The sequence below is a fragment of the Medicago truncatula genome, chromosome 1 (assembly GCF_003473485.1).
Source record: "Medicago truncatula cultivar Jemalong A17 chromosome 1, MtrunA17r5.0-ANR, whole genome shotgun sequence".
Lineage (NCBI taxonomy): Eukaryota > Viridiplantae > Streptophyta > Magnoliopsida > Fabales > Fabaceae > Medicago > Medicago truncatula.
Genome location: NC_053042.1, coordinates 48,093,094 through 48,165,182, shown reverse-complemented (window position 1 = coordinate 48,165,182; position 72,089 = coordinate 48,093,094). Strand labels below are relative to the sequence as shown.

Sequence of the window (72,089 nt, the reverse complement as noted above, 5' to 3'; positions counted from 1 at the left end):
ACAAAATTTTTGCTTTTATCCCATTAGTGAAATAGTTCAATGTCATATTTCAAAGCCTATGAGATTCTCTTTGTAATGAGTTTGACTTTTTAGTACCCCTTATACACACTTCGATATATTTTTTTATAAAATAATGGATTAAATATGTTTTTGATCCCTATAAATATATAAAATTTTCGTTTTAGTCCCTCTAAAATTTTCCTTCAACTTTTAGTCCTTCAAAAAAATTCCATCTTCACTTTTGGTCCCTCTTTTAAAGTAAACTCATATGTAGAATACATATTTAAAAAAAAAATCATAAAAATTTATAATATTATTAGAAACTCTTCCAAAAAAAATTAGAATTTTTTAACAAAACATGAATTTAATCTGAATTTTTATATGTCTGACGGTTAAAAATTCATAACTAATTTATGTTTTGTTAAAAAATTCTAATTTTTTGGGGGAATATTTTTTACAATATTTTACACATTTCAACACAATTTCATTAAAAAATACAAAAATTAACTTAAAAATATGGACCAAAAGTAGTGATTGAAAATTTTATAGGGACTAAAAGTTGAAGAAAATTTTTAGAGAGACTATAACGAAAAATTGATATATTTATAGGGAACAAAAACATATTTAACCCTAAAATAATTGATTCATAATTTGGTATATTATTCTCTTCTCAATGCTATACGAGCAATGATAAATAGACCACCTTATGTGGAATACCACTCTTCTACACCCTCTGTGGGAGGGTAATTTTGTCCATTAACAAAAAATAAGGGATAATTTTGTCCAACACACTCTCTCACCAGCCACCACCTCTGCTCCGGCCACAACAACCCAGATTGCAAACTCTCTCTCTCTCTTTATTCTCCCTATCTTCTCCCTCTCATCGGCGACGACAACGATGCCGGAAACCAAGAAAGCCTGGATCTGACCCACACCTCCACCATCTCTATCACCACCACCGAACCTAGAATCTGACGACGGAGACCGCGACTACATAGGAAAAACCATATACCGCGCCCAGAGAACCCATAGCCGACGGTGGCGACCGCATCGGAAAAACTGATTGAAATAGAGAAAAAAATATATGGTAGATCTAGATAGATTGAAGAGAGAGAAACAAGCAGTTTTTCTTTTTTCCTAAAGAAAATCCGACCAGGATCCTCCGTTCCCGTCACCGTCGTCGTTTCCATCACCACCGTAGGACTCACAATCTCCGACAGTCATAGTAGTTGAACTCGCCGTTGTCGTTCCCAAAACTCATGATGGTGAAAGAAAAGGAGGGGGAGAGAGAGAGTGGTGAGGAGTAACAAGGCGGAGAAGATAGGGATAGTAAAGAGGAGAGCGTCTCTAATCTCCCTATTATTTTTTTGTTTTATTTTTTTTATAGCAAAAGGATGTGTCACGTGTTTGTGTGGAGGTTTAAGTGGTGTGTACAATTAAAGGGTGTTCATGAAAACTTTATCATACTACAAAGGTGGTGGAAACCCAAGAAATTAGAGTTTGAATTGTTTTTAGCATTTTAAAATTTCTTCCCATTACTTAGCATTTAGCAAAGACAATAAAGTCTTTTTGCAAAAGATTATGTTAACATGATTTAACAGCTCAAATAGTTATTTGTCAAAAGCATTTAACAACATTTAAAATTGGTTGAAAACATGAAGTTAAACCTTAAAGAACTTGTTCCAAATCAATGAAGAAAGAAAGACACAGTATGTTTAACAGCCACATAAACATTTTTGTAACAAAATTCATTTAAAGAGTAACACTGCAAACATTTAAAAAGTTAAAAGGACTCATATGATACAAAAAGAACTTAAAAACCAATGTATTACTAACCTAAAACTTCAAGACTCATGATGTAATTTGGCATATATAATAGGTTTAAATATGTCTTTAATCCTTGCACTTTCATCAGATTTTGGTATTGGTCCCTACACTTTTTTTTTTTGTAATTGGTCCCTGCACTTTGTAAAAATATTGGTATTGGTCCCTCTATTAACTTTCTGTTAAAAAAAACACAAAACTATTGGTATTGGTCCCTGCACTTTGTAAAAATATTGGTATTGGTCCCTGCACTTTGTAAAAATATTGATATTGGTGCCACGTGGCGTGAAATGATTGGGCCATGTGGCACTCCGTTGGTTTTGTGTTTTTTTTTTTTAACAGAAAGTTAACAGAGGGACCAATACTAATATTTTTACAAAGTGCAAGGATCAATGCCAAACAAAAAAAAATGCAGGGACCAATGCCAAAATCTGATGAAAATGCAGAGACCAATGACACATTTAAACCTATATAATATTGTGCAAATGGTCGGCGTCGGTTATCTTTCCGTGAAAGAAAACCTTTGATTGTGACCCATCATTATCAACGAAGGATTGCATGAACAAATGCACGTATATACATATAGAGAAATGATATATGAACAACCATTTTTGACAACTTTTATGACAACTTTCTCTCTTATACTTACATTATCTTTTTACTTTCTCTCTCTATTGCTTTGATTTTTGTGCTAATACCTCATTTCCTTTGTAAAATTTTGGTTATCACAAAAGTTGTCACATATATGAATGTTCAAATAACACAACTCATAAATATATTACAAAGATGAAAGCTTCATACGGTGCACATGTGTGTAGATGTTAGCTTCTTTGTAATTTTCACCAACGTACAAGTCCTACATCATTTATTTGAATACTTTCACTAGCACGCTTATGCGGACGAAAATTAATTACACGTACAAATGGCTAAGGCATTTGATTATGCTACTTGAGATAGCATTACTTTTCTAGCTAGTGTCATTTACATAATTTAAGGACCTATAATGTATGTTGCTATTTTCTTCCATCCACATATAAATTGTACTAATATATGAAGTCACATTCTATTTACTACTAGCTAATAAATTTGGATGTTTGTGTGGTAGATCAAGGGCAGTGTCAATATGTGGTGGTATAATTGAAAGCTTGAAGGGACCATGTAAGTATGGTTTGTTTACTATTTGAAGCTAAACCATGGGTGGGTAACATGGCCAGCTAGGACCCATTTACATGATGAAACTATGGTATATAATTGTGGTGATGATGTGTATCTTGAGCAGTCACTAATATATATGTAGTGGAATTTCATGCCAACTTGAGCAAGTAGTTTTAATTCAACTAACTTGGTTAATTAGTAGGGGCTGTACTTCAAACACATCTCATTCATGCATTCCCTCACAGAGATACGGTGTTTAATGTTTCAATTTACGTGTAGCTTTATAATATGGAAGAGAAAAGGACACTTTCTATCTTCACCCATATGAAGTATAAATGCATGTACCATTAGCCATTTTGCTCATATAGTGATTGTATATGTGATTTATTTAATTTATAATTTTTATTTCCAAAAATGCTAGTGGTGAAACTCATAAATTCGAAGTACTAGTGTTTGTATATATGATTTGAATTTTACTTACTTTATTATTCACAAGATTTAATTAAAAATTTGGTCCCTCAATTTTCATGTTTTGCAGATTTTGTCCTCATATTTTAAAATTTGACAACTTTGGCTCCTCTATCAAATTTTGAACAAAAAAATTATTGGTGATCTCATATATTTTAAATAAGAGAAATCATATTTGTATAATCATTTTGTGACAATTTTCTCTCTCATATTCACATTTTGTTTTTACTTTTTATCTTTATTATTTTGATTTTTGTGTCAATACATATTTTTCTTTGTAAATTTATAGTTATCCCAAAAGTTATCACACGAATGGTTGTTCAAATAACACAACTCTTTAAATAATGTGGTATAAGAATTGATGATGGAAAAAAAAAAATCAACGACGACGGAATTATAAGAAAATTTTATTAAAGACTTCAATGAAAACATAAAATATTATCATATTTTAGACCAACTATTTAATTGAGAGACCAAACATGTCAAATTTTAAAATAGAGAAATCAATTTCTCAAAATAACGATAAATAAAAGGATCAAAATTGCAACTAAACATATTTTTTTTTTGACAAAAATAAACGATATTCATTCATTCAAATTGATAGAGTACATCGATACAATACAAATCCAAATTCACTAAAAACAAAAAGGATGACTCTGTGAACAAACTCACAACATCCATGTTAATAGCATAAAACGGTGAAGTACATATGCCTACAAATATGACTAATATGACTATATTCATGTCTCCGGAATACTCATGTCTCCGGATCTGCAACGTTGACGACGCCAAAAGTCATTGTCATTGATCGGATTTGCACTTGCTCAAAGTTAATCTTTCAACCTGAATCAAATAAACACCGCACTAAGACGGGAAATCAAAAACACACCGCACAAAGAAGGGAAATCAAAACAAACAGAGTCGTTCAGAGACGACGAAATCACAAAAACAAACGAAAGAAAGCAGAAAATATGTGAAATCACTTATTGAATTAGGATAGAAGGAAAAACAATTCGGAAGGGTGATTTCCATGTGTTTTTAAGCAAAAAATGAAGGGGGGACAACAATCGTCTAATCTTTTAGAGCTGAAGCTAAATGAATGACTGGACTCCCAAAATAACATAAAAAGAAAAATTGCACTAGCAATTAGGATACTGATTGTCCATACTCCTGAACCCCATAATTTATTTATTTGTAGACCATGTGCTAAGTATCACTTGACATTCACATACACAATTATGAGGTCTTGATTTTGAGTTTGGATAAAATTATCAAACTTAGTCATATCGGTGTTGGCAGTTAAGTTAGGTAAGACTTCCGTAGTTTCAACCCTAAAATACAATGGAAATGTAGAATTTGAGTCTCCATTTGGGAACTGAAAAGTGAAAGGAAAATGCTGAAGTGCACGAGAGAATTCTCGTGCGTATCCCGCGAATGAGCTGGCATTTCCTATTCTGTTTTCCATTTCATCCAAAAGTCCGATTTCCCCACTCCCTTTTCCATTTCCATTGTGCACTCGTTTCTCCTTGTTCTACCATATTGTTTTAGGCTTTGATTTTTTACTTCCACACTTATAGTCTTTCTTCTTCTCTGTTTGATATGTTTTGGGGAAAATGAGCAAATCATGTAGTTTTACTCTCAAATCGTGTCGTTGGTTTTTGTTTTTATCATAGAATAAAATTGGTTAGTTTACCCATCAATTTTGTTTTAATTCAAAAACTCTATGATCAAAAGAAGAATTTATCAGGAAAAAAAAAACTAAAACCGCAAAGAGGAAGTTAATGAAACTAAACTTAGCTAAATTCAATATAATTTTTTTTTTGAAAGGATTCAACGTTGTTTGACTTGGAGAAATTCAATTGATATTGTGTTAGTTTTAAGTTTCAACTGTTTGCAAAAGCTGAATAGCATATGAAATTGGTGGATAAGTACTTGATGGCAGGGATGAACTTTAATGTCGAAAACGGTGGTGAGATGTTGGTGGCATATCAAATGTTTGCATCAATAATGTTAAAGAGAGAAGGAAGTTCAGTGCGTGATTTTCTCTTACATGTTTTTTACTGTAGTTTTGATATGATAAAAACATATAAAAATTAGGAAAGAAAATTATGTGGGACCCAACCACCTGTTCGTGCAATTCTTGGGGGTGCTTTTCGCACCATATAGCAAAACTAAAGTAAAAATTGCAACGCAAATCGTAAACTGGAAATTAAAGGTTTTTTTTATTTTTTTACTCAGCAAAGTGAGATTTGAATTTGCAAGAACACATGAAAACAAATTATTAGGATGAAGGGTGATTTAGGTACTTTAAATAACTTCTGGGATAGAAGTATAATTTAAGGGTATCAAGTAAATTTTTCCAAAATGTGTGACAACATGTAAGAGAGATTGTATCACAAAATTTGAATTTGATTTGACACTATCCGATTTTAACGATTAGGCTCTACGGTTACACGCATGTGATATTTATTCAAAAAAAAGTTGAATTTAAAGCATTGGACTGGATTTTAGATTGGTCACCAGATGAGTTATGGGCTCGAATTTGAAGCATTGGCCCATCTATATCAACGGAAATCGTTATTGTGATCTCCCCATTTAATCAAGGCTGTATTAATTTTGGCACCTCCATTTGCATAGTTAAAATTCCCACATACCCATAAGTTTTCAAAAACACAAAACTACTCCTTTGAATACCCTTTATCTCCCCCACCTCCTTCCTCACATCTTTCACACTATTACTATGTACTCTATGGGCATTCAAATTCAAATCAAAATCTTAAATTGATTAAAAAAAATCATAATGTTTAATAATCTCATTTTGCGAAAATGGCTCCGATCTTATCATCGATTCTTTTGTTAAATTGAATCAAACCGTGTATCATTCCATTAATCTATTGTTCAAAATATTGCATTAAATTATTATTTGAGATATTGCATTATTATTTCGTGTATTTAATCATATGATCATTGATAATATTAATTTTGGCATCAAAATCTAAGTACGGCAAATGACGATAATGATTCTCTCAAGGAGTTGATGTTTAGTCATGTTCAACAAGAGAGAATGTTGGCATTTATTGTAGTACGTACATGATACATTTATGAGTAAGTGAGGTGATTTTGTTGTGTAATATGATTCATACATGATTTTATAAAGTGTTGCTTATTAGATAGCTTGTAAAACTATCTATGGTGTCTTTGCCTCTAAGACGATCATCACTTCATTGCATTGAATCAAATTAATACGTCAACACAAGAATTAATAAGAAAGTTTACACTTGTTTGCAACTGGATTTTTTTCCAAGGAACTCATTCTTTGTGAATCAACATTTCAGAGGCTGCAATTCATGAACAAGAATGTCCCCTTTGGTTGCATACTTTAGTGTGGATGCATCTATAGCCTTAGAAAGAAAATTTCCGTTAGTCCAGGATTACTCAACCAGCTTAGAGAGCGTGATTTCGGCTCAATTAGGTTCTTCCACAATCACTGATCGCATGTAGATTCAATATTTGAAGAAAATTTCCATTGATCCACGATGAACGTTGAAATTGAATTTGAGAGATTTTTATCTAAGTGAAAAGATGAGGAAAATATTTCAAGAGACCATGTCACTGTTTTGAATAGAAATCACAATTTATCTGAATAGGATAAAGGTACTCATAATCAGTGGCGTAGCCAAGATCCTGAGGCGGGGGTGCATGTTTTTTTCTTTCATAAAGAAAATTTAAGGCCAGGGAACGATGCTCTGGTACAAGGTAGCGAAGATAGTCAGACTCAACATTTACATAAAGATTTACATTCATCTCTTATCTAAAAATTGACAGGACCAAAAACACATAACAGTATAACACTCTAAGCTAAAATATGTCTTTTTACCACTATCAAACTCAGCTCTTGTAATAGGTGAAAGCTTTTTAAGTCAACTGAATAATAGTTATTATATACACACACACGCTAAACATGAATATTAAACATATATAATCTTATGAATCATATCTTCTCTTTTCCCCTTCTCTTTCTTGGAAGCCGTCACCAAAACCCTAATTTCTTCACCTTCATCCACTAAAGAGGGGTGATTTAGGGTCAATTTTTGACCCAAAATCACCTCTTTAACTTGTTTTTTCTATTTCCCTTTTATTGAAATAAGTGATTTACACATCCATTTTGTTTCTTTTTTTGTGAATTCGTCGTCTTAGTGCGACCTTGTTTTGTGCGACGTTGTTTGTCTTTCTTGTTTCGTTCAGGTATTTGTTCGATTCAGATTGTCAGATCAGCTTCGATCCAGTGCAGATCAAATCAATGACTTTGGAGTCGTCAACGTTGCAGATCCGGAGACATGGGTATTCCGGAGACTTAAATATAGTCATATGTGTAGGCTTTAGTACTTTGCTGTTTTATGTTATTAACATGGATGTTGTGAGTTTGTTCAAAGATTCATCCTTTTTGTTTTTAGCGAATTTTCATTGTATCGATGTACTCTACCAATTTAAATGAATGAATATCTTTTATTTTTGTAAAAAAATAAAATCTTATGAATTCATGATTATCCATTTTGATCGGTTATAGTGAACAATTAAGAGTTATTATATAGTTTATATTTTAGTTATACGATTACATTTCGGTATTTGCAGTTTAGCATAATGGCTAATCCTTTTTACTTCAAACCCAAAATAAGGGTTCTTCTACCCTTAGTTCTTCAAGAAAAAAAAAAGTTTCTACCCTTAGATTTACCTTTTGTAAACAAAACTATATATAAAAAGTAAAAGTTTTTTTTTGGTACAATAAAAAGTAAAAATTAATAGTATACTAGAACGCTGACCCGTGCGCCGCACGGGTCATATAGATTGTAGAAACTAACAATAATATAGAAATTTGTATATGTCTTCGTAGAAATAAATCATTAGTACGGTAATAAAGATAGTTTATTACATCATTGGTATAAATAAAAAAGAGTATAAATCTCTTCAATCATACAAATGACGCATATTAAGCAAGATTACGAAAAACATCTCTATAAAGTATAAACCACGTTAGACGTTACACAATCGTCTTCACCATTGTCATTAGATATTAAAATCTTCAAACCTTCCCTTGAAGTAACTCGAGTACTCGACAATAAGTACAATTGACCATGAGAAAAAACAGGCGATGGTAAATAAACTCCCACATGTTTAAGAGACTGGAGTTGACTTTTGTTAATAGCTCAATTATTATTGGATGGAGGGAGTAATAATTTACCTTGGCAACCACCATGAATTCAAACGAAAAATCAGTTTCAATGACCATGATAAATGGCAAGAAAAATATCCAGACGTATTCCAATGATGGTTGTACATAATTCTATACAGATTCATTTAGCTAACAATTTTTTTTTTTTTTTTGCGCTTTCTATGAGATTGACAGAAATTTAGTTTGGTCAGCATCTTTTAAGTTGAAATTTAATTGTTGAGTTAAAAAAAAAAAAAAAACCCTTTAATATTTCTTTGTTGAGTTAAAAAAAATACACATGAAAATTACTCTCCGTCCTATATTATAAGCAAAAAAAATTAATTTTCTTTGTCCCAAATTATAAGCAAAAAAGGGTGAGGCCTACATTACTCTCTCTTGTTTAGAGGTTAATTTACTCTCTCATGATATCAACCAATCAAAATGTAATATACATAGGTAACATTAAATGTCAAATAAATGAGTAGATTTTTTCTAAAAATAAAAGAGTTAATCTTAATTATTATTTTTTTTGAAGGAGAGTTAATCTTAATCATAAGGTAACTTTTAATACTTTTAATTTTTATTTAATTTTTTTTTTATATTAAAGTGTTCAATCTTAATTAATTTACACTACAAGACTTATAACAAATAAAATTTTACATCAAATTTCTTTCATCTGGATGTCCTTAAATTCATCATTTACATTCATAAAATTTATTCCATTCTAGAACCCCGAACGTGAAAACAAAAACATCTTCTTCTTTCAAATTTCTTCTTCTTTATTCTTCCATATTGATCAATTTTTATTTCTTTTTCATTCTTCTTCCCATTTTCATTGTTTAATTTTGTCGTTCCAAATTGCCGCAATTTCCAATTATCATGAGAATTGTCGTTGTTTCTAGAACCGCGTCAGGTATCGCGACTTATTTTTTTTATTTAAGCAGCCAACCTAATAAAATCTGTTAACACGCATAGACCTGTCTCACTATCAGCAAAAGCCTTTAAGTCCAAATAAAAGAACAAAAGTCTTATCACATAACCATTTCAGCAGCAACCAAAAAAATGATAGCAAACTCCCACAACATCACAGCGGCAACACCTGCTAGCAGCCCTCAAAGTACAACGGATGATTTACTCAATTGTTATAATTAACTACCTCACAACCAAGAAAAATCAAAAAGAAAAATCAAGTCATCATACCTGACGTTGTACTAAAAATAACGGCAATTCTCACGATATTTGAAATCATGACGATTCTCACGAAAATTGAAAAATGCGGCAGTTGGGAACGACAAAATTGAACAATCAAAATGGTAGGAATAAATTTTATGAATATAACTGGTAAATTTAAGGACATTCAGATGAAAGAAATTTGATGTGAAATTTTAATTATTCTAAGCCAGTCCTGTAGTGTAAATTAATTAAGATTGAACACCTAAATATAATTAAGGCAATATTACATTATGGGTCCTTTATCTTATTTATTTGTAACACTTTGGTCCTTTGTCTTTATTTTTTCCTGTTTAGGTCCTTTATCTCTCTTAAAAGCACATATACATCTTTTTTCGCATTTTTTTTATTAAAAAATACATAATTTTATTTTTAAAAATATATTTTTATTAAAACTGAAAAAAAAATCCAAAAATATGATGAAGATGTTCATCATCTTCATCTTCTTCCTTTGAATCTTCATCATCTTCTTTAAATAAAAAAAAATCTACTACAATATATCTCCAAATATCGTGAATTAATGTTATATTCACTTCAAATCTTATTTTAAACACAAAAATCAAAACTTTAATTTCACAAATGTTGCAAGGCGGATGGTGGAGGCTTAGTCACTGGCGGAAGGGTTAGGCTTTACGAAAGTTAAGATTGTTTTGGAAACAACAAAATTGATGTGCAAAGCTGAGGTTATTTTTATGTCGGACTTGAATATTGAGTTAGAAAATAATAATAATATACAGCGTGACAATTTATATAGCTAATTTTTTATTTTTTTTTTGTGATGAAACTAAATCTCTTTTTCTATAGGGGTTTGATTTTTGTGTTTAAAAGAATATTTGAGGTGAATATAACATTAATTCATGATATTTGGAGATATATTTGTGTAGAAATTTTTTTGATTCAATGAAGATGATGAAGATTCAAAGGAAGAAGATGAACATCTTCATCATATTTCTCGATTTGTTTCATTTTTAATAAAAAGATATTTTAAAAAATAAAATTTTGTATTTTTTTTAATAAAAAAATGAGAAAAATGATGTATATGTGCTTTTATAAGAGATAAAAGACCTAAGCGGAAAAAAATAAAGATAAAGGATCCAAATGTAACATATAAATAAGATAAATGATCTCCAATGTAATCATGTCTATAATTAAATAAAAATTAAAAGTATTAAAAGTTACCTTATGATTATAATTGATTCTTTTTTTAGAAAAAATTGACTCATTTATGACATTTAATGTTGCCAATGTATATTGGTTGATATCATGAGAGGGTAAAATACCCTCTAAATAAGATAGGGTAATCTAGAAAAAACCGCAAAAAAAAGACTAACTTTTATCATGTTTTTTCAAAAAATTACCTTTTCCAAAGGAAAATTAAATGCAAAGTGCATTCAATTTGCTCTCCTTTTCATTTTCTCTATAATCAATTATCAATGAAAATTGTTTTTACAACTTCCTATAAAATTTATTTCAAAAATAACACAAAAAACTATGTTATAAACTACTATATTTTAGTTTTCTTAAGAAGTGTGATTTTTTTTTTTTTCTTATAATATGGGACGGATGGAGTATATATATATATATATATATATATATATATATATATATGAGCCTTAATAAAATTATGAATTTATGTGAATCAGACAAAAAAAAAAAAATTTAAGTGTGAATCAGACGATTTGTTTACGTCTTCTAGTGATCCGTTATAATAAATCTATATTATTTTCGTAATTTACCATAGCCTGTTTTGTTACCTTTAAACTGTAGAACCATAAAATATGTTCGTTTATCTTTGCAATGCTATTTAGCTCCCTGGTAAGTGAAGCAGTTGCAGAAGGAAAAAAATATATACCTCGATATTGCCCTATAGTTAAAAGTCTGATATGTTTTTTCTTAAAAAGTTTACAGCACCATTACCTTCCTGGTTATTCACATTGCTGAATTAGAAATCAACAATTTAGATTATTTTGTATAGCATTTTCGAACCTTTCCAGAAGTTAATTGGAGTAGTGTTTTTAAACTAATGTTTTTTCATGAATCTTCCATTTTGTTATGTTGTTGATAAAACCTAGAGTTAACAGTCAAGTGAAACATTGGAAAGTATGCTTTATCACCCAATCAAGTAAACCATAATGAATAAGCAATAACACAAACTAAATCAACATTAACAAATCCTCAGGGTGATAATATCATGAAACAGTTCAGTATATTTCATTCATAATATTTGCCAAGTCTGTCACATCATTATGATTAAAACTCTTGAAAGCTTAAAACTGACATAAATCTTAAAGATATTATAACCTCTAGTAATAGGATTACACATTTCAATTAGGTGATACATAGTCAATCTTTTCTTAGCATAACTAAAAACTTGGATTACCAAGTTGAGAAAACTGATACATTCTAAAACTATAAATCAAACACGTTTACGGCTTAAATAGAGAGTCATGTTGTTTCCGGGAGCTGGAGCACCAAGCTTTATATAGTCACCCTACTGAGTTCTTCGCGCATCAATCATCCTTTTCCACTGACCACCTATTATGAATCGTTTCTCAGGCACAAATTCATACACACCTATAAAATAAAAAACGAAAAACCTTGTTAGAAAGCTAAACAAAAGAACATGTTGCACAGCGGAAACGAAGATAGGGAAATCATGTTGATGCTTGCAGAGGTTATATATCTGTGAGGCAATGGTAGGAGAGCAAAGCAGTGAGAGGACGATCGGCCATGCTTGATACAGGGAGGTGAAGTTTTTATGTTCTCGGAATTTTGTTTGGAATAAGGCAGATGAGCGATTTCAGTGATAACACATATATATGCTGCAAAATGGGCATGGGAAATAGATGGAGTTCCAGTAATCATAGGGAGCCGAAATGACATGTTGGAAAAATAAAACTGCAAATTAAATATGACACTGAATTGACATGTTGGAAAAACAAAATTGATGATTGAAATGATTGTAATAAATGCCAAAGAGAGGAACATGGATCGGCATAGTGGAAAATTGGTGGGAGGGTAACGTGATTTTTCAAGGTTGAATGCTAGGATAATCACTAAGGAGCAATTAAGGCTTAAACATTGGAGGGAAAAAATTAGGGTTAGTAATAGCTTGATCAGACAAGCTTTAGAAAGAAAGATATAGTTGCAAAAAGTGACCAAAGAAAAGTCGAAAGGTACAAAGTATTGAGTTGATGAGAGCTATTAGTTAGTTTCTTGCATTGGAACTCCAAAGAAGCAAGCACTGCAACAAAGTATTGAGTTGGTGAGGTGCAAAGCAAGGGGTGAATGGCTGTATGTGAATGGGGTAGTTTTGGTTACCCAAAAGAAAAAAAAAACTTAAAAAAATAGTATTGTTTTGTATTTAGCTATCCCATTAATGTATTATTCAGCTACTTCAAACAATTTTATTGGTTTAAAGAGGGATGATGTTAATAAAATATTGATAATCTATTTAATTTAGTGTCAATTATAGATAAATTTGACTTCTTAAAACTTTATAGAGCTCAACTTTTATAAATAATTATTTTCAGATTTTAGTTTCTTCGTTGTCGTTTCATTAAATATAAGTAAAATTTATTGTAAATTTATTTTACTTGTCGATTAAATTGCATGTATTAGTTTTAAAAATATATTTTATTTCTTCTTTATATTTGACCCGCTCATAAAAATTGTGTTAGCTTCACCGCTGGTGCAAAGTCAAAATATCAAGACGTTGAAAGTGTGAAAAGATCATATATTATCAGTCATCTGAGCTTAGCTCAGTTGGTTAGGACAATGTATAATATATGCAAGGTCCGAGGTTCAGACCACTTTTTATATTATTAAAAAAAAAACATCTATATTTTTATCGGGCCGGTGCAATACGACATGCGCCCGCAGAAAGTGCTATCAAGATAATAACATGCCACTTTGTGATAGCACCTATGTTGGTAAGTCGAAACCAGAAAGAAACCAAGTTTGATACGTTCTTCTCCTCGGTGGAAAATTGAAGTATAATCGTGAAACACCCCATGCCTTCATTCAACCCAATTTAATGGTATGATGATAGGTTTATCCATACATTTTAACTATAATAGTACTATATTTTTTTTTTTGACAAATATAATAATACTATATATAAAAAATAATGTTTGAATGACGACGGTGTATATAAATAAAAATCTTGTCATCTTTTAATTAACAAAAACATTTATAAAGTCACGGTTGCATTGCTTAACATTTTCCTCTTTTCGTTTGAATCACGACAAGTTGTCTTATTCCATTCCGTTAATGAGTCCCCTTTCAAGGTTTTATAATTTCAAATTGTGCAATATGCAATATGAAATAAAAATATCACTTTCATCTACAATGAGTTAGAAGATTAATCAATAATAACATGCATTATAAATTGTAGGAATTTGACGCGTATACCTTTGACTTTCATCTACAAAACAAAACGGATTGAAGCAATTAACGGGTATGTAATCATATTATTAATCACATGTGATCTCATTATTATATACTAGTATAAAGACGGGCACGACAAATGCCCGTTTGTCCGTTCTTTCTACTGCACTAAGCCGCCAATGCATGTAATTATTTTATTATGTTTGTTGGTATAATTTTAATTAAAAATTTTAAATTTTTAAATATTATAGAAATTATTGATATATTGATTTATAAACAAAATATTGTCAAGACATCTAACAAAGTTATTTTTGAACTTAACATATTTTACTTTCCCTGCATATAAAATTAAGGTAAAATAATAATCATTTATTGTTTATTCTAATAGTAATTAGTAACATCATAACATAAATGTGTGTGTTGTGTAAAAGAAACATTGTTATGACTGCGATAAAATGATATCTTTAAAAACTACATTTTTCGTAAAGTCTTCATCCTCCTTATATTTTTTCTTCTTTAATGAGAACTTTTGTTGAATTTTGAGAAACTCCTCTTGATAAAGCTACATAAAATTGACCATGGCTGAAAATATGTCGTGGAAGATAGATTCTGACATTGCGAATGGTATGCCCTTGTGACTTATTTATGGTAACAACAAAACTTAGTCTAACGGAAAACTGTTTTCTACTAAGCACAAAGGAAAGTCATGAACTCGCATTTGTTTTTAATTTAATTCTGGGCAAGAATGCTCTTTTTCCAGCATTGCTTCCTGTTAGGATTTCCACATCCAACATTTTCTTAAATAAACCACGATATAAAAATCGTGTTCCATTACACAGGCCATATCTAGGGTCTATGTTTCGCAACAACATCAAAGTTGCACCTTTTTTTACCTTTAAAATATGTGGTGGGATAATTCCTTCAGCAGTTGAGTTTAGGAATTCCTGTTGATATAAGTTATGAATATCCCCTTCAACCCCGTTAAATGACAACAAATTATGTTATTCTCCCAAAAACTAATTGATAAATATGTCATTCAATTTTTTAACATCATCATTTGTAGGTGTAATTATGGCTCTTTCAACCATATATGAATTATGATATTACTCCTCGCCTATGAATCACATACACTCCTCATATCAGATGTGTCTGAACACGTGTTGCATCCGCATCCACAAATATAATTACTCTAAATTATGTAATTTTCTCAAATTATCAACGTTATTGGTGTGTTAGTATCTGTGTTGTATCTAGTGTCGGTGTTCGTATCCATACTTCTTAGCGGTCCTCTCTTTTTATGGCCTCTCATATGGTGGTTTGAATGTAACAAAAAAACAAAAGATGGTGGTTTGAAGCTTTCTAGTGTTTCGGTCTTTAGTTGTTGGTAACTGATAAGTGCTCAAAATGATCTAATTCATGTGTTAGTTTAGGCATGTTTGATGAGTTGTTTTACAAATTATTGATGGAAAAGCTTCAATTATGTGCCTTAATGTCATTTATGTTTTGCATGCCTTACTTTACCCTTTTGTGCAGGAAAATACAAGCAAGGAGCAAGAATTGCCAAAAGTTCACAAGAAAGTCACCATAGCGAAAAACTGGGGGCGAAGTCAGAAGCAGGATTTCAAGAAATTCGCCATTAGCGAAAATGTCGCTATTGGCGAAAAGCTCACAGGGAGTTCCGCTATCAGCGTAGTTGAAGGCGAAACTCAGGAGGATCAAGTGGATAAGGGCCACGTGGAGCAACTCCATTGGTGCAGAGGCATATTTCACACATTTCGCTAATAGCAAAATATTTAGATATTAGTGAAATTTCACAAAAGTGGCCCATATAAATAGTTTTCTCTTCTCTTTCCAACCATTCTATTACATTTTTATTTACATTTTTCTGGTTTTTAGAGAGAGACTAGGGCTTTTCTAGAGAGAGAAACACAAAGCAAGGTAGTTAGGAGTAGATTCAAGCCAAAATTTGTTGAGACATCATGGATCATGTCATGGAATCTTCATCTTTTCTTCATCCTTTGCAAAGCTATCATAGACATATGTAGCTACATCTACTCTTGTGGTTTTGAGGTATTCAAACAAGCTATTATGTAATCTTTTGATTATTTAATATATGGTTCTAGCTATTTATTCAATATTGTTGTTATTCTTGCTTTTATTGTTTTATTGAGATTCAAAATGATATGGACACATACTTTTGAATCTAGAAATAGAATAACAATCTATCTTAAATTATCACTCTAGACATGGATGTTAATATTTGATAATCACTTTTAATCTAGAACTTAATGCTTTTGGGTAATTTAATCGGTTGGGAAATCGTCGATTAAACTATCCAATCGACTTTGTGATCGTTTAAATGTTTGGGAAATCGATGTTTAAACGACCTCTTAGAAATAACGACATCATTTGGACACGAATGATATTGTCGAGTGATTGTGATAATATCGTTTAAAAAGCTAGAATTCGTTAATCGATCGAGAGATTGCTGGGAGGCAATTTCACTACATGATCCATGAGTTAGTATTGGAAAAAAGGCGTCGAGCTTATGACGTAAAACAAGCGTTTGCTGGGAGGCAACCCAGTTTTGTAAGTCAGTTTTTATGTTTTTAGCTTTCAGTTTGAAACTTGGTTTAGTTCTTTTGTAGTTTGTACATTTTGGGCACTTGAGTTTTAAGTGCTCAAATATTTTCTTTCAGTACTTTGGTTTAAGTTTTATGGTTTAATAACTTAACTTTTTGTCTGGTTTAACTAATATTGCTTTGGATGAAAATTTTGTCTATTCTTGCTTTTGTTTCTCGAAGAAAAAAAAATTGCTCATGAACATTAATGTTTGAAGTGCTCGAAAGAGCCAAGGGATTGAGCAAACAATCAGGTGTGTGATAGTGATTTTAGTTGTGAGAAAGCGCAAAGCCAATGTATTGGTTTCCTGTTTTTCTAGGTCTTTGCTAGAATTTGAAACTAGTACTTTGCACAAAAAGTATCTCATCTAATTCTTTTCATAAACATGATTATTCTTGAATCACTTAGTACTTAGCCTAAATGTGAGGTAGCTTCAATTTATTTCACTATATGCTGGAGACCGATGATCACTGTCTAGCTTGTTTTTGTTATGTTAAATCCGATAATTGTTTTGAATTGTATGGAAGCATGGAAAGGATCAAGGCACTTTTTGAAATTGAGTGAGACACTTGACCACATAAAGCCTACCCGTGAGAGGAGTGAGTATTCGTTATTTGGACCATTTGGACGTCTTGGAACGACCTCATTTTCTCTGGTGGCGCTCTTCGTGAGGAGCCTGTGGTGGATAAAGTGAAGCTCTTAGCTTGGAAGTGGTTCATGACTAAGTGTCGTGGTAGTTCCTGCTCTTTTCATGAGTGGGAGGTGCAGCTCGTCCTTTGCTGGCACCGGTAGCGTTTTGGTGGTGGTTTTCCTCTGTCTCCGCGGGGATTGGGTGGGGGTTTCTGTCTCCTCCCTTCTGGTTGGTCTTTGGGATTTTCTTTTGGCTTTCGTGTTCCTGTGCAACTTGCATTTATGTGTTGGCTGTTTCAGTGGTTTTATTTTTTTGGTTTGTTTTAGGTGGTGGGGGGTGCTCTTTTGGTGGCTTTCGGGGGTGTCATTTGACGGCCCTTTTGGTCTATCTGTATAATGTTACTCTTGTTTTATATATATATATATATATATATATATATATATATATATATATATATATATATATATATATATATGCCATTCAAAACAAAAATTATGATCGTTCAATTATTAAAAAGTTGTCATCAAAGTTGTATCAAATGATTGTACATATGTCACTGCTAAAAACAACGTGTATGGCTTCAATCATCCTTTTGTGCAAACCTTCCCTGTAATTTGAGCGCATTTTGATTTTCGTCCCTGTAAAAAAAAATTAATTACATCCCTGTAAAAAAAAATTTGTTTTAAAAATGTCTCTGACCCCACTTCATTGGTGATTTGGCAAGGTTTTGGGCCACGTGGCAGTTGCACAGAGCGCCACGTGGCATAAGTTGCACAGTCAGCAACTGCCACGTGGCCCAAAACCTTGCCAAATCACCAATGAAGCGGGGTCATAGACATTTTTAAAACAAATTTTTTTTTACATGGACGAAAATCAAAATGCGCTCAAATTACAAGGACGGTTTGCATATTTAAACCTTACTCAAAAATATAAAATCACTTAAAAGTACATATATATGTTTAATATATTATAAATTTAATTTATAAAAACTTTTAACCTTTTTTTACCCATAAATATTTTAACTAAGAATTTATCTTAATAAATTAAATTTACTTCAAAATATTTTTATAAAAAATTATTTCTTTTGATTTATATTGGTAAATATGTTCAAAGAAAAAAATAATGATAAATATTTATATATATATTTTTATGATGGAATAAATAAATATTTAGATATGAATTTAATTGAAAGAAACCTTATAAAAAAAAAAATCAAATCTAGAACAATATTGCATCCAACATGAACAAAAGAAAAACATATAGAAACAAAGGCAAACCGAAAATAAATATCATGCACTACGTGGGAAGTTTTTTTCTTTTACGTGCATAGTTTTTTTAATAAAAAATATTATTAAAGATTAAAAGTGAAATAAAAAGTGAAAAGCTACGAACTATAAGTAGAAAAGCTACTTAAATTAACTTTTCAAAAAACACTATAAGTTAGTGAAAAATGTCTTTTACCAAACACATCTTATTCTATCAAAACAAGCTTATAAGTCAATCCAATAAGCTATAAGCTAGCTTTTTTATGTTACCAAACACAACCTAAGTTTGGTTGAAGAATGAGTGAGTACCCGTACACCGAACCGAAACTGTCGCATTATGTCACTATCCTTAACTACTGTGCACCTGTCCGCACCCTATCTACCTCTCACAGACAAGGCGTGAATGGTGAACGCGCATCACAAACACACCCACTCCCACACATTGTTGGTCGGTAACAGCACAACTCTTGTAACAGGTCAACCGTCAAGGTTAAATCCGTAATCTTATCCACTCCAAACCAAAGTGGACAAAAGCTGTTTTCTTCATTTCATTTCAAGTGGATATAGATTATTTTATTCGATTGAGATTTAACAACAAAATTCATGACTAAACCTCCTTAAAAAAAATCATGAAAAGACCATCAAATTCCGTCCACAATTTCATAGGAAGCCATCAACTACATGTCTCTGAAATTATGGATATTTTAAAATAATTATAAATTTATAATCCGATAAAATTATTGAGAGCATTCTACAAAAGTCTAATTTTTCGGTTTGTTCAAAATTCTTTTTAACAAATACTAAAATATTATATAATTAATTTTAAAATTTAATTTGTATACAACAACCTTAAAAAGTGACATTTTTTTTCTATAATTAAATGTTAGTAAATTGGGAGGGAGAAATGTGATTAAACTTGAGACGACTTCTTAAACCTCTTTTAAATCATAACACAAAAAAAAAGTCTCTTAACTCACCAATCAAGTTACTTACGCATGCCACTTTATAATTTGATTGGGTGAGCGTGCGAATTATGAAGCACAAACACTCTTTAAATTAGACGTGTCCAACAGCGACATGACATTAAATTATTAACGATGTCAATATATCAGTGTCTGTATCGTGTGTCGTGTTCGATGTACGTATTTGTATCCATGTTTGATCGCTGCAAACAAAGCTATACATTTGTGGATTCATATAACCTAATTTATTTAATTTTATTTGATGTGGTAATTAGTTAATTAATTAAATAATCAGCCTTATTAACCTTGTTTCATTTGTTGGATTTAACGAAGTCTTCGAGTCCGTGTTTCATTTCCATTTCATCCAGAGTCAGCTTATTTGTTTGTGAGAGAGAAAGAGAAGCAGAGAGAGAAAGTTGGTGTCTTGTCTTGTTTTAGCAAAGAGAGGATCTAGAGAGAGCGTGTTCTGTTCTTTGATAAGACTTTCAAACATCATGGTCAGCACCTAACTCTTGTTCTTGTTCCTCTTCATATAATCTTAATCTTTGATACTCACTACCTACCTCTTGTTTCTTTCTTTTATTTTTTATTTTTCTTAGATTCTCATGTTCTAAACCGAAACTTCCAGACCCAGAATTTTTTTTCTTATTTTTTCTTTCTAAAGTTTCAATTTTTATAATCACTGAATCATGGTTTTGTGAAATTTATATTTGGGTATTTTCAGTTTTTTTACAGTTATTTTATGTATTTGCAAAAACATAAAAAGGTTACTGTTTTTTTCGACAAAAAAGGTTACTGTTTTGTTGATGTAGGAATCTTCTATGTTCTTCTTATATCTGTGTTGTAGTGAAGAATACTGATCTACTTTTGTGCTCTTGATTTCACAGATCTCGTGTTCTTTGATCTCATCGTTTTAGATTGAAGAACCTTATTTATCATTGAAGTTTGGTGTTTGAGGTTTGTTATCTTACCCTCTACTCTAAGGTCTTCTTATGTTCTTATTATACGTTCTTTTGAATGTTTCTCATAAGGGTGTGTGAGGTATTTCATTTGATTCCTGTTCTCCTAAGGGAAGAGGAAAAGATAAACTGAAAATAGAGATGATAGATTCTTTTCTATAAAGTTATTACAAGATAGAACCTTTGATAAGTTGTTTAATTTTGATTTGATTGTTCCTATGAGAAGTTAGATTGACTATTGAGAAGGTTTGATTTCAGATTTTAAACCAGCTTAAAATTGTTTCTGACAAAAGTATGGTATTATTTTAAACTGCTTTAGCTTTTAGGTCCATGTGGGGCTTTGTTTGATGAGAATCTATTTGTTTTGCTTTTTTTACACTTTGTGCTTTTCTCTATATGTGTTCATTCTCTTTTATTTCTTGATCATTAAGTATTGAAGATGGAATTTAAATTAAAGTTTTGTTTATCTATTTGCAGCTGTTCACTGTTATAAGTTGTGACTTGTAACTAGAGTGGAATATATATTCCTTGAGTGTCTTTTGTGACAAATTAAGTTCTGAAGCTGTCAGTGTATTGGAAAAAAAATGTCATTCCGTAGTATTGTTCGTGATGTGAGGGATGGATTTGGAAGCTTATCGAGGCGGAGTTTTGAGGTAAGGCTTCCTGGACATCAAAGGGGAAAGTCGCGTAGTTCGGTCCATGAGTTGCATGATCAACCTCCAGTTATACAGAACAGCCCATGGGCTAGCCTTCCACCGGAGCTTCTTCGTGATGTTATTAAGAGATTGGAAGCAACTGAGAGTACTTGGCCTGGTCGTAAGCATGTGGTTGCTTGTGCTGCGGTATGCAAATCGTGGAGAGAAATGTGCAAAGAAATTGTCAACAGTCTTGAATACTGTGGGAAGATTACTTTTCCTGTTTCTCTGAAGCAGGTGAGATATTGCTCTTCTATCTTGCGTTTAAAAGTGGTTAATGAGTTCAATTAAGGTTGAATCGATCGGGAGTATCCGACTTTGAACCATAACCATAACAGTCATTGGACAAACTTCTACTAATCTCCCGACCGATTACTAGGGCCTTTCCCCTGGGAACGGCGGGATTAAGACAAAAGGAATATGTTCAAAATAATTGCTCCATTGCACATTAAATATTATAAAATTTAGAGCTTGGCCTAATTTTATATTTATGTGCTTTGTTGATTTTGTTTATAGCCAGGGTATAGAGATGGACCCATCCAGTGTTTCATCAAAAGAGATAAATCTAAGCTGACATACCACCTCTTCCTTTGCCTCAGTCCTGGTAAGCTTTACTTTGTTGATACCTGATACACTATTTGATTTGATCATCTTGTGTTGTGATTTATTTGATCTATTCTACAACATGAGTTATCACATTTCGTCAATCCATGCAATTCATCTTTCTCTTTTAACTTTCTTTGATTTTTAATTCTGCGGAACTGCATATGGCTCTATTTGTTTTAGGCAACGTTAAAAGTCCAATATTTCTTATTGTCTATGCCATATGAAAATGAAAAGTTTCTATCCTACTTTGCGTGTTGGTTCAATTTTTTGCTATGCTGGCATAAGTAGTTACTTATTTTGAGCATTCAACTTTCTAGCCCTCATACATATGAATTTAACAAATTTTTAGATCTGGTTTGTTGGTCTCTGAACTCTTCATTGTGTTCCTGCAGCCTTGCTTGTTGAAAATGGAAAGTTTCTTCTCTCTGCAAAACGTACCAGAAGAACGACTTGCACAGAGTATGTTATATCAATGGATGCAGATAACATATCAAGATCTAGTAACACTTACATCGGAAAGCTTAGGTATGGATTTTTTGAGTATTTTGTTTTCAGTCTGTTTGGCTTTCTTGTTGACGCCATAGACATAGTATCTCATAACTTTCTGCTTTGATTCTCTTGTAAAAAGTTGATGGCTATGAATAAATTTTTGAATTTAATTTGTATGCACTGGCAGTGTAAAATAGTTGTGCACATGCATCAAATCACATTTCACCAATTAGATATTTGTGCATGTGTAGGGAAAAAACACTTGAGAAATTTAAATAGTGAGATCTAATTGGGTGTCTGTAAAATTGGTTTACATTGGCAGTGCATACAAATTGGACTCTTACTTTTTTGCCATCACCCAAGAACCACTTTGCGAAAAATCGTTAATTAAGTTTTTTTCCTATCATTATGTACTTCAACTGTATTAACTTTCCTCTTTCAGGTCTAATTTTCTTGGAACCAAGTTCATAATTTATGATACACAGCCTCCCTATAACAATGCTCAGCTGGCTCCTCCTGGACGCAGCCGTAGATTCAACTCGAAAAAAGTTTCACCAAAGGTCCCTAGTGGCAGTTACAATATCGCCCAGGTCACCTATGAGTTGAATGTCCTCGGTACTAGAGGTCCACGAAGGATGAATTGCACTATGCATTCAATCCCCGCATCATCCCTCGAACCTGGTGGTCTTGTCCCAGGCCAGCCAGAGCTCGTTCCCCGCAATCTTGAGGATTCTTTCCGTAGTCTATCCTTTGCACGATCAATCGATAACTCAACTGAGTTTAGCAGCTGTAGGTTCTCAGACATAATGGGAGCTGGCAATGAAGACGAGGAGGAGGGGAAGGAGAGACCTCTAGTTCTTAAGAACAAGTCTCCTAGATGGCATGAACAGCTGCAATGTTGGTGCCTTAACTTTAGGGGACGCGTGACTGTTGCGTCTGTTAAGAACTTTCAGCTGATCGCTGCAGCACAGCCTGCACCTGTCGCTCCTCATGCCGCAACAGGACCTGCACCATCACAGCCAGCACAGTCAGACCATGACAAGATTATTCTTCAGTTCGGTAAAGTCGGCAAGGATATGTTTACAATGGACTATCGATACCCTCTTTCGGCATTTCAGGCTTTTGCGATATGTTTGACTAGCTTTGACACAAAACTTGCATGTGAATAGTAACAAGAGATACATGTGGCAAGACAATTAGAATGTAATCTCCATTTTAGGAATTCATAGGATGGTGAAGCTGAACTAAGTCATTGTATGCCTCATAGTTAAACTGTAAAGTTCAAAACCAAAACAATCTCTTCCCAATGTCCTTTTTTATGTTGTCATTGCCCTTTTTCTTTTGAACATGGCCCCCTTTATGTAAGTTATGATTTAAAGTTTAAACTATCTTTATCATACTTTGTTGATGTAGACTTGCATACTTTTTATGTTGAAGATGTAATGAAAAATTTAGTAGCCTTCAATATCTGTTTGGTCTAATAATGTTTAAGAATATCAGTTGCCTTATGGAAAACTTTTTGACTATTATCCCTATGCCTTTTCTCGCGCGTCCGTTTTTTTTTTTTTTTTCAATTTTATCCCTGGTCTGGATTTCGTTTTCCGGATGGTATTGTTAGAATTTTGCAGATGTTTTCGGATTTGAAAATCCGGAATAATGTTTTACCAGAAGTTTTGCAATTTTAATCTTTAAAATTCGTAAAATAAAATGCAAATAAAATAAAATAAAATACAAAATAAAAAGACAAACATAAAAACAAGAGCTCATTTTATTAATATATGTACAATACATTTCAATAATTTTCAAGCTTATTACATAAGATCCTAAATCTATTTCTAATCTCTTGTGAGTCTAATTCAAATCTCCTAAGAGCCTAACCACTAGTTTGTGATGGGACATATTAGTAGTTTGCCTATTGGAGGAAAACCGGAGGAGGAGGGAAGAGGAGGGCGAGAAGAAGAAAACAATGCCCTGAGGGAGATGGGGGGTGCTCAAACTTACGTCCAGACAGGCCAAGCTAAGAACCATACTGACCCACATGACCCTCAGATGAACCGCGCTTCGTTGCAGCGCGGTTCCATCCTCATTGACCGTTCATACAAACCCTGAAAGTTTTCAACGAGACCCTTATCTATGAGACCAACGATGAAAAACCATGGTTGTAGAAGAAAGAAGAGGAGGAGAGGGTGGGAGAGGATGGTGTGAGAAATGGTGGGGGTTTCGAAGGCTATTTATAGGGAGGGGTGGGTCAAAAACGGTTGGGATGCCATAAATGCAGTCAAAAACGCATTTTACCACGATTTTTAGACTTGACCACCGACAAAAACGTGTGGTGCAGACCACCGGCCATGACTGATACATTCCGGAATATACAATCCGGAATTCACATATGTTTTCCGGAATATATTTTCCGGATTAATGCGATAATGATGGTGAACGAGGGAAAAGTTGACACTTCCTGTAGAGCTAAAGACATTCCGGAATGTAAAATCCGGAAAGATTCAAAGCCATTAATGTGGGTTTGGACGGTTACAACCACTAACACGTTTTCATTGACTGTATTAATGACATAGGACTTGTTTTAGGCTATAAATAGGCTTTCATCTTCAACAAATACTTTCATTCTTCACTCCACCTATTTTCTTCCATTTTCTTCAAATGTTTTTTAGTTTTTTAGGGGTGTCGATGGTGTCATGGTCATTGTTGACCGTTCATAGGAACCCTGCAATTGCAATGCATTGCAGCTTGTGTGTGTTCATATAACGGTCAACAGAGACCCTTGACAACAAAGAAAGACACATAAAATTACATAACATCTGGTCTGGATTTCTGTTTCCGGAAATCACTAACAATCTGGTCCGGATTACATAATTCGGACCAGGGTTATTTTAATAAATTTTGCAGGGCGCGCGAGAAGGCAGCATAGTGGGAAAAGTAATATTCAAACTTTTTACATTAGCAATTCACAATGCAAAGTTTTAATCATTATAAAGTTGTTCTTCCTTCTTTTTTTCTTGTGAAACTAATCCTACGGATAGCTTTTTGATCATCAAGTTCACACTTAAGTAATTCGGGATAGAGTTTTTCATTATACACGTTTCAAGGGTGATATCAACCTCATTATTGTGACTATCCTAACTACTTCATTGATGTTTCTTTACACTTTATCATTGACAATGGCCATGATTATGGATTTGGTTATTGTTTTTAATTTAATTTGTGATATGTGACAAAAGCACTATCAGGCTTATGGTGGGATTTTATGGATTAGTGGATTCATTTTCCCAATTGGATTTATCTTATTATTCTACTAGTATATAGATCGCTGCTATGCTCAGTAAGATTTGGGTGGTGGGATCTGACGTTTGACAAAAAATAAACAATGATATATTCTAAATAGGAAGGTATAATAATTTTTCTTATAAAACATCGTCATTATTTATAGGATTGGAAGCTTGACCTTAAACTCCACAAAACATGCCAATAAAACACACTTTCATATCAAACCAGGCTGTATATCCTGCAATAAATATTCAATTTCCTTTGAACATATGAGTTAAGATATGTGTTTACGTAATTACTCCATATAGTAATTAATTATTTTGTTGATTAACTTATGTATCTGATACATATATCAGATACATCAGTTGATCAACAAACTTAAAATGTGATTTTTTTATTTGCTTGTAATGTAATTGGATGAAATAATATTTTTTTTAAGAATCGGATAAAATAATTGTTAAGTTGAATTTTTATTAGCTGCCAAGGCTTGATTGGTTGTACCTAAATCTTAGATGTTGGGTCTATGCCCATAAATGTCTCCAAGAACACCCTCTAACTTTTTGCTCTCAAAAAGTAATGAATGATAAACTGTATGTTTGATGACCATAGCTAGTTAATAAATTGAACTACTACTTAAGGCATTTACCAAAAATAAAACAAATGTGAACTATGAGGCAAATTAGACTTACCAAACTCAGTCATAATGCTTAATTGAGAGACAACATTGAACAAATTATAAGATAATTGTAATGGTGTTATTGAGATTTTAAGCATTCTAGTATAAAATATGAGTTTATGAAATTTTGTTCAACCGCACTACCTAAACTTATCTAGAGTCGTCACTAACAATCATATTCAAGACGCTAAATGTTGACGCCTCTCACAATCAAAATTTACATTTTTAATAGGTCGTTTTATGAGAATCTAACCTTATATACTTAACTCCACCTTCGATGGAGTTCTTTTTTTCCTTTTCTTTTTACATGAGGTGTGTATAAGTACCTTTTCTGAAAGTTGTTAGACAATAAATTGTTTGATGCCTACCACATGAAAAATTGGTTCAAATTTGACAAACAATTAATGTGGATCATAATTATTTCATTGAACGAACTAAAGGCTTTGAAAATTCACCAACCTCATAAATAACAAGAGTTCGTCTACGCATATATCTTCTGAAATTTATGACTAGGAGAAATGGTGTACAATGTTACCCCTTTCTGATACATTCATTTGAGACAGATAAACTAGAATGGTCCCATTTCTTTGTAGAAAATAAAATTACATAACATGTTCTCTGCAGCTTTGATCCAAGGGAATTCCAATTTTTTAGAGGACACCCAAAATATCTTCACCCTTTACAATCCTATGGTAAAAGATAATTTGATTTGATGTTTGAAAAATGAAAACCATTGTTTGTAGTTTTGCAAAATCATTAAGGTTCAAAACGATTATGTCAAACTCACGTAAATCTAAACATGCAATGTATTTTTTTATTTTTTATATTACCATGTTTCTTTTTAAGTGTCACTGTTCGATCATCTTTACTATTCATATAATCAACTTAATCATATTTTTTTATTAATAATATAATTTTTATTTTAACATAAGATGTTATTCAATTTTTTCAATAAATATTTTCAAAATATCAACTTTTTATAATTTTTTTTAGAGACAAATAAAAATATCAGCTGTCAAAGTTATTATTATTTTTTTTGAAAGGACTGTTGTCAAAGTTATATGTTGCTCCATCTATTCTAAGTTATAAATTTTTTTATAATAACGATGAAAAACTAATGTTACCTTTTCTAGTATTATACATTTGGTTATTAACTACTACATGACTTCATATTCTTTTAGTTCTTTAATTTATTTTTTCCATGCTATTTATGATGACAATTTTATAAAATACTAGTTGCTCATTATTTCTCTTTTTCATACCAAATTAATTAACTTCTTAATTTGTTTGAAATGACTAAAATGACTTATAATTTAAAACGGATCGAACAACATATAAAATGGTCTATGGCACTTTAAGAAAACGTAGTAGTTAATAGATGTGCCCTTTTAAATACATAAAAGCAACCCTTAGCTTGTTAAGAAGTTCAAAGAAACATTATCTTTCTATAATCGAATCATTAAATTGAAGGTCAAATAATTGAACCGGTTAGTAAAGGATTCAAGCAGTATACACATATAATCTGCAATGATACACTAGTATATATGGTTAGAATTGACACTTAACTTGTCTTCCTAGCTTTCAAATCTACCATTGTGGTGCTTTAAAGTCTAAGAAACACGTGACTTAATTGTTTACTACTTTTTTTAGTAAAAAATTTAGTGGCCAAAACTTACGCATTTTAAATATGGAAAAGTGGGGTGTCTGAGGTTTGAACTCCGACCACTACATATATCATGCATTGTTCTTATCAATTGATTGAATTGCTTACTACTATCTATCAATATGAGATTTTTTCCTACTCAAATATATCGGGAAGGAAATTTTTGTGCGTGTAGGTTGACTAATATTGATCTATCCCTTATCTTTTTGGCTTTGTGGATAGATTTACTTCACTTTATCATAATGGAGTACACTAGAAATATGAATAGATTGAAAATGTCTAATTTCAGGTTTATTATTTTTTGAAAAGGTCATCAACTTAGTCCCCTTTTTTGGTGATCTCCTAGTCCCCTTTTTTAATTTTTACTTCATCTCTTTTTGGTTAATATATTTTGGGTGGTGCTGTTTGCATCCCAAAAAAAAAAACGGTATATACACGATGAGTTATTATCAAGGACAATATAAAGGTCAACGTTTTTTAAGCAAGCACAACTTAGTTTGTTGTTGTACGATACGCGCTTTTTTTTATCACTTCTCCACATTTAAACATGCGAATTTTAGCGTTGGTTATTTGATACAAATAGACCAACATAAGTTCTATTTATTTGACAAAAGTTGAAGCATCTTCCTCTCGCACTAGACTAGATATAACCCAAATATCAAACGATTTATATCGAATTATACCGGCTGCAGTGGCAAATTAAGAATGAGAGTTCAATATGTAGTCGAGTGTTATACGCAAAATTTTATTTAATTTGTTGCATCTTGGTAAAAATTTAGTAAAAGTAGTCTAGAAGGTGTAATTAAATAATGAGCTAAGATCAAAGCATGCTCATAAATATGTTAAAGCATAAACACAGCATTATATATCTCTAGATGCAACTGATTAACGCATATAAAAATAGCATATAGCTAGGAAGAACAATATAGTTCTTGGCCATTACAGATATCAAATTAGTTATAGGTTGATAAATATATATATCTCATTGGGTTGAATCCCCTGACAGAGTTTCGAGAAGTGAGCACATGATAATTTTCGACCATTAGTAGTAGTAGTAAATAGTAATGGTACATGAAATTCTTACCCCTAAAGAAAGAAAGAAAGAAAAAAAAGTACTACTAGTACTAGCTAATGCATGATTATATGATGGTGTGCTCATGGAGGCTGGAAATGGAATGCATCTTTTCTTCTCCATTGGGTAGCTGTTCTGGATTTGAATGGTCTTCTCTCACTCTTGAAAACAAATTTGAAATCAGAAACTAATTAAGAGTTGTCAAAACTTAATTAGTGATTTACATGGTTGTTGGAGTTAAAGATAAGAGGGAGGGAGAAATTATTAGTATGACAAATCTCTATCTCATCTCCATTCCCCCTCCCTCTCCCCATAGTGGATGCCAAAGTACATCATTTATATACTTAAAAAGTAGAAATCTGTATACTATATGACTTAAAAGGGGTTGGTCTCTCTATTTACTCAACACTTCCCAATAAGAGAGGGAAAAAATACACGTGTTTTTTTTACAGTGAAGTGAAGTGTCCAATAAATGAAGTTGAATTACAGATACACTTTTTTGTATAGGCTTTCTTTTGACAGCAAAATTTTAGAGTGAGGGTTGTTTCTTGTCATAATCTATGCTAGAAAATTAACATTTATCTCTAAGAACATTTACTATGAGATCTCTATCTCTTTAAATGAATGTTTAAGAAGGTTCCGTATCAATTTTACGTGTACATTCGTATATATTTTTTTAATTTTACATCTTAATAAAAACTCAATGGTTCCAATTCAATCCTTTTAAAACAAATTATTTAATAGATATCACTAATAACTTTACATCATTAGTTTTTGACAATAATTTATTTTTTAATTAAATCATAATTATTTGATTTATGAAATAAAAATTACAAAATTTATTTGTACTAGTTTTTTTATTAATACTTTGAAAGAAAAAATCATTGTTAATTTCCATGACAGTACTCTCTTTATCCACTCTTAAATGATGTAGCTTATTAAGTGGCAATGCCTTTTTTTTTTTTTTTTTAAGACAAAAGTGGCAATGCTTAATAACGAAATCTATTTAATTAGAGATAATGTTAGAATTTTTTATTTTTTATATTGGATTTTTTTGAAGAAGATTTTTATTATGGATTTGAATCTTCTTTCACAAAATTTCTCCACATCTTCCTCGCAAGTAAATTTTCTATCTACCTCTCTTAATTATTTTAACTCTATAACTTTCATATGATCAAGAACCGAAGTTGTAAAGGACAAGGAGAAATTTTTATGTGGTCACAAGATTTTGGACATAATTTTTGGATGCACACTACAAAATAAAAAAAATTAAAAAAAGTAGAAAAAGTATAGAATTAAATTACGTGTATTTTTCAAATAGTTAAATGTATTTTTGTATGTGTGTTTATGCTCAAAATCTCATGTCCATCTAAGTATTTTCCAAGGCTAAATTGCTTGTTCAACTTAAAAACAACAAAAAGGAGTATTTTAAGACCATATTAGTGGATTGTCCAATATTTCGTGGCCCCAAATGAGTATCATGCGCACGCAAAAGCATATCTCAAGGAAACACTTTTTTAGATGTTATGGTCTTTAATTGGTTGTTTGGAGCACTAAATGGTGAGCAAGATTTTATGTCAAAATTTGGTGCCACACGCATACACAAACGATGATTTCACGTGCATGTTTTGATGTTAATACATGGAATTCTTCTCATCATCCGACACATTTTGCTCGCGCCCTGCAGCCGTTCCAAATTTACCCTTGCACTAGTTAACTCACGCAAGTGTAAATGTATGCGCTAGTTAACTAACACTGCGCAACTTAAAGAGCACAAGTGTAAAACACTGCGTGAGTTAACTCACGCAGACATTAGCACATGCGCACAGTCTGTGCATACAACAGAAGAGGCATAAACCTCTATTTTCCCAATTTTTTGCAATCTTTCTTCTATACATTCATTCAAGCAAACATTTTTCATCATTCATTCAAGCATTAAGTCATAAGTATATTACGAAAAATAACGGAATAAAATAACGAATAATGTTATAAAAACGCTAAAAAGCGCAAGTGTTATAGGATTACAACCAAATCCAACAAAATGTCACACAAAAAAAATTACACAAGTCATAAAAGTTACACAAGTCATACTGGTCCATCCCGTGGACTCCTACTCCTCCTCCGCGGAGCCGGCACCTGCTCCAACATGCTCCACTCAGACTGTATGCCCTGCATCAAGCGCATGACCTCCTATGGATTATGAAACACAGCAGGATGTCACATTGCACCGTCCACTCTGGCTCTAATGTTGCTGGTGATCTGGTATGGGCCTGGAGGATGTCTGGCCCACTGCTGCTCAACAATAATCTCCTCATAAGGAGGGACAGGATGAGGAGGGGCAGCAGCTGCATAGTCAGGAATGGCCGCATGGGGGGTTCACAATAGGTTATGATACTATAATGAACCATCTCATGTACCCCCCTAGTATGAGCCCACAACTGGTTATCCGAAACCGGATGACCCATATCCTGATGGTTGAGGACATATAGAGCAAACTCCGTGAAGGCCTGGGCCACGTCATCCACCGCCGCAATAAGCTCAATGTATGTAGGAGCCCTGGGAATAATCTGGACATACCCGTACTACCTAAGAACCCGCTCTGGCAAGTGATGGACCATCATCTCCTTAACGGCAGCCTCCTCTGTAAACAGTAGGTCCGCCTGCATCATCTCTAGCCCCTCCTCACGGGTTAACTCTCTATCAGGAAGGAGTCTCCCAGTGATGGGGATGCCCAGGAGACACGCCACATCATCTAGTGTGATGGTCATCTCTCCAACCAGTAGATGGAGGCTGCTGGTCTCCTCATGCCATCTCTATGTCATCGCACAAACAAACCCGTGAGAGATGTTCTCGTACCCATTAGTCAGGAGGGGATTAAGACCGGATATATTCACTTCTGACCAAAACCACTCGTTTTGTTCCCCCGGCATAGACAATGTCAAATTTTTAAGGCTCAGCTTCTTCCCGTGCGAGATACCTTTCACCCTATGTTTTCTTCGAAACTGAAATACAAAAACAAAAAAGAACAAACAACACCGTTAAATAAATAATAAGTAAATCAAACATCAAATATATGCTAACATAAATTTTAATTCTAACATTAAATAAGTAAAATAATAATTAAATTATACTTACATCGGCATCGACCCAGACCCTGCATGCCATATGTCCACCAAAGTGAGGTAAAAACGTCAGCTCAAATGGCCCCCCTGCATATCCGCCCGGTCCGGCCTCGTACACCATGCTGCTGAGGCTGCTCAATATCATCTTGTGGCTGAGGCTCCTCAATATCAGGTTGCTCCTGGTCAATACCAGGCTACTCATGATGATCTTCATACTGATGCTGCTGATACGCATCAAACTGATACAACTGAGGCTGAGGCTCCTGAAAATGATAGGCCTGATCCTGCGCTTGCTCATACACCTGATAATCCTGCTGATACTGTGTCGGGTTCACCGTCTGTGATGTTGACCCCCCTGCATCATCAACTCTAGCAAGTCTCGTTCCCCCACCTCTCCCTCGACCAACCATAGGAGGGCGTAATGCTTGTTTCTCCCTCCGTGCACTATCAGTAGGGTCGGGCCTCCCTGCCCTAAGTCTGTCACTCCTATCCTGAGGCGGCTCAGGCGGTCTCTGAGACGTATTCCTCCGAGACATATCTGCACAACATTTAACATAACACAAATTCAATGATACATTTTCACACGCACATTGTGTCATTTCCAACAATTCAACAACAACACTAAAATTCCAACAATGTCGTTTCAATCCGTAAACTACCACATTGCAGTCAAACATATTATAATCAAAATTAACAAACTATATGCTAACTAATTTGATAATTCACAATCCAAAAAAACAAAATAATTACCATAGAGACATTTTACCAAACACATAGTGTGAAATTTTCGAACAACTAGGTAATCTAACAATTTGTAAACCCTAAACTACCATATTATACTCTAAACAACAATTCCTAAGTTAATTCATCACTAACAATCATCAAAACTAACATGCAAGCAAAATTTATAAAAACCTAAAAATGTTATATTTCTTCAAATAAACTAAAATTTCTACAAGTTAAATGCAATGAAGTAGGGTAATCATCACTTACTTGATATTGTGGGAAAAATTGGCTTTGAATGGCGCAAGAATGGTGAAAATCGTCCTTGGAAAATTTTCGTGTTTGGAGAAGTTGAAAAAATGAGGAAGTTTGTCTCTGTTTTGCTGATAAACGACTTAAGTAACTGCTGCGTGAGTTAACTCACGCTGTGCTACTTAAGTGGCGCACAAAATATAACGTGCGCAAGTTAAGTCACGTGACTTAACTTGCACATGGATAATTTAGGCAACGTTGCAGGGCGCGAGCGAAAAGTGTTGGTTGAAGAGCAACATTCTAATACATTGAGTGGGGTTGAACCGAGTTCAACACACACCCAAAATTGCATTGGATTTGGACTTAGACAGTGATCTATAGTCACTTTTCTTCCTTAGTGCCGGCCGGGTAAACGTTTTGGAAGATAGTGCTATCCTTTAGAATTTGATAATAGGTCTCGCTAACTAGAAAAAGTTACTTTATCCTCTTTGGACTTCTTAGCATCTCCCTTTGAAAATTGATCTTGGGGTTGCACTTGGGTGCCAATGAATTGGGTCTTTCAAACTTAAGCACAAGATAAGAAACTAAATGTCGAAATTTAATCTTAGAAATTGTGCATTCATAATCTTAAAAATTTAAAACTTATCTTTTTAATGTAACATTTATTTTTTAATTTTACTTTTAGATCATTATCTTGTGCCTTTAGTGTACAAGTTAACATTTTTCTTTATTTTAATCGTTCATGCATTGTTCTCTCTCATTTAAAATGAATTAAAGAAACTAGTGACACCAAAGGCCAATAATGCAAGTATTTTCCTAATGATAGTTAATTATCGTTCTCTCTTAAACAAACGAAAATTAACTATCATTGAGGGTGTTGAAGGTAATTTAAGCGTGTGAGAGAAATTTCTGAAGTTTAAAGAGCAGTGATTTTAGAATTCTAATTTTTATTTACCTTTTTTTTTTTTTTTTTTTTTTTTTTTTAAAGTTTACTAGTTGCTTGAAAAGTAATAGTGAAAAACATGAAGTGCACCCTGTTAATTAAAAAAAAAAGTTATCGCAACATTTCAAGACTAATGACTTTATAAATGAAATGCGAATATTAGCAACGAAAAGGTTAGCAGTAGTACCGACGGCCCAAAGTTAAAGCCCACACAACAATCGACGAAACGAAACCCCGTCTCCTCTTTTCTACATGAAAATTGCTTTCAGTAGCTACGATATTCAGAGTCAGCATGTAAATGGTAAAATCTTAGGGTTTTGTTTGTTCTCACTTGTAAATGATCACTGCCCAATGATGAATGGTTGTTTAGATATGGTACTCTCAATAATATTCAAAGCTTTTCCATCCCATCTGCCTTTCACCACACACTGCCATCACTATGCTCTTCTCTTCTTCTTTTTCTTCCACTCGTCGCACCACCACCAACATTATTATTATTATTATTATTAATTAATATTATTCATAGTGACAGTGGGTGAGATGGTGGAGGTTATGCTTTATGTGCATTGCCTTGTTGGATGTTGAGGAGAGGCTTTGAAAAACTACCAATCTAACTATATCTGAGGGCGGAATTGGTATCTTATGTTTGGATAATTTTGTTTGTTTGTTCTTTTCTTCACTTAATTTATATATCTTATCTTACGAACTCTAGCTGCATGTCTATTCCCTAATCTTTCTAATTTACTTTGTCTGTTTTTGCAAGTTATTTTTCATAATTTACAACATTATGGCGTAATTTGATCCATGGGAAAAGACTTGATTGTTGTTGTTTGTTGATGTGCCATAATTGTCTATCATTTACCTACTTTTACTCTTAATGGAACTGTAGTTCATGGCTAGAATAAATGTGCAAGTACTTTTGCATTTCATATCTTCTTAAACAGCTCTACAACTTTCAATGTTAACATATTTTTTGTTTTACGAGTTGATGTTATGTTTAACATGTTCATTTCAATTAAACTTGGATGGGATATAGTTTCGCTTTGAATTTAGAGTTTCATATTAATTTATTTTTCTGTTTCCTATTGTTTGGGTATTCTTTTCGTTTTCTCTTGATTTTAAATTGCAGAAGTTTAAATGGATGACATGGATTTTTACTCAAACCACTTGGATTGGCCTAGTGGTGTTGGTTTGGAACCTTGGAGTGTGCTCCTCTCAAGGTCTCAAATTCAATTCTCCCCGGTGCCAATTTCGGTGGGTTAGTTTGGCTTGTTCGAAAAAAATAATATTTTTACTCTGAATTAAATAGTGAAAATGAAACAACTTTTCATAGATGCAGCCCAATGATGCGACTACATGGTTTTGTTCATAACTCCACTTGCACCATTCCCTCTTTCTCACTCACTCTATGTGTGTGTGTGTCTCTGTATGTATGTATGTATGTATGTATGTATGTATGTCCCTCTCTCTCCTTCTCTCTCTCTCTCACTGGCTATCTATATCAGTCTATCTATTTATGGTGCAAGAAGGTTGTGAATGAAGCCATTGCAAATGCCGTAGATGATTTTGATATCTGAGGGCTTTGTTTTTCCTTTTTCTGTCAATTGATAATTATTAAAAATGGATTTATGCTATGCTTAAGAAATCCATACTATATAACAATAATATGCGGTTGCAGAAACTTCAAACCTATAGTACATTAGCCTATAGAGTGCTCTGAAGTACAATAAGTTGCATTTTGTGTCAATTTTGTCTTATGAGGATTCCAAAATGATTATCTGCAAAATCTTCTTTTAGCCTATAGAGTGCTCTGAAGCACAATAACTTGCATTTTGTGTCAATTTTGTCTTATGAGGATTCCAAATGGTTATCTGCAAAATCTTCTTTTAGCCGAAGAGTTGTCAAACTGTCTTGGGTATTGGCTCTCTGTTATCAACTATTTGAACCTTATTTCTACCGTTCCCTTCCCTCAAAGAAAAGACCGAAATATACTCTATGAGTGTGCTATTTGCTATCAACAACAAAGTTATGATATTGCATTTTTATTTCTGAGGCAGAATCACAGCTTTTTATTTATTATTTTATATTGTCAATCTACAGTTCTGAGGGGGAGCCTTGGCGCAACAGTAAAGTTGTTGTCATGTGATTGAAAGGTCACGGGTTATAGTCCTGGAAACAACCACTTGTGTAAAAGACATGGTAAGGCTGCGTACAATACACCAAATGGTTGGACCCCTTCCCGGATCCTACGTATGCGGGAGCTTTGTGCACCGGGCCTCCCCCTTTTTAATCGTCAATACAGTTCTGTTTAGGCTTAATAGATTTTACTTGGCAGGCTTAATTAGGTATTATTTTAATTATGGTTGTATTTTGGCAATTATATTTTTCAATTACTTGATTTTTCAATGTATTGCTTTTATCAGCAGATTTACCTATCTATTTGATCTTGAAATTTTGAGTACTTCTTTAAGTTGTTCGTTGCTATTTTGAGCTTTTCATTTGATGATTGCCTATTATACTTGCTCAAGTCCCTTTGGAAAAACTCTATCGTGTCTTCTCGATATGCCCAATGATGAATGCTTGTTAAGATATGGTACTCTAAATAATGAAAGCCTTTCCGTCCCTTCTGCCACTCTTCATACTGCCATCACTGTCGTCTTCTTCTATTTGTCGTCGCCATCATCATCATCAACAGCGACGTTATTACTATTACTATTATTATTATTCATAGGGACAGTGGGTCGAGATGGCGGAGGTTGTGCCTGTGTGCACTGCCTTGATGGATGTTGAGAGGCTTTATGGATGTTGTAAAAGTACAAATCTAACGACATCTGAGGGCTGAGTTGCTATCTTGTGTTTGGATAATCTTGTCAGTCTGTTCTTTTGTTCATTTATTTTATATGTTATCTTAAGGACTTTAGCTGTCCTTTCTATGCCCTGTTGAGGAGAGGTGGTGAAAAGCATAGGTGCTCTTTCCTGTCTACTAATTTCTCTAATTTACTTGGTCCTCCGTTTTTCTAGGTTGGGGTGTCATAATTGGCTATGATTCACCTATTTTCACTTGTAACTGAACTATAGTTAATGTCCAGACTCCAGAACAAATATGGATGCACTTTCGTATCTTCTTAAACAGCTCTGAAACTTTCAATGTTGACATGTTTATTGTTTAGGGAGTTGATGTGATGTTTAACTGTTGGTTTCAGTTAAATATGGATGGGATACAGTTTTGCTTTGAAGTTAGTGTTTCATATTCATCTGTGGCTCCTTCTAGTTATCTATGGTAGGGTGGCAGCTTTATATTTCTTATTTTTTGTTGTCAATCTACAGTTCACTTGTATGCTTAGTAGATTTTTCTTGACAGGTTAAGTTTAAATATCATATTACTTATAGTTGTATTTTGGCTCATGTATTTTAATAATTACTTGGTTTTCAATGTATTATTTTCATGATCAAATTTTACCTTCTTTCATTTATCTTAAACTAATAAATAGTTCTTTAAGTTGTTCACCGAGTCAGGATCCTCTCCATTTATAAAAATTAATGGAGGATGCCATTTAGAAAGAGGTACACAAAAAAAAAGATTGTGGGTCCTACCATTAAATGGATTCCACCATCATTAATTATTTTTTATTTTTTTTCAAAATTGTGTGTCTTTATCTCTTCAAATGCAAGAAATGGAGAAGGTCATAAATGGGGAAGATCCTAACTCTTGTTCACCGCTACTTCTTAATTCTCACTTCGTGTAGATTTGCTTTACCATCAAAGATAACTAGTTTTCTTTGATAAATTTGCAAATAATTTCTTGTGGATATGCCCGATGACGAATTTTTCACTGCTAGATATGTTACTCTGAATATCATTCACAGCTTTTCCATCCATTCTACCTTTCTCCCCACTGTCATTACTACTTACTATGCTGCTGCTGCTATTGTTGTTGTTGTTGTTGTTGTTGTTGTTATTGTTCTACTTCTTTTTCTTCTTCGTCTTCTCGTTATCATTATTGTTATTGCTACTACTGACAGTGGGTAGAGACGGTAGAGGTGTGTGGTTCTCTCTTTTGTGCTCTGCCTTGATGGATGGCGAGAGGCTTTTATGGATGTTGAAAAAGTACTAACCTAATAATATCTGAGGGCACAGTTGCTATCTTATGTTTGAATCATCTTTTCAATGATTTCTTTTTGAATTTTTGCTTAATATGTTAATTTTCATGAATCATCATTAACATATTTCCTGTTCTATATGGCAAGTATTTGTTTGTCTTGGTAATTCTAGGTATGCATCTGCTGCCAAGTTGGAGAGAAAGGTGGTAATGAGCCGTGACATGGTTTTGTTCATAACTTGGACCTGCACCGTTATCTCTCTCTCAGACTCATCAATTTATTAGATGGTGCAAGAAGGTTGTGAATGAAGCTAGTGTCGGAAGCCACAAATGATTTCCATCTAGCTATGATGAGGCATTTATTTTTTCTGGCAATTTTTTGGCACTTTTTTGTGACTGATTTTTGCTATATCTTCTATGAATATTCATGCCCTTAGCTATGAGCGCAACAGGTTTTAGCGTTTTCTTGCACTATTTTATAGAAATGCACACCCTAAGCTTCCCACGATTTGGGGTTACCAGTAACAGCTCATACACATATGTACATGAGATTTTGACATTGTTGAATATTGATGTTGCTTGCTCTTTTTTTTTTTTTTGAAGTGAACCCATAAAATGGATTTTGTCATGTTTGCATTTGGATGATTATTGGATTATATTGTTTCAATTCTGTTTTCTGGATTTTCATAGAACCTTTGGCATCAAGTTTGGCTTTTAATCTCACCATGTTCATTTTTCTTTGATTACTTTTACACATTTTTAAGTTTATTTTCAGTATCTAATATCTGCAGAGACACTGAGACCGCATGTAAATCTCTTAGATGATAAAATCAGTGTGTTATTATATCTTTGTGAAAAAAGGTAGTTTTATATCAACTTCATTCATTTATTTGTGTTTTCTCCACTTGATTTAAAATTGCCGAAGTTTAAATGGAGGACAAGGAGATCAAAACTATGGAGCACGGACACTCCTCGGATTAGCTGTGTCGTGTCCGACACCGACACGACACCGACACATATAATTACACTGAATTATGTGATTTTCTCAAATTATAAGCGGATTAGCCATGCCTCATAGGATCAAAACATATTTTTACTCTTTGAATTAATTAGTGATATTGTAGCAAGTTATCTACTATGCTATATTGCCCAATGATGTGAAAACAGACTATTGAGCAGCTACATGGTTTTGTTCATAACTCTACTTGCACCATTCTCTCAATCTCTCTTTCTCTCTCTCAATGTGTGTGTGTCTGTGTGTGTGTGTGTGTGTGTATATATGATCATATCATCTCTCTCTCTCTCTCTCTCTCTCTCTGGATATGTCTATCCATCCATCAATCTATTATGATGCAAGAAAGTTGTGAATGAAGCCATTGTAAATGCCGTAGATGATTTTGTTTAGGTATAAAAACTGAGGGCTTTCTGTTTTTATTTTCTTCTGTCAATTGAGCTAAGTGATAGTTATTACAAAAGTGATTTCTGGGTTTCTACTATTCTTAAGAAGTTATAGCTATTATATGCTGTTGCAGAAACTCAAAATGTATAGTACTTGGCTCAAAGACAGTTTGAAAGTATACTAAGTTGCATTTAGCGTCAATGTCTGATATTACATCATAATAGATTTAATGGAACTAGCTCAATCAAAAGCCTGGGGTTTTGCTTGAAGTAGTTCTTTCTGGGCTTGTTCAGCCTGTGCTTTGGCTTGAGCTAATTCCCCTAAAGTATATTAAATGGTTAGCTGCAAACTCTACTTTTAGCTGCAGCTTTTGCTGACTTTTTCACACTGTCTTAGGTTATGTATTGGCTCTTTTCTGAATATTTGAAGCTTAAATCCATTGTTCCCTTTGCTCCACAGAAGGGCTGAAATATACTCTATAAGTGTGTCATTAACAACAATGGTCTGATATTGTACTTTTAGTTCTAAGTTAGAATCTTAACTTTTTATTTCTTATTCTCAATCTATAGTTCTGGTTATGCATAATAGATTTTACTTGGCAGGATAAGTTAGGCATCCTTTTAATTATGGTTGTATTTAGGCAACCGTATTTTATTAATTACTTGATTTTCCAATGTACTATTTCCATCAGCATATATACTCTTCTACTTCCTTTATCTTGAAATTTTGAGTACTTCTTTAAGTTGTTTATTGCTACTTTTGACTTTTCATTTGATGACTGCCTATTATGCTTACTCAAGTCCCTCCGGAAAAAATCCCTATTCTGTCTTCTCAATGTGCCCAATGATGAATGCTTGTTAAGATATGGTACTCTGAATAATATTTAAGCCTTTCCGTCCTATCTGCCTCTCTTCAAACTGCCATCACTATGGTCTTCTTCTTAATCTTCTTCTACTTGTCACCATCATCTTCATCTTCATCATCATCATCAACATTGTTATTATTGTTATTACTATTATTATTATCATCATGAATTATTATTATTATTCATAGTGACAGTGGGTCGAGATGGTGGAGGTTGTGCCGTGTGTGCACTGCCTTCTTGGATGTTGAGGGGCTTTTAGGGATGTTGAAAAGGTACCAATCTAACGATATCTGAGGGCTGAATTGCGATCTTGTGTTTGGATAATATTGAGTTTTGCCATTTGCTTTTTAATGATTACTTTGTATTTCTCTGTTTTATGATAAAACTTTTATGGTCATCATCAAATTGACCATTTTTCCTTTATCTTAAACTATTGAACAGTTCTCGATTTTCACTTGGTGTAGGTTTGTTTTGCAATCAAAGAGAAGTAATTTTACTTGTTCAATTTCACTGGGGTAAATTTGCAAATAATTTCTTCCTGATACGCCCGATGACGAATTTTCACTGCTAGATATGTTACTCTAAATATCATTCACAGCTTTTCCATCCATTCTGCCTTGCTCCCCACTGTCATTGCTACTAACTATGCTGCTGCTACTGCTGTTATTGTTGATGCTATTCTTCTACTTTTTCTTCTTCGTCGTCTTATTATCATTGTTGCTGTTGTTATTACTACTGACAGTGGGCAGAGACGGTAGAGGTTGTGGTTTTTCCTTTTCTGCACTGCCTTAATGAATACCGAGAGGCTTTTATGGATGTTGAAAACATACTAACCTACTAATATCTGAGGGCATGGTTGCTATCTTGTGTTTAAATAATTTTTTCAATGATTTCTTTTTGTATTTTTTATTTGGTATGTTAATTTAATTAATGAATTATTACTATCATCCTTCCTATTTTATCTGGCCAGTACTGTTTTGATAATTCGAGGTGCATTTATTTGATGTCCAAGTTGGAGGGAAAGATGGTGAGGAGTTAACGTGGATAGTGCACATGTGAAAGTTTGTTGTATTGATGTTAGAATTATGCTAGCAACACAGTCTCTAACACATTATTTCCAACTCTATCACTCTAATTGGTTGGATTTAAACGGGTCCCGCTAAATTTATGTGGCTTATATGATTTAGTGGGATCCATTTGAATTTCAACCGATTAGAGTGTGTTGCTAGCACTCCTCTTGATTTTATGATTCATTTAGATTTGATTATGATCTGAATTATTTGATTTAGATGTGATTTAAATTTCTGTTTTATATCATTTTCCTTTTAATCCTTCAATCTTTTCAGATGAATAAAAGAAACTACTGTCATCCCCTCTCCTAAATTGACGTGCTGCCAGTTTTTTTCTGAATAGCCAAAAAGACGAATTGCACTTTTAGCATAACCAGTGAAAATGTAGCTAGTTGTTTTTATGCTGCCCTATGATGTAAAAACAGACTATTGAGCTGTGACATGGTTTTTTTCATAACTTGACCTGCACCAGTATCTCTCTCTCTCTCTATCTCTATCTCTCTCTCTCTCTCTCTCTCTCTCTCTCTCTCTCTCTCTCTCTCTCTATGTATATATATGTGTGTTGTGTTTGGTTTTGTTATATCTGTCTCTCTCTCTCTCTCTCACTGTCATCAATCTATTAGCTGGTGCAAGAAGGTTGTGAATGAAGCGCTAGTGTCGAAAGCCGCCGCAAATGATTTCCATTTAGCTATGAGATCTGAGGGCTCTGCATATAGCAATAGGATGCATGTCATGTTGCAGTTTTGATTTACTTCTGTTCAAAATTACCTCTGAGAAAAATGAGAATGGTCCCAAAAAATTAATCTTTTGCATTGAATGTTGACAAGCTGTTGTTTTTCCTGCCTTGCTGAATTGCCGTGTTTGATAGGACAATTTACTCATATATCTTTATTTCTAGAATGATCTTATGGACTGTTTTTCCTTTTATGCTTTACTAGTGAACGACGAAGGAGCTTGTCTCATGTTTGTAAGGTCTTCATCACATGCCTTATATATTTCTAAATGTTAACACTTGTTAAAAATCATAAGTCCATTACTGTAAAATGTCTACATTAATTTTCCTGTCCATCCCACGGCTACACACTAAGGCTTTTGTAAAAAATACTAAAGATATGGTTCAAACCTTGGTGATGACTCTGCTGGATTAGTCCCAAGGTACTCTGCATTTCTGAGGGAATTCTGCCTTAAGGTGAAATAATGAATAGAACGTGGTAACACGGAACAGTGCTGGAGCTGAATACATAGCAATGGCTTAGAATGTGTGGAATACTGTAATAAAGGGATTCTGGAAGAATATCATATGAACTTACTAATGTTGCTGTGACCTGTACGTGGTTTCCTGATCAAACCAAGTGTGTGAAAATCTTTAGACATTTTATAAAATTGATGTCAGATGAAGGTTATTTGGATGTATTTTGTAATTAAGTTGGAGTTTATTTTCACTTTGAATCTTTTGTAAATATGTTGACCATTAATTGGTGAATATCTATGTACTGACTTGGGGAAGTTCTAATAATAAGAGACTGATATGAGTAATTGTTTGGATTAGTTTGCATTTGAATCAGATTCAGATCTATTGAAACTTCTGTTGTCTCCTTTTCTTTTTCTCTCCTATGTTGTGGCAAGATCGAATTTTTTTTTCCTACCCAGCACTGCCATTATTATTAATCGTTGTTTCTCTTGAAATGAATATGAGAAGCTCTTCTCCTAAAGTTACAGTACATTCTGTTATATTGCAGACAGTTTATCTTTTATAGTACTTTAGCCAAGGCAATCAATGGTTTTGATTTACCCTGTATAAATATTTTACCCTTCACGTGAGTGCAGGAAAATATCATTGGAGAGCTTGTTTTGTTTCACCTTGTAAAATTCTTCATTGAATCATTTGCTGTAATTTATTTTGCACAATCCATTGACTATAACATGGGATAGTTGTGCTTTCTGGATACATGTTTGTTTACTACAATTATTATGAAGAACACTCTTTCTAACACTCTATACAACACTAACACTGACTTCTTCAAAAAAAGCACCCACTCTTTTATTAGATAAAACCTATGCGAGTCTCGCCATTTTATGTGAAATTCATTTCTAAAGTGTGAGACCTATATAAGTTACATTCAATAAAATAGTGAGTGTTAGAAAAAGAGTGTTATAGCACTCTTCTTATGATCAAAATCCGCCAAATAAAAATACGACCGTGTTAATACCTTGATTATGCTATTAAAGAAAATGTTAAAAGGGTGTAGCTGGGATACTTGTCCCGGTAATAAATTGAGAAATTTTGTCTTGAAAAATGGTGGTGTATTTTGATGTAAAATTTTCATTTTTCTTTTTCTTTCATTTGTTAATTTTTGAGAATGCTTCAATTTTAGAATCTTCCATAAGTCAAGGATATGCTTAGCAACAAAGAACTGAAAGAGGTCAGGTGGTGTTGGTTTTCTGCTGGGTACAATCAATGGAAAAGCTATTAAATAGTTAAATCATACTATAGATAATAGTATGGTTTATGTCTAAGTTTGTAGTCTAATCCTTTTATGTTTTACATATATTGTCACTGTAACCCTTATTATCATAATTTTTGCTGATCATATTATCTATACACTAGTCTTTTTCTTCTTCCTCTATTTTTTTATCTCTAGTATTGCCAGAGTCGTGGTCCCAAACGAGTCATGTTCACGCAAAAAATCATGGAAGACCTTTTTAATTTTTTTTTTTTGAAGGAGGAAGAACTTTTTAATTGTTACTGCAATACCTCAACTTTGTTTGGATAAATTGAAAATATTCTCAAAATAAGTGATAATAATTTTAATTTTATTTCATTTACTATTTTTTTTTTTAATTTTCTAGTAGAATCTATATAAATCCAAAATATGTCTTTATTTCAATTATTCATCTTCTTTGATTAAAAATTAGGAAAAATTAAAATACAAAAAGAAACAAGACAAGAGTAGCAAATAGCCTTTCCTCAGAAAAAAAAAGTGGTGTATAGCCTCTTTCACCAATTTCACATTTTTTTCTAGTGGCTCTAATACTATCAGTATCACCCTTCAACGGCTCATCCTCCATTTTGAGCTTTCATACCTTACCATTTTGTTACATGTAGAAGAACCAGTACGATTTTCATAAATCCCACCAGCAAAATTTGGCACCATCCTCATACGTTAACCTAATGTTTTTTAATTATAAATAAGGACACAAAATCAGAACAAATGGGAGGCTGGAAAGGGGTGAACAAGAAGAGAGAGAGAGAGAGAGAGAGAGAGAGAGAGAGAGAGCAGAGTAAGGTAAACTTTCTAGATTTTCTTTTCTGCAAATGCTTTGTGTTGTCTCACACTTGTATCAATTATTTTCAAATACGATCTCATCACATTTCTCGTTTGTTTTTATATATTTCTAAACTATAATTTTACTCTTTTTAAAATTTGTGTTTAGTTTACTTTCTCAAACAAATTTAAATTCTCTAAAAAAAAAAAAACATCAAAAATTAGGTTGTGTGTGCTGGTGACTCTGAATCCACTTTTGATTTCGTCACTATGCCAACGTTTTCAAATCAAAACTGAAACTAGTTGAAGCTTATGTCTATCATTACCTTGGCTCAAAAAAACTCAGATGAACTAGTTAAAGACAAACAATGATTTGATAATGCACTTTTATTTCTGAGGTAAAATCACAGCTTTTTAATTTCTTAAGTGACCTTGCCAACATGCTATTACTAATGAACTTTAGCGTTGTAGAGGTCAACTTGCAAGTTTTAATTGCAATAAAACTTATTGAAAACGAGTTCTTTTGAATGCGAAGACAACATGTAGGGCTTTTCAGCGACGTTGAGATAGGTAGGTCAAATTGCCTTGGTTAAGGCAATTCATTTTCAGGTCAAAATGTTTATCGAATGAATTTGGCCAGCAATAGCATTATACTTCACTAGTGTTTTTTGAAGCATAACATTAATGTTAGTCGAATTCGTATTAAGAACATTGTGGTTGGAAAACGAATTGTCATTACCAAATAGTTTTACTAAACCTATCTCAATGTGGTGGAAAAACTATACGTGACTAAATCAATGATCAAGATCTTTCAAAGATCAAATAATAAAGAGTCATGCTCATAGACTTGTATCAAAATACATAAATCATCCCATCAAATCATAAAAAAATGCAAAAAAGAAGCTATCGAAAATGGAGGTGAGAATATTATTATCCTAACCCAAAAAGGAAGAGAAAGCCTGGCACAAACATCTTCTTTTTTTGCCATTTTGCTTTCTCTTTACTTTGTCACTTTTTCACGGAAGTGCATTGCACCCCTTAAAATGTGATTCGACGATTTAGGGTTTTCAGTATTACTTTTACTCTTTGAGTCAGTTAAATATTGAATATGTAGGAATCTGTCGTCTATATTTGCCCAATGATGATCCATCGGCTACATGGTTTTGTTCATAACCCTAACTTGCACTATTCTCTCATTCTGATTTAGTTTAGCTATCAAACCTGAGGGTTTTGTGTTTTCTTTTTTCCTGTTAATTGAGCTAAGTGATAGTTATTGCAAAAGGGGTTTCTGCTATGTTTAAGAAATTCATACTATATAACAATAATATGCTGTTGCAGAAACTCAAAATAGTACATTAGCCTAATGATGATAGCTTTTAAGTATAATAAGTTGCATTGTGTTAATGCGTCTCACGAGGATTCCAACTGGTTATCTGCAAAATCTTCTTATAGCAGTGCCTTTGCCGAATTTCCTCACGGTCTTAGGTTAGGTTTTGGACCTCTTTATCCACTATTCGAAACAGAGAATTCTAGAAAAGGACTGAAACGAACTCTAAGTGTGCTATTTGCTATTAACATTAGTGGTCTGATACTCTGATATTGCATTTTTATTTCTGAGCTAGAATCACAATTTTTTATTTCTTATTCTCAATCTACAGTTCTGTTCATGCTAACAGATTTTACTTGGCAGGTTAAATTAGGTATCATTTTAATTATGGTTGTAATTTGGCAATTATATTTAAGTAATTACTTGTATTTTCAATGAATTATTTTTAGGAGCATAAATTTTTTTTAATGGCAAATAAATATATTATATATAAGAAAATGAGAATGGATATACATGGTCTGAGAGGAACATTCCCAAAAAGCTCCACTAGGAAACTAAAAACAACAACGCAATACTAATAGAAAAGCTAAAACAACAACGCAAAACTAAAACAGTAAGCTTATATATCCTTTATCTTGAAAATTTGAGTACTTGCTTCAGTTGTTTATTGCTACTTTTTACTTATCATTTCTTGTGAATTTCTTTTTCAATTGATGACTTCCTATTATGCTTACTCATTTCCCTCGGGATAAACTCCCTATTGTGTTTTCTGGATATGCCCAATGATGAATGCTTGTTTAGATATGGTACTATGAATAATCAAAGCATTTCCGTCCTTTCTGCCTCTCGTTGCACTGCCATCACTATGGTCTTCTCTTTCTTCTTCTTCTTCTTCTTCTTCTTCTTCTACATTGCCGTTGCCATCATCACCATTATCATCTTCATCATCAACATTATTATTATTTATTATTATTATTTATTCAGTGACAGTGGGTCGAGATGGTGGAGGTTGTGCCGTGTGTGCACTGCCTTGATGGACGTTGAGAGGCTTTTATGGATGTTGAAGAAGTACAAATCTAACGATATCTGAGGGCTGAATTGCTATCTTGTGTTTAAATAATCGTGTCAGTCATCTCTTTTGTTATCTTCAGGACTCTAGCTGCCTGTTTATGCCCTAGTTGACAAGAAGTGGTGAGAAGTTTAGGTGCTCTTTTCTGTCTACTAAATTCAATGTTTACATATTTATTAATTAGGCAGTCGATTTTATGTTTAAGATGTTGGTTTCAGTTAAACATGGATGGGGATGGGATATAGTTTGCTTTGAATTCAGGCTTTCAAATTCATCTCTGGCTCCCTTTTATCTCTATTGTAGGGTGGTGGCTTTATATTTCTTATTTTTTGGTTGTCAATCTACAGTTTTCATTTTTGCTTAATAGATTTTTCTGGCAGGTTGAGTTTAGATATCATATTACTTGGTTGTATTTTGCAATTTATGTTTTAATCATTACTTGTTTTTTCACTGTTTTATTATCATCATCAAATATTGACCATTTTTCGTTTATCTTAAACTATTGAATGGTTCTCAATTTTCATTTAGTGTAGATTTCTTTTGCCATCAAAGAGAACTAAGTTTACTTGTTCAATTTCCCTGGGATAAATTTGCGTATAATTTTGTTCCAGATATGCCCGATGACGAATTTTCATTGCTAGATATGTTACTCTGAATATCATTCACAGCTTTTCCATCCATTCTGCCTTTCTCCCCACTGTCATTACTACTAACTATGTGGCTGCTGCTGCTGCTGCTTCTGTTGTTGTTGTTGTTGCTATTCTTGTCCTTCTTTTTCTTCATCTTCTCATTATCATTGTTGTTGTTATTACTGCTACCGGCAGTGGGTTGAGACGGTAGAGGTTGTGTGATTTTTTCTTTTCTGGACTGCTTCGATGGATGGCGAGAGGCTTTTATGGATTTTGAAAACGGACTAAACTACTAATATCTGAGGGCACAATTGCTATCTTGTGTTTGAATAATTTTTTCAATGATTTCTTTTTATGTTTTTTGTTTGATATGTTAATTTAATGAATTATTACTATCATCCCTTTTGTTTTCTTCTATGCTGCCCAATGATGTAAAAATAGAACTTTGAGCGGCTATACGGTTTTGTTCATAACTCTACTTGCACCATTCTCTGTCACTCGCTCACTCTATGTGTGTGTGTGTGTGTGTATGTATATCTTTCTTTCTCATTCTCTCTCTCACTGGATATCTATATCTATCTATCTATCAATCTATTATGATGCAAGAAAATTGTGAATGAAGCCATTTAAAATGCCGTAGATGATTTTGTTTACTCTAATAACTGAGGGCTTTGTGTTTTTCTTTTCTTTTTTTCTGTCGATTGAGCTAAGTGATAGCTATTGCAAAAGGGGTTTCACCTATGCTTAAAAACTCCATACTTTATTGAGAAAATAGGATACACACTGACAAAATGACAATGTAAAATAATTTTACACTGTCATTCAATAGCAACTGTGTATTCCCCCCCTAATCACCCCACTTTAATGGTATGACCAGTTGAAATAGTTGATTCCTATTGAATGTCAGTGTAAATGAGCATATCCATCAAACTCGTAAAAATTGCATGCTATCATTGCAAGAGGGTTTTTTGCTATGCTTAAGAAACTCAAAATATATAGTACATTTAGCCTGAGAAGCTCTAAAGTATATAAGTTGCATTTGGTGTCGATGCATCCCGTAAGGATCAAGTGGTTATCTGCAATGTCGTGAGGAGAGGTGGTGAGAAGTTTAGGTGCTCTTTTTTGTCTACTAATTTCTCTAAGTTACTGTCAGTTTTTGTTGGTTGATTTGTCATAAATGGCTATCATTCACCTATTTTCACTTGTATAGCAACCATAGTTAATATCCAGAACAAATGTGCAAGCACTTTCGCTTTTCATATTTATTGTTTAGGGAATCGATATTATGCTTAACAATTGATTTCACTTAAACTTTGATGTGACGTAGTTTCACTTTGAATTTAATGTTTCATATTCACTCGTGTCTCCCTGTAGTTATTTATGGTAGGATGGCAGTTTTATATCATATTTTTGGTTGACAATCCGCAGTTCTCGTTTATGCACAATAGATTTTTCTTGTCAGGTTTAGTTTAGATATCATATTACTTATGGTTGTATTTTGGCACTTGTGTTTTAATGATTACTTTGTTTTTCACTGTTTTATTGTCGTCATCAAATTCGACATTGTTTCCTTTATCTTAAACTATTGAGTAATTCTCTCAAATTTTACTTCATGTAGATTTGCTTTACCATCAAAGAGAATTATTTTGACCTGTTCAATTTTCTTGAGATAAATTTGCATATTATTTTTTCCGAATATGCCCGATGACCAATTGTTACTGCTAGATATGTTACTCTGAATATCATTCACAGCTTTTCCATCCATTCTGCCTTTCTCCCCACTGTCATCACTATTAACCATGCTGGTGCTGCTCTTGTTGTTATTGCTTTTCTTGTCCTTCTTTTTCTTCTTGGTCTTCTCATTATCATTGTTGCTGCTATTACTACTACTACTAGTCTACTACTGACAGTGGGTAGAGACGGTAGAGGTTGCGTGGTTTTTTCTTTTCTGCACTGCCTTGATGGATGGCGAGAGGCTTTTATGGATGTTGAAAACATACTAACCTACTAGTATCTGAGGGCACAGCTGCTACCTTGTGTTTGAATAATTTTGTCAATGATTTTTTTGGAATTTGTATGTGTGATATGTTATTTCATGAATCATGACTATCATCCTTCCTGTTGCTATATCTTCAATGAATATTTATGCCCTTGGCAATGAGCACAACAGGTTAGCATTTTCCTGCAGTATTGATTGAAATGCAAACCTTAAACGCTTCACACGAGGCCACGTTTTAGGGTTTTGTTTTGTAGTTATGATACTCTCAGTTACCATTTTTTGTTTTGATTACCTGATTTATCTATTTCAACAAGTTGTGTTACTATATTTGTTAAAAAAAACTTATCAGTGTTATATTATAAATCCAATTAATTAATTTGTTTTTCTGTTTCCTATTGTAATGAGATTCTTTTCGTTTCCCCTCAATTTAAAATTGCAAAAGTTTAAACTGATGACACAGAGATGAGAACAAATTTTTACTCTTTAAATTATTTAGTGAAAAATAAAATGCAGCAAATTTTTTCTGTACTGCCCAATGATGTAAAAATAGAATTTTGAGCGGCTACATGGTCGAAAGCCACAAATGATTTCTATTTAGCTATGAGATCTGTGGGCTCTGCATTTGTTTTTTCAAGCAATATTTTAGGAACTACATACATAATTATATGTAAACCAAGTGCCCGGAAATCATTTGACCTGTTTTGATTTTTCATAGGTTCTCTGCACTTGAGGTGTAATACTATTTGAGATACTGTTGAACACTAAATATCGACAATTCTCCCAATGTTATACATTTATAAAATACAATTTAGATGAACTAGTTATCTGCATGTCTCTTTTGTAAGTAAAGTTGGGCAAGGAGTTATTTTGACTTGGCATCTTTGTATGCATGTTAACCATGATTTGATGAATATCTATGTAGGGAGTTCTATGATCAAATCTGATTGTATATCTGTTTTCACTTTGAATCTCCTGTTACTTTTACATGGAGATTCTTCTGTGTGTATTAACTTTTACCTTGATTTATGCTGTCAAATTCAAAACTCTGCAATTGGGAATGATTCAAATTTGGAATTCTTCAAAGGTCAAGGTCAAGGATAAGCTTCTAACAAAGGGATGGTAAAATTGGATCATGCTGTCTTGTTGGGAAACTATAGGAAGAGGTCAGGTGTTGTTGGTTTTCTGTTGGAGACAATCATGGGTCCCACCCTTAAGATCTCTGTATCTGAAATGTATGGCAGAATAGTCAAACAGAGTCTTGCTAAAAATAAATAATAATATTAATAATATTTTATCAAATTTATTTTATTAGTTTTGTGTACTCATTATTATCATGAAAACAGTGTACTTCAATTACTTAGAGACAATTCACATATTATTATTAATTAGAGGCAATTGTAAAAATAATTAATGTTATATGGAAAAGATAAAATTATACTTTTTGTTTTGATAAAAAGAACTTTTTGGGAATTATATATACTCTCCTTTATAAATTATATTTAAAACACTTTGATGTGGTAACTGAGTGGTAAAAGATTAGAGAATTGCTGTTGACACATGTTGTTTGGCTGAGAAACACATTTAAATTATCCAAATACCCCTCGGCAGTTAACTGCCGAGGAATTTGAAATCCGGCTGCAGTTAACTGCCGAGGAAAACCTCGGGAGTTAACTGCCGAGGAAAACTGATTATGCAGACAGTGGATTCTGCATAATTCTAAACATTTCCAAGCCATTTTTTCGGTCAGTTTTTACCTGTAATTGAACCAGAGCATTTTCAAAGGCAAAATAATTCATACAAGATTGAAACTCGGACATAATCAAGATAAGTACAATATCTTTTACAATTGTTCATAATTAAATTAAACCGACATTTGGTTAAAATTAAACAAACGTTTGAAATTCATCAAAACATTACAAAGTGTCCATAATTAAACAACTCATTACACATCATTAAATTAAATCCCTACTTACATTCAACGCAATTGCATATGGAACGAACATACATATATAATATATTATCTTCCACCATATTTCGAAACATAAATTCGACGTCGCGAATAAGCAAAGGCATATAGCTTGCCGTTTTCCATGCGTATTCATCTATATCATCTCCTAGGTCTATGCATGACATTTGACCAAACAAGTGACGTGTATATTGATTTTCACCAAGATGCTCAAAATAAGTGTTAAGTTGTGCCTTCAAATTGTCAAGAGAGTCCGTCGGCGTTATCATAACCTTAACCGTCTTTTTAAACGCGGAGTACCTAACACGCCCTTCAATTTGTGCAACCTCAGACATGTCTCACTTGAAAAAAGGTTTAAGAAAAGAATCATATATTAGAACAAAATTAAATGGAATGTAATAACGAATAAATCAAATGCGTAAACATTAATAAGCTATAAATAAGTATTGCATTAGTTTCACCACATAAAAGTCATATAATCATATATATATATATATATATATATATATATATCAATATAAATTACATAATGTTAGTTATATATTGGCCACAAAAAATTGGCGTTACAATTTCGACCCCAAAATATACGTCGGTGTAATTTCTACCAAAAAAAAAGAACTAACACCGACAAAAAAATCACTCATTAAAGACCAAGTGATTGGAGAAGATCAAGTGACATAGAATCTTCCTCATCTTCCGCAATAACCTCAAATTGTTGCTTTGGTTTTTCGGGAGTGTCCAACAAAATAGGCGCCGCTTTGTTTGATTCCTTTTGTGGTTTGGACAGTTAGTTTCCACTTTCAATAGCCATGAGCTTTCGGAACAACTCATGTTGATCCAAATACTCATCTTCCCAAGTCACCGCATCTTCTTTCTTGTGATTGTGCCACTCCGTAGATGATGGAGGTAGTGGACAACCATTCTTCAAGGAAATAAGCACGAAATGATTTGGAATTGCCCCAAGGCACAAGTTGGGAGTTTTTTGATTACCCGGCGGTGGTGGCCCTCTTAGTGGAAAAAACGATTCCGAGTTTCCAACTTCAAGATTTGTCAACACGACCACACACATTTTGTAATAATTAGCAACAATGTGTCCCATGTCCGGAAAAGTCAACCACTTATCAACAAGACGTGCACAAGTTTTTGTATTTGCGGGAGGATGTAAGCCGTTTAAAATGTAGTTATAACGATCCTCACCCGCAAATACTTCAACATAATCATCTCTATGATCTATCAACTCTTGAATAAGATGTGTACGGATCATGAGATGTTTTTTTCGGTCAAGCCCATGAACTCGGCTATAGCCCGGAATCCGTAATATCCATCGCCGATAACATCCACCACTTTTTCAATAAATGGAAGCATGAAGTGTGGCATATAATCAATAGGACGCATAACCGGGATAGCCTTAGGCTTTGGATACCGAGTAGGTGGTGGAAGTAGGGAAAGTGATGTTTTACCAAGACGAGCACCTTTTTTCCTTTTATACGATGATGTTGTTGGTGATGGTGACGGTTGGCTATCCGGATTTTGGGAATCAACAACCTCCCAAGAAGAAGGGATCCAACTAGTCGATGTAATTTTTCCTTTAGACCTCGCAATGTCGACTTTTTTCTTTGCTCCCTTGGTTGGTACTTTTCGTGGTGTTGGAGACATCAAGGTGGTTTCAGGAAATGCCAACTGCCGCAAACCCTCTTTGACCTCAAGCTTCATTTGGAAAGGGAGTTTCTTTAGACGTCCTACAATAGCCTTCAACTCAACCTCGACACAAAAAGCAACTTCGTTACTTTCTTCGCCCATAGATAACCTTAGCCAATGGTGGTATATCTCATCCAATAAAATTGGCTTCTCTTGAAGGAGCTTAGTAGCAATTTTGCATGCACATGGTAGCCCGTAAGATGTCCTTTGAACACAACCACAAATGTCATTGTCCATGCACAATGTTCCCTACAACGTGTCTCTTCCAAAGCAATGTTGTCCAAAGCATATCTAGACACATGACCACCTAACCCCGAGTACAAAGTGACATCTTTGAATCTATGTTCCAAAACGCAAACACTTTGACCAAAGGATGTTTGTATAGCAGTGAACTGAAGCAACAACATGTCATGTATTTTCTCCCAACAAGTACCCAAATCACCCACACTATTGTCCAAGTATTTCTTCAATTAAGCATGAGCCGATTCGACCCTGTTTGTGGTCCTGCAACCAAGATGCAACACATGGTCTATCCATGCCCTCACAATTTTGTCCTTCACTTCATTCAAGGTGGTCATGGCATAATCTACAAAATTTGGGAAATCACTACATGAATCTTTGAACTCCACTAATGCATTTGCATATAACTGTTGAGTGGGCGATTCAACCATAGCTTTCCATGCCTTCATTATCTTCTTGACCACATCGCGATTGCTCACCTCTTTCCCATCCTTTTTAAAACCCAAAGGATATTTACAATCTAAGACACACCTTTGTTTAACATTTGCTTGCACATGAAAGTAACAATTCATTGCATAACTTTCGGGAAAAACATGTGCAACCGCTTTCATCAAAGACATATCCCTATCAGTAACAATTACCTTAGGCATGTTCATCTTTGACGAAAGAAGTTTACGCAACATTTTTAAAACCCAAACAAAGTTTTCCTCTTTCTCATGTGTCATAAATCCAAACCCAACCGAATATGTCAAATCAGTTGAAGTGACCCCAACTACCTCAAACATTGGCATCCTATACATGTTGGTTTTGTAGGTGGAGTCCATAACCAAAACCGTTGAAAAATTGTTAAACAACTTAATGGATGTTGGATGAGCCCAAAAGATATCTTCAATTGTATTACTTTCACGTTGTGTTCTTGAGTAATAAGTATAGTTGTGCTCCTCCAACTTCGAGATTAGAAATTGCAACGGCTTCTTGTCATCTCTATTTGCCTTCCATATTTGTTGACGTTCATTGTACACTTGCTTCACATTTGTCATGCAATGTGGTCTTATATTCTTCAAATGTATCAAAATATTTCTTGGAAGCATCTTGCTCTTGGTCAAGTCACGTACAATCTTCTTGTCGTCATCCTTTAATCTACCGGCAAGAATGTGTCCTTCTAAAGCCGGCTCCATGGGATGGTTGTGAACTCCATTAAGAATGTTCAATCCCCATTCCTTTGTTTGCTTACTTTGATATCCACTAATCATGAACAAGCACCCACATTTTCTTGAGCCCGTTCTCGCATGCTTCGGTATTTTTTTCGGCACTTTGTGAGTTCCACTCCTTTCACACACTAGCCGGAACATTGGATTGATCAAGCTTGATCTTTGTGTGACAATTGTAAATCCCGCCTTATTTGCTTGACGACGCACCCACTCAAGCAATTCATCTCTATCTTTCGTCTTAACGTCGTCTGAAAAAAAACATAGTCGTGTCGACCTCGTGGGCTTGAAGTGGGAGGACACCGGAGCCGCCAACATACTTTGAAGCTTCAACATGGACGGAAGCTCCATCAATGTTTGGTTTCGCTTCAACCTTAGGCGGTTTGACATCTCCGGAATTTTTGACAAAATTTTGTTTTGTCTCTCCCGGAACATCTTTCGCATTCTCTACCATTACTATAATTAAACAACACATAAATATGAATTAACAACTAAGTAATGTATAAACATCAATGCCATAATGAATTAAAACAAAAAAAAACAAAAAAAAAACAAAAGAAAAAAAAATTGAAAATCTGGCAGTAGCTGCCATTTTTTCGTTGTAAAAATTTTTCACCAAGAGTTCCTCGGCACCTTACTACCGAGGTTTTCCTCGGCACTACACTACTGAAGTTTCGCTCGGCAGTTAACTGCCGAGGATTCCCATGACAGGGTTCTACGTAACTGACGTAGATACCCAAAAAATCAATCGAATAAAATGTACAATACCTGTTTTTTTACGTCAATAGTCTGTTGATACCTCCTATGCTTGATGCTTGAATGATTTTGGATCAAGAATTGATTAAAAAAAATGGATTTTGGGATTGAATGGAGGTGGAAATGAAGGTGATGAAGAAAATAGTGTGTAGGGGGAGCAGGTGGCTGTTTCATCGGATGAAACATTTTCCTCGGCAGTAAACTGCAGCCGGAATTCAAATTCCTCGGTAGTTAACTGCCGAGGGGGTAAAATCGTATTTTACTAGTATGGCACAACCTTATCACATGTGGGAACAACAATTCTCAAAAGATTATCATTGTAACATCAAGGTACTGAGTTTAGATTGTCTAGAAGCTATTGTAAAATGATCATTAGTGTCACTTTAACTAATAAAAAATTTCTTTCCCATTTCTTTTTTGGAAAAAAAATATCTTAAAATTTTCTTAATGTTTTGAAAAAGCTTAATTTTAATGGCTAGTTTGATGAGATTTGGAGAGTTATGTTTCGTGGTTTCCAATAGTTTCTTGTAATAATTATCTCTTATATCTTAATGTATTCTTAATCCATGTTGTAATCTAAATTTTTAGCATCATCCATTACATATAGAAACTCTTATAATCTTACTCTTGCAATTTTAAAAAAGGTTTAGTTTTCTTTGTTTTTTATTTTCTTTTTATTTGTTTTTGTCTACAATGAACTTTTATGAATAGGCTCCTTTAATGTTGGTGTTGTGGAAAGAAGTTACAATGATAGACTTTCCATAAATCTCAAGTCTTTCTTGTTGCTATGTTTTTTAGATTTTCTAATTCTATCTTACTGCTTTAATAATTTACTACGAGTATGGTTACTTGAACCGGCTAATCAAGATGAGAATTGACATAAGCATTACAAGATGAAACAATCATAAGGTTATGATCATTCAAATGAATTACGTGTATGGTTGTTTGTACTTAGCTAATCAAGATGACAATGATATAAGCACTACAAAATCAAAAATCATATGGATATAGTCATTCAAACGAATTATGGGTATGGTTGTTTGGACTAAGCTAATCAAAATGACAGTCGATACAAACCTTACAAGATCAAATAGTCATATGTATAATGGGAGACAAACAGATGAGGTTGCACATGTTTTAGCTAAGGCAGTCACATCTAGTATTAACTTTCATATCTTTGATGTAATTCCAATATATATTACTGCTTTAATTTTTAATGAAATGATATAAGTTATTTTCCCTAAAAAAAACAATATAAAAGAAATTAAAGTTTTTTTTTTGAGAAAAAGAAGAAATTATCATAGGAATTGAGAAACTGCAACATTTATAATTCATAATCTTAGACATCAATATAAAACAAAGATTTCATTTTTTTTTTTTTTGAAATATAAAACAAAGATTTCATGAGTGCTAGCATTTCCCTGAATCAAATACTTTCTCCGTCCTAAATTATAAATTGTTTTCACCATTTCAAACGTATTAAGAAATGTAATTAATGTTTTATGAGAAAGAAATATTATATGCTCTTTTACAAAATTCTACTTAATAAATGGTATGTGAAAGATAAATTAAATAATTATCAGAAGATAAAGTAATAAATAATTAAATATATGATAGAAAAATTGCATTAATGTCTCATTGCTACAGTAAAACGACTTATAACTTATAATAATTTTTTTCCAAAAGAGCTCATAACTTATAACGGAGAGATTAACAAACTAAGTGAAAATGTCCTCAACGATTTATATTTTTTTGTATAAACTCGGGTATCCTTCGCGCGTGTAATTGCAGAGACTAATCCTTGTGAGACACAAATGAACGGCAAACTCTCTACAAAAAATTAACTTTAACGTTCTTGCATGCCCAAAACTAAATTTAAATTCATAATCTTGATTAAATTAGAAAAAGCTCTTGTCATCTTATCTAAACGTTTTTAGATGTCCTCAATGATTCCTTTAAAAAATGGCCTTTTTTTTTTTAAATTAAAAAGTAAAATAGAAATGGGCATGATCGATGAGAGTGAGTGTTATGTCACATCTTCTTCTATCACTAGAAGCAATAAGGACAAAATGTCTTATGGATGAAAGGGTCCAAAGGATGAAAAGAAAAATGAACGAAAGAGTCAAGTCTTTCCAATTGGCAATTGCTTGCGTGGACAGTCTTAATCTCAAAGATAGAGATTCATTGCGTTTTAACGAACCTCAGTAATGTCAATTTCATAGATTAAATTAAGGATTAAATATATTTTTGATCCTTATAAATATGTCAACTTTTTGTTTTAGTTCCTTTAAATTTTTTCTTCAATTTTTAGTTCCTATAAAATTTTCAATCACTACTTTTGGTCCCTATTTTTAATTTAATTTTTGTATTTTTTAATGAAATTATGCAGAAATGTGTCAAATATTCTAAAAAAATTAGAATTTTTTAACAAAACACAAATTAAATATGAATTTTTAATCGTAAAAAATATAAAAATTCATATTAAATTCATGTTTTGTTAAAAAAAATTTAAAAATTCTAAATTTTTTTGGAAGTCATTCTTATAATATTTTGAATTTTTCTGAAAAATTTTATTAAAAAATATGATTTTACTTTTAAAAGAGGGACCAAAAATGAAGATTGAAAATTTTATAGGGACTAAAAATTGCAGGAAAATTTTAGAAGGACTAAAACAAAAAGTTGACATATTTATAGAAATCAAAAACATATTTAACCCTTAAATTAAATGTAGTAATTAAATGGAATCATACTCGCCATTTATTTTTCTAGAAATTTTCTAGACTCAGTCCCTTCTTTTTCTCACGCGCCAACGTAGACTTGGTTGTGTTGTATATCCGCCACATGTGGCATCAGAAAATGTCCACATTTCTTTTTCGTTGAGGAATTCTTTCGTTTTTTGTTGAGGTGAAAATTACATTAGTTTTTTTTTTTTTTTTGCAAAATTATATCAGGTTTATCTAAGTTTTAGTTCACAAATGATTGAAAAAAAAAAGTAGTCGAAGTGAACCTTTAAGTGATCAGTATTTAATTTTCGCTTGTTAAAAAAAATTACATCCAAAATATATATATAAATTAAACACATGAAAATCATCTTGTATCGATATGGCTTTTAGATTAAACCAAATCTAATGTCACGTTTTGCTGGCATAACAAACTTCGCCACAAATATGTCTATTTTCAGTGACGGAGTGAGGATTATTATAAAATCTGAGCAAAAAAATTGCAACATATTTTTAGGGGTTTATATAAGAAACTGCAAGTAAATAATCAAAAAAAAATCAGAAGAAATTGTCTAATTTATAGAGGTTTGTATAAGAAATTCAGATAGATTTACATAAAAAATTTGGGCCGAAGCCCCGACAACAGCCCAGACTCATCGGGCCTTAGAACCGCTCTCTTGTCTATTCTAACCTATCATCCTCGTCCTTCAACTTATATTGATTGATTCGAATGTCAGAGTTGTTTTATAAGTACTTTGCAGCTCTCACCTCAGGTTATGACAAAACACTTGTTAGAACTTAAGTTTACGGGAGAGTCAACCCAAAAGACTTATCTATTATGTAAGACAGCCTCATGATTTAAATATCACGTTGAACATTTTTAAGTTTTATATATTTGACGTGAGACACATAACATTGCCATACCCTTTAATAGCCGACATTCACGAAGACTTTCACTTTATCAACATTGATCTGATGTAGCCTTTTTCTTTTGAACGACTTCACTCACCTATCAGTATTTAGTGGAGCACCTTAATTCAATATATAAGTAACATTATTTGTAGTTTAATTCTCAATGAAAACACTAATTGTTAGGACTTAAGCCCATGAGAAAAGGCAACTCAAAAACTAGTCCATTAAGTGAAAGAGTCTTCGTGCTTAAGTATCACGCCGATCACTTTTATCTACTCCACATGAGACTCCTAACAACATCATTATTTGCAGAGAATCCTTCTATGATCCACCATCATTGTGAGTCTTTCTGTATAGTGTAAAATTTGAGTTCTCTTCAAAGCACATCCTCACTTGTGTAAAAATATAAAAACCATCTTTGAAATTTTTTATTGAGAATAATATGACTAAATAACTTTAAAAAGTTATAAATTTATATTTAAATTAAAAGAAATGTTAACTAGTGCCCCCAAAACATTGGTTAAAGATTTTAAATAGTAAATTTTTATGAAAATTTGTGTAATTATGCATTAAAAATTAAAAACTTTGACATTTTAAAAGAATAATAATTACTTAAATTAAATATGCATAAGATAAAATATCACTAGAATATTTTTACAAATTCAACTAATTACATCATTTTTTTTTCCTTTAATCACCATAAATTTATTTCTTCAACACACCATCTCCACATAACACCACACAATGAAATTCCGCCACGTGGCTTGTTTGACAGTTTCACAACTCCAACATCACAACCAGAGTAATTCTAAACTCTCCTCTTTTCAGGTGGTGTCATACCAGGAGACAACTGAACCATCTTTGTCCCAATACAAAAATCCAACGGCTCAGATCTCCTCCGTATCCTCTCCTCGAAATCTACGCCGCTGATTTCAGAATCTTGGTTCTTTACACCGTGTTACAGACGTGTTCGGTACGTGTTCATAATAGTACTTGCTCAACCTTAACTTTTTCATTAATTTCATTAATTACCCTAAAATCAAAACATAAAAACCTTAATTACTCCTAATTAAAGAAAAATCATTCTTTTTTGTTTTTTTGTTTTAGCGTATTTTGTCTTTTTTTTCTTCTTAATTTTCCAACCACCATAAAACGCGGTCCAATTGTCCCCAATATAACCCATCACCTTCCTCTAGGGTTCCATGCCTCATTTCTTCCCGCATCTCTTTCTTCTTCTCTCTTTTTCTTTCTCACCCTTTTCATTTTTTTGATTCCTCTTTCTTTTGTTTTCTTTAATTTCAACCAAAAAATAAAATTTGTTTTTTAGGTCAAAAATTCAATTTTTGAGAAAAGGGTCATTGAAAAATTTGTGAAATTCAGCATTTTGAAATCTGGGTATTGTAATTGAAGGTGGAAAGTTTCAAAATTTGTGAAATTTTATGTGAGAATGCCCGCTACGGACTATCAAGGTTCGTCTCCTTCATCGTTAACAAATTTTGGCCGTTCAATTCTAAGCTTTCGTCGTGAACAGATTCATTCAATGGAAGGTTCAACCTTGGAGATTGAGCTTGATTCATTTCAACAACATGTTACTGATCGTTTTGTTGATCTTTCATCTGTTCCTCATGATGAATTGCTTTCACTCAAATGGGTTGGGAAGATGCTTGATTGCTTCCTCATTTGTCAAGAGGAGTTTAAAGCCATTCTTCATACTCACAAAGGCCAGGTTGTGAGACCACCTTTGGATCGAATGGTTTCGGAGTATTTTGAAAGGAGTGTGAAGGCTTTGGATGTCTGTAACGCCATTCGTGACGGCGTTGAACAGATTCGTGTTTGGCAGAAACTGTTGGAGATTGTTCTTTATGCATTGGATCATCAGAGGAGTATTGGTGAAGGACAATTTCGTAGAGCGAAGAAAGCTCTAATTGATTTGTCAATCAGTATGCTTGATGATGGTAAGGAATCCAATGCTTCTGTTGCACACAGGAATCGATCTTTTGGCCGCAGCAATGGTGGTAGAGATAGAGATCACCATCAACATGGCAACAGTCATAGCAATAACAATATTAACACCTATCAGCATCGGTCTATGGGGCAATTTAGATCACTTTCGTGGAGTGTTTCTCGTACTTGGTCTGCTGCTAGACAGCTCCAAGCAATTGGGAACAACATTAATCCTCCAAGAGCAAATGATCTTATGGCAACTAATGGTCTTGCAATGTCGGTGTATACCATGAATTCGGTATTGTTGTTTGTTATGTGGGCTCTTGTGGCTGCAATTCCATGCCAAGACCGTGGATTGAATGTGCATTTCAGCATTCCAAGGAGTTACACTTGGGCTATTCCTTTGCTCTTACTTCATGAGAGGATCATGGAGGAGTCCAAGAAGCGTGACAGGAAGAATGCTTGTGGCTTGCTTAGAGAGATTCAACAGATTGAGAAATGTGTCAGGGTGATGAGTGATTTGGTTGATTCAGCGCACTTTCCATTAACCGAGGAGAAGGAAGGTGAAGTTAGACAGAAAGTTCATGAGGTTTCAAAAGTTTGTGATGCTTTGAAGGATGGGCTTGATCCTTTGGAGCGACAAGTAAGGGAAGTTTTTCATAGAATTGTGCGCAGCAAAACAGAAGGGCTTGATTCTCTTGGTAGGCCAAACAATGAGTAACTTGTGATGAAATTTAGAATTTGTGATAACATTATAGTTTGATTTTGCTTTCATAGAAATAGGAAAACTACAAAAGGTGCAAAGGATTGTATATGGAGATTGTTGATTTTAGTAAGTTTATTTCAAGAGTTAAGTTAAGTGGTAAGGGGGAGGATTCTTGTACTTAAAAAACCATGTGAAATATTATTTGCTTTTCCCCCCTTTAGTTTTTATCTTGAGATTTTGCTTTGTATAATCAATCTCCTCTTTAACTTGCTGCATCCTCATTGTAGTTGATTTTGTTTATGAATATCTATTAGATAAATCTTTTGGTTCACATACTTACAAATTGTATTTTGAAGAGCAAAATATTGTGTTCTTTTAGATTCTTGAGATTGCTTAGTTTTCATTATACCGTACGGAATAACTGTACAAAACATCAAAGTTAATCCAATGATAAGGAACTTTGTCTGTATTCTGCAGCCTTTATTCTGTTTTTCTTTTGCATTATCATTTGCTGAGTACAATTGTGTTTCCATCCCTGCAATTTGTGTTTGGAGAATCTGCTTGCTTTAACAAAGATTTTGTACTGGCATTTGGTGTTAAAACTTAAAATGGATTTGATGTAATCAAATCTTAGGTTTCACAGATAAGAATATACTAGTGTCTAACTCTTGAGCCATTTACCATAGTTACTAGCAAGATCCGGATTCTGGTAGACAGGGAATCATGCAATTGACACAGTCATGCCATATGAACTGTTGGATCACTATTTGACAAGACCAAAGTTGGAACGTGAACTGTCTATTTTTTATCTAGATGACTGAGGGTGACTGTGGGAATACTTGAATTTCAAAACCTGAAATTGGGATATCACAAGCTTTCTGTTACTTCTGTCTTATTTGACTAGTTGTTTCCATGTTAAGGTTTCTGTCTTATGTATAGCTCTCTATCTGCCCTTCGCTGAATGTCATCACTATAGATTTAGGAGCATAATGAATTTGAGTGCTAACCATGTTCATAAATCAATTGTGGAGCATAATGAATTTAGCAGTTATTCACATAGTATTAATTTAAGAGTATAATTGTTCTTTTGGTCTCGGCTGCAACTGTATAGACTAATCTCTCAAATTGAGTAATATCACAATGAGTGACAGAACTCTCACTTAACATAAAATAATTGTGATATATTGATATTTTTATTTTGCTAATGTGACACTAAGCAATACTCTATGTACAGTGTTATTGATGAATCTTGGATGCAGTCATGCATAATTTGAGTGAAATTAATGAGTTACCAGTCAAGTCAATGGAAACGGTGGACTTTGACTTGGCTTTTGGCTATCCAGAACTTGATCTCTTCGTTGGCAATGCAATTATGCAACACACTACCTGTTCCTGGTCAAGATAAAATTTGTTGACTATATGTCAATGTATTCTTTATTCTTTATGACCTCTTCTATTGCCTTTTTGAGTAACGTTTGTGTTACAAGTGTTTGACATGTTTTCTGATGGTTTCTCATATTCTTCGGTAAAATGCTTTAGGTTTGATTCAACATGGTAGTGCTGTAATGCTTTCTGGATACACATAAAATATGTTTTTTTAACTAATATCATTTTGTTTAACATGAATTTTTTTATCATACTACACACGTTTCTATGATTAGGAATAATTTTAGTCCACTTTTACTAATCTTTAGTGTCATTGGACAAATATTCAAGTATCTGTGGATAGTGTCTTCATGTTAATTTATGTAAGAATTTCTTTATCTATCTGTATATGCACATGCTGTGTCTGCTGCAACTTGTGCGTAGGTTTTGAAGAATAAATGATTTTTGCTTCATTAACAAACTATTGTCTTTCCAGCTCAGTACACCGAAAAATTAAGAAAGGTAACGGTATGATCTTGATCATATAGTTTTACATATTAAATAAAAAAAATAATGAATTCCATGGGATAATTAAAAATTGGATTTATCTATTTCTAGAGAATCCATACTGTAGGAGGAGGCTAGTAAGCTGCTTTTGAAAATAGCTTAGTGCCCACCATATGCATATGGTTGGTAGTTAGAATAGGTCCACTCAAGCTTGGAAGTTGATTGATAAAACAATATACTTAACATCAATACCAATTATTTTAGTACCCTAGTGGTCCAAAACAAATTTGTATTTATATTGATATAGCTATTCAAGCTATAATTTTGGCAATAATTCAAGCTACCAATTAGAAACCTAGTATTGGTTATTTAGTGAGAATGTTTATTTCAGTTGTGTGACAACAAATGAACTAAATCAGTTTTAAGCTGCCTATGGCTGAAAAACTTAAATTAAATTTACTTGTATGGATTGTATAGATTTGGATGAGCAATTGACAACTAACTTTGAATACTTGATTTTGTGAAGTTGTGTCACACCATGAAGTTGAGTCTAAAAATCCACCACATGTCATTTGGGGCCATTTTATAATATGATGATGATAATTGATAGATAGATAGATGATGTATTGATTTTGAAGTAAATTATTATATATGTTTGTATTTTTGTTTTTTACTCTAAAATAAAGTTTCGTATTAATTTTTTGTATTTTTTTTAATCTTACTCAAACACTATTTTTTTCCCCTACCATATGCATATGGTAGTTAGAAATAGAATAGGTCCACTCAAGCTTGGAAGTTGATTGATGAAACAATCTACTTAACATCAATACCAATTTTTAGTACCCTAGTGGTCCAAAACAAATCTGTATATATATTATTGATAAAACTTCAAGCTAGAATTCTTTTGGCAATAATTCAAGCTAGCAATTAGAAACCTAGTATTTCTTCAAAAAGAAATAAAAAATAGAAACCTAGTATTTGAACTAAATCAAATTTCAGTTGCCTATGCCTAAAAAACTTAAATCAAATTTACTTGTATGGATTGTATAGATTTGGATGAGCAATTGACAACTAAACTTTGAATTAACATGATTTTGTAAAGTTGTGTCACACCAAAGAAAAGTTAGACATAAAATAGAGTCTAAAAATCCACCACATGTCATTTGGGGCCATTTTATAACATTATATTTTACTCTAAAATAAAGTTTAATATAAAGTTGGTGTATTTTTTTTTTAATCTTACTCAAACGCTATTTTTTTTTCCAACACTTCTAGTCAAATGAAGATTCATTTTTCTTTAACACTGTTAGTCAAATGAAGGTTTAATGACAATCAATTTTGATTCAAACTAAACATTTAAACATTTTCTATATGAGTCTAAATCAATTTTTACATTCTACACCATAAATAAATTCAAATAGACAAATCATTTTCATTCATTATTTCAAAGTCATCATATTTAACAAATGCTCACCCAAACACTCACATGCTTACTTAAGTTATGCATATGTTTAGCCAAGTAGATGGTGGCGCCTCTTTCCACTAGCTTCCTTTTTGTCATGATGATGATCATGAAAAGCCAAACCAATCAACTATTAAATTTTGGTTTCAACTTTGTTTTTAAAAAAAAAAAACACAAATTAAAATGACGAGTATGTGTGATATCAAAATCAGAAATCTACTAAGTTTACGGTTTTCATTTATACTTGCCTCAATAAAATTTTTAAAAAATTAATAAATGATTCAATAGATCGTTGTCTAGTAGAGTTTTTCTTGCGATTTTTTTTTGGAGATTTTTGGGATCTGGTCAAATATTTATTTCATTCTTCTGATGAAAACTAAAGGAAGGCAAAATATTCATTCCTTTTTTCTTTTCTTTTTTTGAAACAAAAATATTCATTCCTTTGTCACCATTAAATTTGTATGAGATGTTTCAAGAATTTTTAGTGAATCCAATAGCTAAGAGCACTGAACTAATTGTTGGAGTTGTTTGAGATAAGACATCTTAAAATAAGTTTTATACTACCTCCGTTCCTAATTATAAGATTTTTTTGAGAATTTTTTTGTCCTTTTTTATAAGATCTCTTTGTTATTTCCAACTATATTAATTATTTCTTTACATACATGCCCCTATTTATTATACATTTTTTTTGTTGTGAATTCGTACTCAAAATCACACCAATACAAACTATGATATGTGGAGAAAAGAAAAGTGGTAACCAATATCAAAGTGAACACAAACAATAATCAACAATAACAGCACCTAGATCTAATCTAGGAATCAAAGTGAAAAACACAAAACCAAAAGCAAAAGATAAAGGAAGAGAAGAGAGGAACAAACACACCAAAGATCGTTGACCCAGTTCGGTCAAACTTGACCTAATCTGGGGGAGAGATTGATCTCTCCAATCCACTATCAATGAGTTCTTACAAAAAGATACAAATGAGTTACAAGAAATTAGTTTCAACAAGTTCACAAAGAACAACCCTAATTTCTACCCATTTTCCCAATCTCACCAATGAACAAGACACTCAATGGTTTTCACTCACCCAAGGTGTTTACAATGTTTCCCAACCCAAGAAAACTCTAATCAAAGACCCTCAACCCTAAAGTTACCTCCTTTGATTTACCAAGTTTCTCTCTCTACAACCTCTCCTTCAAAATCTGCACAAGAACACTTAAATAGTACCCTGCAACTGTCAAAATCGTGCCACGTTTTGCCAAATCGTGACACGTTTAGTGCGTACGACCCAAGGTACAACCAACCTTATCTTGAAAACTTGCCCAGCAAGCCGAAAATCGTGTCACGTTTCCCCAAAATCGTGTCACGATTGGACACTCAGAAAACATGCTCTCGGCATAGCCAAATCGTGACACGCTTATGAAATCGTGTCACGATTTCTTTGTTTTCCCAACTTCACAATTTGAAGCCATAAACAACATTTTCTTCTATCAGCAATAAATAACATGTTGAAAACATAAATCATCCATCTCTCTTAAAGGATAAAATTGTAAAATCAATAGTAATTACAAACATATTTAATACAAATATCCACTATCTTAATTCCCGTTATTTTTTTCAAAAGGATCCTATAATTAGGGACAAAGGTAGTATTGTTTAGTATGGTAAAGAAAGAGGGAGACCAAAACCTATACATATTAACTAATTTTTTTTTACAAGATACATCAGTTGAAAACATTTTAAGTTTGAACTCGACTTACTCTTTTTCTATTTTATATATATATATATATATATATATATATATATATATATATATATATATATATATATATATTCTAGAGTGTCATGAAATGTCGTTTAATTATTTGGTTTGAAGGGTGTAACATGCAAGTGTACTATCGGATATTTGGTGTTTAAGAGAACTCTATGTGTTGTAAAAAAATTCACTTCTTTAGATGCTATTAGACAACAACCATGATTTTCTTCCTGTGGTTTTTATGTTTTTCATGTTAAATTCTTGTACAGTGATTATGTTTCTTAATTGGAAAATGTTACATAAACACCATTTATTCTTATACACCCTTATACTCTGACCCCATGCATTAGGAAGAGAGAAGATGAGAGGAAAGAAAAAGTGTGCTTGTGTGGGATCCACGTAACCACATGTCAGATTTTTGTGTGGGTATCAAGAGATGTATTGCCACTTAAAGGTGTCTATGTATCATAACTTCTTAATTTGTGTATGTTGTTTTTTCAACACTATACAACTTTAATTTACCCTCCAAATTTAAAAAAAGAAAACAAAATATCCTTGAATCAACTTGGCAAAAAAGAAATATCAACTCTTTCTCACTCTAATATAGTGCATTACAAGAAAGATAATAGAGACAAGCAAAGTTGATCCTCCAAGAATCAAAGGTGGACAAGGTTGCCATGGTTTTCTAGGACGTCTCTTCTTAACAGGAGCATTTTCCTCTTCACTCTTATGATCTGTAACCTTTACTTCTTCTCTTGAACTTTGTTCTGGTTCTTCTATAATGCTACTTGCACCCTCTTCTTCCTTCACTTCTTCTATTCCCATCCCACTCAGTACTCCTTTTACTATTTCCGTTTTTGGCATCACTATTCTCAACACTTCTTCCTCTTCGTAATACTTAGCTTTGATCTTATCCAAAACAACTCCATTAGGGATTTTAAACTTCTTTCTAAATCCTTTTATTTTCAGCTCTTTCTTGAATGGTATCATCTGCATTTCTTGCACCTCTTTTTCACCACTAACTGAAATTTTTGTACCATCTTTGTTAATGTTGATGTCAATGTTCTCTTTCTTATAACCTGCGTATGTTCATTACATCAACATGGTATCATTAACATAGGAAATAGAAGAAAACAAAAAATATAGACAACTTTATTTAAATGAGTATAGTATAATCTTTTATCATGTAAGTGTTTATGTACGAACTATTATGATAACAAAAGTTAAAATTAAATTCAGTTTTTTTTTTCCACAAGCTATCATGAAGAGCTTATGAAAATAGCTGAAAACAACCTTATAGACATATCATAAGATGTTTTCATAAACTCTGTCGAACAGTCGTACAAGTAGTTATGCTCGATGGATAAGCTCCGATAAACAATAACATAATTTAAAAGAGTTGATTGTGAAGAAACCTTTGAGATGTGCTGTGAGGGTGAAAGTTGCATCAGTTTCTTTAGATAAGAAGATAGGTCCTGCTCTGTCTTTGGCAAACTGAAAATCAGAAATGGAAGTGGTGTCATCTTTTGTTCTTGTTATCTTTAGACCTAATTCAACCTCCATAACAATTGATCCTTAATATTTCCTGAAACTAATGAGAAAGCATATAAATAGGAAAATGTTTCAAAATTTCGTGTTTCTTTTAACAGACATTATGGTAAGCATTTTTTGGAGTACGTACGTATCCTAGTACAGTTTTGTAGTCCTGAGAACATAATTGTGCAAGTAAAGCACATATTCATTCCTTCCAATTGCTTCTATGTTACTAATTTAATACTATTTATATTCATTGTTTTTGAAAGAATCTATTGTTTTTGGACACTGTCGTGTAACATCAGTTTTTGGACACTGTCGTGTAACATCAAAGGTGTATACAACATGTTGTCTAAGTAGAAATTTATTATTACTCCATCCGTTTTAAAATAAATGTCGGAGACACGCATGCCAATAGACTATTTTGACCATTAATAAATTTAATTATATAAAATAAAATATTATTCATTCCGTCTCATAATACATGACACAATTGACCTTATTACGCATGTTAATGCATAATTTTGAGCTTAAATATCTTGGATAATATATTAAAAAAAATATATGAAAAATTGATATTTTGAAAATACTCATCGACACAAATCTAACGACATCTTATATGATATTATTCATCTTTGTATGTTAGTAGAAAAATATGGTCAAAGTAAGTTAGGTCAAAATTACACATTTTCAAATGGGACATCTATTGCGGGACAGAGGGAGAATAAAAATTTGATATTTTGAAAATACTCATGGAGACAAATCAAACAATATTTTACATGCTAACATTTGTATTTATATATGGGTTAATTAAGTTTTTAATCCCTATAAATATTTACAATTTTGGTTTTAGTCCCTACAAAATAAAATCAAACTATTTAGTCCCTATAAAATTTTCCATCATCATTTTTAGTCCCTATAAAATTTTCCATCAACACTTTTGGTCCCTATAAAAAATTTCCATCAGCAATTTTGGTCCCTAAAATGCTTAAGGAAAATGTCACATGCACTAAAAATTGTGATTTTATTTTGAAGGGACTAAAAACAAAACTATGAATATTTATAAGGACTAAAAATTTAATTAACCCTTTATATATTAATTAAAAAAGGGTCATGTTAACTTAGAGCTTTGCAAATGGAAAGACGTGACCTTACAACTTATTTTTTCACTGTTACCAATTATATATTGCATTTTATTATTCGTATATCAATCCCTTTATAATAAACCCTAGCGGAGCACGGGTCAAAAATCTAGTAATATTACAATAGTCTCTCTCTTTCAGGTTGAAATTTGAGGAAACAGCGCAAGAATCAAACAAACACTTTTAATATCTCAACAGAACAAATTTTATGAAATTGTAGTATCTTATACTTTAACCGTTTCAAAATACATGTTGCAATTTTACTATGTGCACTATTCACATAGTTTATTTTGATCATATATTTTAATGGGAAATGTTAACAAGTACCCTGAGGGCACTAGCTACACCAACTTCAACATCCACAAACCACATTACTTTGCTACCATAGACATGTTGTGTTTACCTCTTAGACCATTCCCAATGGTTTTTTCTTTCAACACCACTTTTTCAATTCCCAACACTCCACATCATTTTCTCTCTCTTATTCAACACTCATTCAACTTTTACCCTCTCCAATGGTTTTTCATTCAACACTCTACCCCACCACTTTTTATTTCTTATTCTTATTTAATTTTTGTTTTTATAATTACATAAAATTATCGATTATAATTAAATTAAAATCATACAATTAACTATTTATTTTTTAGTATTTTTGGAAGAATTTTTTTTTGTAAAATAATACAATTAACTAGAATAATTTTGAGGATTGAAATGGTTGTTATTGGGATCCATTTCACTAAAAATAAGCTTAAAACTTCACTTAGTTTGCTAATAGAAAGATAATAATAAGAAGAAGATAGTGAAAAACTTGGTTTTTTTTTCTATGTCCAAATCAAATGAACCAAGTCTCTATTTATAGAGAAAAAAATATTATGAATTTTGGTAAAAATAAAAAATAAAAAAAAATTTAATTTCGAGTGAAATAATTGAGTTGAAATTATTTAGATGATAAAAATCCAGACAGCCAATCAGAATCAGCCACGTGTCATCCATTATCCACACACAATCTTCTCTCTCCGCCTCTCCTGACCATCACTCGCGCCTGTCGGCGCGTGTAGCGCACGCGCCATGCTTGGCCATTTGCATGCAGCCGCGTGTCCCTGTGGCAGGCAATTAAACAATGTTGAACCGGTTCAACACTTCCCTCCTCCATGTCATCTCTCAACACCATTCAACATGTCATTGGAGCTTTCTCAAGTGTTGAATCTCTCATTCAACACAACCATTGGACATGGTCTTAAACAAAACAAATACAGATTCCAACATTTCTTTGATGTTTTGAGAAAGATGCGTCAATGTTGCTTAGCTGAAATCCCGAGGAGAGTTCTGCCAACCATTATGTGTTGGGTTTGGACCCGTTATGTACTCGGCAGACCCGCACCTTGGCTAACAGACTTGTCACGATAAATAACCATCCGATGCGCTTTCAATCTCATTTTCCCCCTGTGGCTTTTCTACTCCTCTATAAGCTCCACAAGTTTGTTGCAAAAACACATTTTCGTAAGTTATCAACAATCATATTAGTTTCTCTCCTAATTTTTTTGATATAAGAGTTATTACAATAAGATGATAACAATTTTCAACAACTATTAAAATAGATCATATTTCAAAGTTGTCTTGAGCTCTTTCTTATAACCTGCATCGCTTCAACATTACACCATTAACATGGGAAAAAAAGAAGGAAAAAAAAAAAAAAAAAAACTTCCGTCTATTCTAAGAATAGTCTTTTAATTTGTCTAATGATACATAGCATAATTTCACGGTTTTTTTACTAATAACTGTTTGGATAAATATGATTAATTAAAAGCTTATACCAAAACTCTTTGTGAATGTGTCGTAGAAGCTCCCCCATACACGATGATAATATATATCATTAATTTTGAGATTTGGATTAGTTAATTTTGTTTTCTAAATGATATAGTGTAAAAATTAAAAACTACAATTATTTCTAAAAGAATTATATGACATCTCTTGTTAGATTTCTTAATCAAAAATATAAATAACAACAACAAAATCTGCCTCCCCTACTTAATCAGTTACTAGTAGATACTAAATGAAATATGACATATACAGTAGTTGTTTCTGAAGTCTCTCACAAGGTACCTTTAACTCACAACAAAGCTACAAAAGACATGCATAAGCATAACCATTAGAATAGATATACAAATGTGAAAGCTGCAAGTTCCCAACCCAATTAAGGATTGGCCTAATTA

General features: G+C 32.9%; 3 protein-coding genes and 2 long non-coding RNA genes across 6 annotated transcripts; 4 read left to right on the top strand and 1 right to left on the bottom strand.

Annotated features, from left to right (window-relative positions):
- Positions 1-20,095: 20,095 nt before the first annotated feature.
- On the top strand, positions 20,096-23,971 carry LOC11422435 (tubby-like F-box protein 8). 2 transcript variants are annotated; one of them, XM_024786291.2, is made up of 6 exons: positions 20,096-20,252; positions 20,643-20,712; positions 21,192-21,646; positions 21,926-22,013; positions 22,408-22,540; positions 22,947-23,971. In XM_024786291.2, exons 3-6 carry the CDS (start codon positions 21,299-21,301, stop codon positions 23,671-23,673), a joined length of 1,296 nt encoding a protein of 431 aa, XP_024642059.1. In that variant the 5' UTR covers positions 20,096-20,252; positions 20,643-20,712; positions 21,192-21,298; the 3' UTR covers positions 23,674-23,971. The 2 variants fall into 2 exon arrangements, with proteins under 2 accessions (XP_024642059.1, XP_024642064.1); XM_024786296.1 differs by lacking the exons at positions 20,096-20,252; positions 20,643-20,712 and having other exon boundaries at positions 21,505-21,646; positions 21,930-22,013.
- A 10,534-nt stretch (positions 23,972-34,505) lies between these two features.
- Positions 34,506-43,218, top strand: LOC112422709 (uncharacterized). Its single transcript, XR_005643856.1, has 2 exons — positions 34,506-34,872; positions 36,338-43,218. It is a non-coding gene; the product is annotated as an uncharacterized lncRNA (long non-coding RNA).
- Positions 43,219-44,963: 1,745 nt separating this feature from the next.
- On the top strand, positions 44,964-51,268 carry LOC120577920 (uncharacterized). The gene is made up of 2 exons (XR_005643855.1): positions 44,964-47,454; positions 51,045-51,268. It is a non-coding gene; the product is annotated as an uncharacterized lncRNA (long non-coding RNA).
- Positions 51,269-60,598: 9,330 nt separating this feature from the next.
- On the top strand, positions 60,599-62,449 carry LOC11415255 (protein ROH1). The gene has a single exon (XM_003592052.4). It carries the CDS (start codon positions 60,908-60,910, stop codon positions 62,123-62,125), a length of 1,218 nt encoding a protein of 405 aa, XP_003592100.1. The 5' UTR covers positions 60,599-60,907; the 3' UTR covers positions 62,126-62,449.
- A 5,197-nt stretch (positions 62,450-67,646) lies between these two features.
- Positions 67,647-68,851, bottom strand: LOC11423010 (uncharacterized). The gene is made up of 2 exons (XM_003592051.4): positions 68,617-68,851; positions 67,647-68,280 (listed from the first exon to the last, which is right to left on the bottom strand). Exons 1-2 carry the CDS (start codon positions 68,762-68,764, stop codon positions 67,784-67,786), a joined length of 645 nt encoding a protein of 214 aa, XP_003592099.1. The 5' UTR covers positions 68,765-68,851; the 3' UTR covers positions 67,647-67,783.
- Between the last annotated feature and the right edge of the window lie 3,238 nt (positions 68,852-72,089).

Excerpts from the sequence above, each read along its gene's own strand:
- LOC11422435 (XM_024786291.2), top strand. The coding sequence starts at position 21,299 with ATGTCATTCCGTAGTATTGTTCGTGATGTGAGGGATGGATTTGGAAGC. Across the intron at positions 22,014-22,407 it reads CTTCCTTTGCCTCAGTCCTG|CCTTGCTTGTTGAAAATGGA; the intron begins GTAAGCTTTACT and ends GTGTTCCTGCAG. Across the intron at positions 22,541-22,946 it reads ACTTACATCGGAAAGCTTAG|GTCTAATTTTCTTGGAACCA; the intron begins GTATGGATTTTT and ends TTCCTCTTTCAG.
- LOC11415255 (XM_003592052.4), top strand. The coding sequence starts at position 60,908 with ATGCCCGCTACGGACTATCAAGGTTCGTCTCCTTCATCGTTAACAAAT.
- LOC11423010 (XM_003592051.4), bottom strand. The coding sequence starts at position 68,764 with ATGGAGGTTGAATTAGGTCTAAAGATAACAAGAACAAAAGATGACACC. Across the intron at positions 68,281-68,616 it reads CCTCACAGCACATCTCAAAG|GTTATAAGAAAGAGAACATT; the intron begins GTTTCTTCACAA and ends GAACATACGCAG.